Source organism: Endocarpon pusillum, assembly GCF_000464535.1.
Source record: "Endocarpon pusillum Z07020 unplaced genomic scaffold scaffold692, whole genome shotgun sequence".
NCBI classification, from domain to species: domain Eukaryota; kingdom Fungi; phylum Ascomycota; class Eurotiomycetes; order Verrucariales; family Verrucariaceae; genus Endocarpon; species Endocarpon pusillum.
The window spans coordinates 1-55,500 of NW_006916621.1; the positions used below are offsets into that span (position 1 = coordinate 1).

The following is a 55,500-nucleotide window of genomic DNA, read 5'->3' on the forward strand; positions in this document are numbered from 1 at the left end:
TAGCGCGAAACGTGCATACCAAAAATACAATGTGGCTGAGGCCAAACACGTAACAAATTCTGTAACAAAACACTGGTGCGGTTCGTCAAGATGGGGCCAAACTGTATTTTTAAGTTCAACAATTCTTTATTGCTGCAGATATTACGCGGGATACTCGACGTAATGAGGATAGGGTGCTATAGAAGCAGGAGAGTCACGAAATAACTGCAGATGGGCTATTGTATGACTGTGTGGTATAGAAGAGTTGGTTGTCCTCCCTGGAAGCTATGGAGAAGCAGAAGGATATACGCGCTGTGCATGTGGCGTGCCAAGCCATTCTGCCCTAGCGCCAAATGCGGCATAGCGTTAATTAGGAATGCCCTAGTGCCAAATGCGGCATAGCGTTAATCTAGAAGCTGGCTGTGCGCGCCAAACAATGCATGCCCTGCCCTAACTCCTCTTTCGGCTATTGGCAGGGTTGCGCCGTAACAGCAGAGTTGCTACGAAGTTGGTACGGAGTTGGTGCGGAGTTCAAAATTTTGATGTGTCGTTAACCCCATAATAGTCCGCCGTAGCAACCTCTTTTAACTCGCTCCCTTTCCTTTTCCTTACCGCCTCTGCGGTCTTACCTCCCATACGGTCTTAAGATCCCTACGGTCTTGCCGCCCCTGCGGTCTTGTCGCCCTTGCGGTCTTGCTGCCCCTACGGTCTTGCTGCCCCTACGGTCTTGTTGCCCCTACGGTCTTGTTGCCCCTACGGTCTTGTTGCCCCTACGGTCTTGTTGCCCCTACGGTCTTGTTGCCCCTACGGTCTTGTTGCCCCTACGGTCTTGTTGCCCCTACGGTCTTGTTGCCCCTACGGTCTTGTTGCCCCTACGGTCTTGTTGCCCCTACGGTCTTGTTGCCCCTACGGTCTTGTTGCCCCTACGGTCTTGTTGCCCCTACGGTCTTGTTGCCCCTACGGTCTTGTTGCCCCTACGGTCTTGTTGCCCCTACGGTCTTGTTGCCCCTACGGTCTTGTTGCCCCTACGGTCTTGTTGCCCCTACGGTCTTGTTGCCCCTACGGTCTTGTTGCCCCTACGGTCTTGTTGCCCCTACGGTCTTGTTGCCCCTACGGTCTTGTTGCCCCTACGGTCTTGTTGCCCCTACGGTCTTGTTGCCCCTACGGTCTTGTTGCCCCTACGGTCTTGTTGCCCCTACGGTCTTGGTTTTGTCGCCCTTACGGTCTTGTCGCCCTTACGGTCTTACCTCCCATACGGTCTTGCCGCCCCTACGGTCTTGTCGCCCCTGCGGTCTTGCCACCCCTACGGTCTTATCGCCCCTACGGTTTTGTCGCCCCTGCGGTCTTGTCGCCCCTGCGGTCTTGCTTGCGCCCCTGCGGTCTTGCCACCCTCCCTACGACGTTTCTCGCATCTGAAACAAGTCATTCCAAAAAACAAACTGGTTAGTCCATCCATACATACAGAGCTCGAACCACGCAATGATACGGTCACATTCGAAAATGAGTCCAATATACCGAAGACTGACTTCACCAATGGTGTAAATACAGTACATGGCATCGTATATTGTGTATTTAACTCGTCTACCAAGTACCTTAATACTATCCATAATATGAAATAATCACCAAGGACGATACTATGTATATGGAGTACGACCTATCCGTTTTTAAAAAATATTGATTGTAGATGATAGGTATTAGTACCAGGCCTGAACAGGGAGACGGTCATTGCCTCGACCTACTCTGAGATCTGCGACATCCTCTGCGGCTAGACCATGAACAAAAAAACATCAATAGCACCACGAAGTTGTATTAATACACCTAGATGAACATGAGCATGATCGACAATATGAACGAGAACAACAACGGGTTCACGCTTGTTACCGTACACAACTGCACGATCGAGGTCCCGCCCTGGTACACAGTCTCGCACATAGTCTACGGCAAGGTCGCGGGGCGAGACGGGAGGATGTACATCCGCATGAACTTACCACGGAACGACATCATGGTCAAGATCGTGAGTAGCAGCGCGAGCGAGTGCTTAGTCTTGGTGTTGGACGCGAACAAGACTCAGAGCACGGGTGAGAACGCCACCACGCTCGTAATCAACGACAATGGCAACAACAAGGTTGTGGACGACCCTATGAAGATGGTTGAGATCAAGGGTGGGACCACAATCACGTGTGAGTCCCTGCTCGCGGTAAAGGTGCTGGACGCGAGCGACGTCGTGATTGAACTCGCGAACACGACCGAGGACGAAGTCGGATTGTGCACGTGCTTGCTGCAGACTATAGAATCGGTTCTGGAATGAGGGCGTGTCGATCGTATACTGGGCAACGACGTTGCAGATGTGCACATAGCAGTCATGGAACGCCCAGACATAAAGTTACTGTCCTATGATATCATAAACCGAATAGTGGGATTTGTGAACGTGGGATATATCATGGCAACACTTCTGGCCTTGGCTCCACATCTATCAGCCGATGAGAAGAATAAAATCAGAGAGTATAGGTTGAGTCCGATAGTCCATCTCAAGACACTTACCAATAGGCCTCTATGCCTTCTGAGATGCAGCAGAACAGTGCTATCAGGCTCGAGGTCCCTTGACTGTTTTGTCCCAGGTTTTTGTACTGGTGATTCTGACTGGGACTTCTACTGTGATGATGATGTCACAATCCTATGCAGATTCATACAGTGGATCCCCTGCGCGGTCTTGCCGCCCGACGGAGAATTCTCAATTTAATGTGTAAACGAGTACGCGATTTTCAACATCTTCCTGCTTTGGAGTTGGAAGCACGATAACTTTGATTGTTCTACAAGTGGTCTATGTAATTCAAAAAGTGATCAAGATAACTTTGATTGTTCTACAAGTGGTCTATGTAATTCAAAAAGTGATCAAGATCGTCCCCTGTGAATGGAAGATTGTTGTAATCACCACCTTTCCCCTTGAGGCCTGCGAAAACCACTTTGTATTTCTGAGCTTCTTGCCACGCATTCTTCATGGACACATATTTAATTTTTTCGGGTGTCTTAATAACGGCAAACCAGAAGTGTTTATTCGTTAGATCTTTTACCTTGCTGTAAAATGAAAATTCTGATTCCGAGTCATATACAATATATTCTTGTTGTCTCCAGCAATAAAGGATAATATGATCTTGAGATGTTGAATTTATGGCTTTGAGATGGTCTTGAATTATGTTGGAGGCTTTGCTTGATGTAGGGATTTCACATGCATTCCTTGTTGCATGTATTGAATTAAAGCCCGAGGCCATGAATACAGAGTCTCTCCGATCTTGGTTCTCTGATCTGGGCCGTACGATGACGGATGAGGGTCCGGCAGCGGAAGGAGATGCAATATGTGAACTCGGTTTTGCGGGTGAAGCGGGTGCGTCTTCGGGCGGTTCACTGCTCTCCGGGAATATATCATCATCTTCATTATCGCCGAAGAAGGCCATAAAGATATCTCTGGTAAATGCGAAAGAAGTCAAATGCTCTCTTCTTTGCATCTTGATCTGACCGTATATGTTTCCTAGAAACAAGAAGGGCTGATCGCTGCGGTGATTCTGTTCAAACGGCCTCCCACAAAACAAGAAGGGCTGATCGCTGCGGTGATTCTGTTCAAACGGCCTCCCACAACGATGTGACTTTGGCTGGCCTTTCTCGTCTGTCGTGTATGCTGGGGTGGTTTCAATACGAATCACTGAGGATCTTCTCCGAATCTCTTCACAGATATGCTCGACTAGCCCGGCTCGATCCTCTTCACTGAAATCGTATATGTCAGTTGGCCGAATTTGCGAGAGAAAAGTTCTCGCCATGCTCCGATCCGGATCCTCGTCGCGCAGCGCATGAATCTGCTCGCTATTATACCCGAGCCGATGTGCTAGATCCGCTAATTGAAATCGTATGCAAGATGATCGTTTTCCCTCCTGAGTAGGTTTTGGTTTTCTCAGGTCCTTACGTGGGATAGTATCCGTCAAGTCTGGGAAGTGACGCATAGCGAAAAGCCACAGCTGTCTATAGGCAAGCCATCCGCCAATCCGGGGACTGTCCACATGCAATGAAGCATAGACTTGTTCTGACTTCTGAATAGGTATACTAGGTGACTGTCTCACAGAGAAATGACGCGAGAAAGTGTCTCTAAGCGAGCTAGTACTCCGCGGCTGTATAGGAGGGAGGAGGAATTTCAACGCTTTTGCGCAAGGCTCCAAATACTTTGTGTCCTCAAAAAAGGTAAACAGCGACGGAATTCGCTCTGGAGTTTCCAGGATGCGGTTGAGAATCTGACCTCGCGTGATTTCTCGGCTGATTTGAGGGAAGATTACTCTATCATGCATTGCTCTTCGCACGGCTGCACTATCTTGTGTGGAAAACTTGGGCGCAAGCGTTTCCAGAAAGGCTACGGTGGCAGGGTCGACAAAAGCAAGGTGCTCGTTTGACAGGATTTGGCGCCAAATTCGTCCTACGTGGTGCAGGTAATGGACCATTTCCTGGTGGATGTGAGCGTGACAATGGTTCGATGGAAGCATATTGCACATTACCTCAGGACACCTGAGAGTCAGAATCCGGTGAAACGTGCCTATTTCTACTGCTGCCCACAGTCCTATCACAGGAAGCAGCGAGTCGAAAGCTTCGGTCAGGTGTGGATATCGTTCATGCAATTGTCGCACGTCTTTGCGCTTGCTAGCTGAGAGCCTCGCTTGCCACTTACCGGCCTCGTTGATATTGCGGTTGAGTTGATGATGTCGTAAAGAGCGGTAAATGTCGCCGTCGCAGAATTGACGAGAATTAGAATATTCTTCTTGGATTGCAGAGAAGATTTCTCGTGGAATATCTTCTAAAATGATTATCCACAAAACGAAACTCATTACACTGACTTACCGTCGTCGTACAAATCTACTATCCACCATTGCTCATTTGGATATAAGAAAATCTGTGCGGCCTTCAGCCTGTGACGGCCATGCAAAACCTTGAGACCTTCAGGTTCTATCGATGGAGGGTCAGCGCTGTCCAGTAACATGTGGTGCTCTATGCCAGCATCTTGTAGAGCAAGCTGTAGCGATTCGTCCCTGATTGTGGCGGGTATGTGATGATCAGGATTGAGTCGCTGACAACCTTCCAACTCGAAAATTTTCTTGAGGCGGGTGACATTTTTCGTGTCAATAGTGAAAGATGACGGTGCGTCCGACTGTAAAAGACGTATGGGGACCTTCGCGGATCCTTTGAAATGAGCCCGCTTCCGCTCAAATAACCATTGCTCGTTTTCTGGCGACGACATGGTGCGGGATGGGTAGCAAGCAGATGGAGGAGACTCTATCCTAACGTGACACAGTAGTGACTTAAAACTGGAGGCAACCTCATCTTTTATTTTCTGCGGCTTCTATTAATAGCTGACACCTGCTTCCTGAACCTTATAACAGTACAACTCTCCCTATAGAGCCTATTCATCTCATTACAACTATGTCGTGCTGCAACCACGTAACTCTTGTCGAAGTTGAAGGCGAGAAAGATATCTACGATACTGGCCGTTTTGGAAGAGCAATCAACGAGTTGCCCAGACCGGATGAGCAGTACCCGAGTCTAGTCCACTTCGTCGGCAAAAAGAGCAAAAACCTAGCTTTGAAATATCTTTTCCCTCAAAACAACATCCGACGAGGTGCTTCAACGAATGGCTCTACAAACCTCCGCCTCGATACAACCACGATCGGTTCCGATCGACCTTTACTATTCTGCGACAGTGACCCGTTCGCAGCAGCCTCTACACATGGAGGTTGGAATCTCTGTCATAGTGTTGTTGCTTATCCGTTGTCATGGGCTCCCACAACCGAGTATACCACTGGAGAGGTTGTAGAGGCCCGATTACTTTTTCTCTTTAGTGATGTTATTTGCGTGTTCGTGGACGACTTCTCCGGCCTGGATCAGGTGGCAGAACGGATTGTCCGTTGGGTTCGCATAGGCAGTGCATCCAGCCACCCCGAAGCGCTTCGTCCTCGACTCATTCTCGTTGTGTCCGAAAAAACGCTCGATAAATCATTCAGCGATCTCCGCCTAGAGGAATTCCGACATGAACTTTATGAGCGATGTGAAGATGGTTTGGCTAAGGTCTTCTCTGGAGTACAGGTCATGCAGTTAGGAGGTGACCACCTATCACCTCTTGCACGTCACTGTAGGCTGAAAGATATGATGCGAGCGAACGTTTCAGAGATGTCCAATCTACGTCAGAAACATATGGCTGCATTCTCAGCATCGCACCTGAAGGAATTTTTTGTAGCATCGGTGCAGCATCTTGCCGCAACTGTTGATACGACTCTTGACTTCATAACTACTAGCCGCGTTGGAAATGAGATAAGTGGAGACCTGTCCTACCACCTTTACACATTTCTAGTCCTCGGCACTACCTACAAGATCCCCTACGACCAACTTGCTTCCTACATCAGCTCTGCGTTGCTTATGGACGCTTTTCCACCTGGAATGCATTGTAAGTCCAGGTCTACTCGCCTTGGGTTTGGACAAGTGCTAATTGACGGCTTAGTCTTTGACATTGATCAGCTATTTCATCAGCTTTATCGAAACCACTGCTTTGATGCGTTTCTGAAGGTAGGTAGATCTGATTCGTTTGCGAAATATCAGTGTGATCAGGTTCAAAGACATATTGCTGTTCTTGCGGAAGAGCTTCAAAAGGGATCCATTCGATCGTCCCATCTTCATATCGCAAATATCAGTAACAAACACAGACATTTTTCTAGTCTGAAATCCAATGTTTCCTGCCTCTATTGCCTCCGTCGAAAACCAGAGCACGTGTTATCCTGTGATCATTCAGTGTGCGAAAAATGCGTTCGGATTTTTGGCATTGGTGTAAGCGGCTCAGAACAGCGATTCATGCTCACTGGTTGTATCTTATGTCAAAATCTTGGTTCTCTTTCTGTCAGCCTAAAACCACCAACGGCCGGCGTTCGGATTATGAGCATCGATGGCGGCGGAACACGCGGAGTGCTCCCTCTCCAACATATGCTACTGCTTCAAGAGGCGGTCGGGGACTGCCCATTGAATGATTTATTCGATCTGGCCGTTGGAACAAGCTCTGGTACGTTCACCATTTCCTTGTTTCGTGTTTTCTGACCAGGTCAGGTGGTTTCATTGTGCTCGGGTTATTTTCATTGGGCTGGGACGTGAAGAAGTGCAGTGCGACGTTTGACGCTCTTGCGAGGCAGGTTTTTGGCGAAACGTGGGAGACCCAGCGAACGATCCTGGGACGGGCCAAGGAATTGTTCTCGTGGTGGGCGGCCGATGGAAAGCATGATCCAAACTTGCTTGAGTCGACATTACAGAATCACTTCGGTCCTACCCGACGCATGTTTGGCTCACAACATGGACGATCGTCTGGCCCTAAAGTCGCAGTCACGGCAACATCAATTTCTGATGCCACACCTTTTATCTTTACTAATTATAACGGCGTGATGGATATACCATCAGACTGTGGTTAGTATAATTTTCACTACAACAGCGGCGAGTGCTAACGGAACGAAGGCTACAGAATGATTCGCCCGTGGAAAATCGACGAAGAGCCATTTTTGTGGGAGGCGTAGGTTCCCCTAGACTCCTGTCTCATGAAACCGCTAACAGCGGGCAGAGGTAGGGCTACATCAGCAGCACCTTTGTATGAAGCTCCTTGATTTCGGTGTATCATGCTGAGTATTAGTTAGACTATACCGTCCGGCAAATATCACTGCCCTTGGAGCTTTCCAGGACGGTGGACTCAAGTACAACAACCCGGTTAACCTTGCACTATGGGAGAGCCGGCGTATATGGCCAGAGAGCGCATCACCGGATATTGTCTTGTCATTCGGCACAGGGACCGAATCTTGGAGCAGATCATCTCATGCACCGCATTTCCGGCATATCCTGAATGATGGTTTTATCCCTCGAACCTGGCGATCTTTCATGTCTTCTCTTGATGGTGAAAGCACTTGGAAGAACTTGAAAAACCACTTAAGCGAAGGAGCGAAGACACACTTCTTTCGTCTTAATCCAGTGTTGCCACATGATGCCTCAATAGACGACGTGAGCGGGATGGACGCTTTGCGTCGCATTGTAAAGAAATCAGACAGGTGCATTGAGATTGCAAGAGCATTACTGATATCCAATTTTTATCTGGAACTGAGAGCCATGCCATCTTACGAAGCAGGTCAGTATCGATGCCATGGGACTATCCGATGTCGCGGGCGGAGCTACACTACTGTGCAAGCATTGAAACGCTTAGGTTTGACCAGGTTGCAATTGGTCTCTGAATTGGAATCCTTAGGATCCTGCGCCCTGCAGCGCGATATCTGCCCTCTGTGCCACTGCTATCGATGGCCAGTTACTTTTGTGGTGCGTCACCTGGACGAACCCTTCTCATTGTACTTGAGGGAAGAAGGCACATACAAAAGGCGACTGGGAGGCTTCCCCAACAATATCAGATGGTTTATCAAACAGCAAGCATTGAACGCCAAATTTGGAACTGCAGATCATGGGTCAATGGGTCAGTCAAGCTGCAACCTGTGCGCCAAGTTGTTGATGACCTTCGAGATGCGGAAACGAGGATGTGATATTCCATTGGAGACAATGTCAAAGAGACCCCGACTTACGTTGACGGTGCCTCAAGATGTTCATTTCTTCCAGAGCACATTCACGTAGTCTAAAGTATTCTTGGACTGGGCTTGCTTGTAGTATTTATGAAATCTTACCTGTGAGTATAGGACAGTACTTTCAGTCGTAGTAGCTTTTACTAAACAGCTTGAGAACACCATGAAAGTTTACGTGTAACTACTGCCATGACTAGTAGACAATGTCTTAATAAGAGTAGTCTTCCCATACCACAACACACTTTTAAGGCTTGCTAGGACACATAATCTTCGACCTTTACTGAGCGTAAAAGACTCCGCTAGTCACTTGTAACAGGCAGTAAACAAGACAATAGTAGCTCCGAGTCAGGCTCCTCCTTAACAAGCTCAATAGGGTTCATATTGTCAATGCGTAATTCACAGTCGGTATCCAAGCCTAGTATAACTCTCAAACCTCTATAAAAATCCCTGAAACCGTGACACAAGCGAGGTCGATCTCTACACAACTTTTTCCAGAAGTCCTGCGACTCAGGAGCCGAGAGTCTGATATAACTAGCAAGTGTTAGATATATTGCATCGCCGAATCAGGCACCTTACCGTTGTGCTTCCTTATCACGGCAAGGCTTTAGCATCCATAATGGCATCTCTAATGGATCTATCACTCCAAAGGTTGTGATGAAGTCGTACAAGTCATGACCACTCCGCGCCTGCTGTTTCAATACATTTAATTTCTCTTGTCGATCTTGTCGAATATTGATGTTGTTGTCTCTGAGCTGTTGGCAGATTGCATGAACATTAGGAGCGTGGTCTCCGTCCCATTCATGCAACATAATACAAGCAGCGTACGTGTCCAGATGGATTGGGAGGGATCTCGCTCTATCAGGCTTCGAATATTTGGATTCTCTCTTGCGTCTCTTATTGGTTGTTCTTCTCCACTTTTCCACCTCATCTCGATATTTTCTATGTCGTTGCGAGAGGATTATGCAGCTATACTCTTTGATCCACGTGCTCAACATCTGATCTGTCTGCGATGTTGTATTGAGAACCATAGCATGTGATACCAGAGTTTGCGCCCTGTGTACAGATCGTAAACCTGCACTCTGCCGAAGAACGCAAAGATCGGCAAAAACCTGTGGGCTTGCAAATGCGGCGACCAAGTCTGTTTGATGAGCTTCGATAAGAAAGAATGGGCATTTCGCTTGTCCAACAACGTCCACCTCATCGAATTTCCGCTTCAGAAGCGTTCTTACGTTCCTGTGTCCATGAATATTTGCTCGAGCTGGCGTCAGCAAGGTCGCGAGATATCGAAGTCGAAGATGACTGGGATCCCGTGGCAAGTGGTCTAAACTGGTTTTACCAAGAGCAATTTCTGCATCCGCAAGAAGAATAGGACCACAGTCTGATCCGTTGTTTTCCCTACACTGATTATGTTGTCAGCGAAGTCTATAATTCGTGTCTAGCAGCTCACATTGGGAACTTCTTGTAAAGTCCACGATTTTCGGCAATCAATTTTTCTGGCAATCTTGAGTATAGCTTCTTTATGGTCACGTAATCTACCATAATGAAAAATAATTGACTGTACTATATCTATTCTGACAAGAATCCAGTGATTATTATTCTCACATACAGGAATCAAAACTGTGTCTGGTTGTTGATCCCATAGGGGTTCCCATTGCGAGCTCTTTACTGATATGCTGTCGACGATTGCAACACTAGCGTCGTGTGCAGACAACGCTTCAAGGGTTAGCTTCAATGCCGTGTCATTGAGCCATGAAGCTTGGACATCACCGGGCGTGGTCGGCCGAAAACGCCGGAACATGGCCTCTGCGGCCGCTCGAGTGAGGTTAAAGTAGGGTCCGAAGTCGATACCTTCTGCGATTAATACGTCGAGCTGTTCTTCAATGCTAGTGGCACTTATGAGATGATCTACAACATTCTGAGACGCAGTTTTTACAGTAGCGTCAGAAGAGTCAGTAATAATAATGCTTTGGACTGAATTGCTCGAGGTGGTATTCGGAGAGTCTGGAATGACCACAATTAAAGGATCTGTTGGGTCAGCAACTATACAACGTGTCTCTAACGTTTCAGGTGCTGTCGCTTGAGAAGAATACTCATCTGTCGTTGACTTCGGGACCAGGCTCGACTCCTTACAATCGAGATGCTCTTTGCTTATCCGAGAAGCAATTCGCTTTCCTTTGTCAAATTTCGCGTTACGGTGCTCGAAGATGTCAGCTTTAAGGTCAGTCTGGGAGTCTGAATCCGTCTCAATCTCCTTATGCGGAACATGCATTGGTTCAATGCTCAATTTCTGTAGTTCTCCAATCCGCATTCCAGAGTGGGAAACAAACGGTCCTCTCCCACAAATAGAGTTGTTCGAACAACACTGGTACATAGGCGGCGGCAACCATCCCTCTTCACAGATGTTGATTGCCTCAGAGATGTTGGGTCCCGCATGCCAGACGTAGTGGTATACGTTATAGTCCGTAACGATAATTTCCCCAGGATATTGCAGAACAACTTCAAAAGCAATACCCCAGACTTCAAGCAGCGTTGGTGGGATGATAACATTTGAATGGCGCACAAACTGACTGCATTTAATGTTGCTATTCGTAAGACCAAACAGCTCTGCAATACGGGCCTCGAACTGGTCAGCCTGACGAGATGAAATCAATACCCATACATTTGGCGCACCCGCATGTAGTAGGTTAGCCGATTGTAGGTTGAAGTCCTCTTTGTGAAAACTAGTGTATGATCTGCGTGGACAAATATACACATATGGAGAGTGTATACCTGCGAATTGTTGTCTAGTACTCAACAATCGAGGCGTTGTCGTCAGCGCTGTAGATTGAAGTCCAATTGCGTTTCGCTGTGCCGGTGTGTGCGCCTCTGTTATTAGATAGTGAAATACTTTGTCGAGGTCATGATTTAGGTATTTCTCTAACGCATTAGCAGGATTTTGCTTGATATCGTCATCTGTTCGAGGCGCAGAAAGTTGTGGGATTGTGAAAGCTTCTGTAGTCTCACATAAATTCTTGACAGTTATATCTACTGTGAAATAGTGATTTGGTATTTCTTCATGGCGCCGGAGCCGCTGTTCTTGATGGTCTCCAAAGGCGATGGCTCGGTGTTGAACAGTACGTATGCCAGTTTTCCGGGTCGTTGCTGGGAACTTCTTGAACCCAGTGGCAGAAAATTTGATGCTTTCCAGTGCAATTCCGTTGTTATGGTCAAACATTGTTTCTTGTGGCTCGTTGGGAGAGCAAAGTCAGTAAAGGGAGATGGGGTAACTTACATCCGCAGGCTTCACAGCGCTTAACAAAGATGGCTCGAAAAAGTCCGCCAATTAGATGCAGATTAGTGACCAATGTTTGAGGTGGCACCTTAAACATTGGTTACTGCTCTACGTCTAATTGGTCATCCATGGTTGGTGAGACTCGTTCGTGTACTATTTACGGAAGGAACTAGTACCATCAGACTTCTCGTTGAGTGCTGCCCTAACGTGAATAACGTCCTCTAGTCAGTCTGTGCTTAGGCCGTGCAGGGACGTCAGCAGACTGCCCTGACAGTAAGTGAGGAATCCGGAAGGTGCCATCTCTAAACCAAGCGCAATACGAAGTACGTGTGGACGCCACCAACCAAAGGATACAGGCGTGGTCCAGAACATTCTCCCACTAGCAACGACAAGGTCGAATCATTGACTGCGGTACCGCCAGAGCCGTCTGCTAGCCCCCTGCGCGGCTAAGTACAGACCGATGTGGGTGAAGTGCAGGGATGTGGCGTTGAACAGGCTAGAAACTATCTGGATAAAAACTTTGAGTGAAATGCAGCGCAAAGTGCCACAAGCGCCCACACAGATCAAGGGACTCGTCTCTTGACGAGTGGGGATATTACTTCGTACGTACGTAGTAGTTCGATAGGTGACCAGCTCAGATGAAACGATGTTTCATATCACATCAACAAGTCACCAACTTCAAGGCAGGATTGGTCCAGCCTCTGCTTTCCTTTACTTGCCTCTCTCTCAACAAATATGTACTGATGGGTTCTTAATTACTAAATCGTGTGTGGTGAGATTCTCAGTCCTCTGAATAAAATATGATGATCATTGCCGCGTATGCATGACATTTGTTACGTCAATTTCTTGTTCGCTCGTCGCAACAATGCTTACTGAACTTGAAAATTTGATGAGCCTGAAGAAGGTCGACAATGCCAATGACTTACTCGAATCGATCTGCACGATCTTCACGGAGTTCCCCCAGTCCGAAAACCCTGTCAAAACTAAAGGTCCCAAGACTCCAACATCGAAGTTTGCTGCTTGCCACGATCGACGTGTAGTTAAGAAAAGACGAAGGAAATCAAAATCGAAGCTTCGAAAAAAATACAGATATTGTTCGGACGACAGCTGTAATGCTGATTGTAAATGCCGATATGCGTCGCGAGAATGTCGCCCGGGCCGATGCCAATGTACAAACTGTTCCAATATTTACTCCAATCGCAAGCTGCCTTTATTTGAAGTTCGAGAGTCAAACATACCTGGGGCAGGATCTGGGCTCTTCGCGGGAGAAGACATTCCAGGTGGCACCTTTCTCGGCGAATACAAAGGAAAAAGGTGTTCCTTAAAACCGGGGGATGAGGATTACCGAGATTTCCAAGACCACAAAGTAACCCGCTTCGCAATATCGCTAAGTATGCTGTCTCTGCGTTTAAATATGGCTCAGCTGACAATCCAAGCTCTCTACATTGAAGGAGATCCTGCCCTCTGTAGGGTCTACTTCATCAATCATCAAGATGATAGGGAGAATCAGAACGCTGGATTTCAGATAATCGATAAGAAGCCTTTTGCGTTTGCACTGCAGAACATCCAGAAAGGAGAAGAAATCTACACCACTTATGGAGGGTAGTTGTCCCAAATCTTCTCTATCAGACTCTTCAATTAACAACGAACTATAGAGAATGGCACTTTCCGGAAGCTCCACACTCAACTATTAAGCCCGAAAAAGTACCTTGTGTTGTCAACGGACTACTTTGTAAGTCATCCTCGTCCAACAGTCGTTTCCATGCTAATTCATCTCAGATAAGAGGCTAGTTATACACGTTAACGACTACGTCTATATTAAAGGACAGCCCACGAAAGGAGATCGTCATACTTCGACATGGATAGCCAAGGTGCTAAAGATCTCACTTACCAATAACAAAGAATGGCTTCACGTTTCTTGGATGTACCACCTTCATGATGTGCCGAGATGCATTGTTGGCGAGCTAGAGATTGGAGATTGGGAGCTCTTTGCTTCTAACCACGAGGATGATATTGTAGTAGACACTTTGATGGACTTGGCCAAGGTTAAGGAGAACTGCAGAAGCGCACAGTCTGATTGGTATTGGTGGCGAACGTGGGACGCAAAAATGCAGAAATTGATTGAGCCGTCGTTGTAGAGTGCGAAGAGATTCAGCGGTAGCAGACAGGTAATTCATCTGCAGCTTTTTAATAAAGAGATTACCTTGCTCAAACGAGGCTCTTTTCATTTGTTCATCGATTATAAGAACAAACGGCCTCTTACTAAATGTAGTCCTTGCGGGTTTTGATATCAGAAAATTTTGTCGGGCGAAGATGTACAGAGACTTGGTCTTGTAGTTCCTCTTCTCCAGCTGACTGCAGGGCTTTGTTCAAACGAGTAAGGAGACGAGAGAAGCTCTGCACTAGTTGAAGAAGGCATTCACGATATTTGTACGTATCCTCCCACACCGATGACCTAGAGGAACAGCTGTTTTGATTCGTCTCCACGAGTCCATGGCCTATCCGATCAAAGAAAGACATCATCCTTCACCCAACTTAAGCCCCTGAAAGTCTCATTTGATGAACCAAGCTCATAATAACACGTCCTTTTGCGTATCTAACAGTGTTTCCGTAATTAGCTGGCCGGTAATGCAATAAGATTCTCATATAATCTCAGGAACGACTTCCAGTCTTTGCCCAATGGATACATATGCATACATTGTGTCATATTGAGTAACTCCTCCACCGTTTGAACCAAGGCACTAGTGGGACAAGGATTTTCTCGAGCCTTCAATTGGTGTGAAAGGTTTTGCCATAGAGCGCATCTGGTTTCTATCCGGTCGGAGGTGCATATGTTGCAGCTGTTGTGATCGTAATACGAGCTTAGAATGTCAAGGTCCGAAGTATCAAAGTCCAGAGCTTCAAAGTCCCGACTTTCAAACCTAAACAGGATCTATTAGGGCTACTGCTATATCTGTCATAGAAGTCTTACCGTATCGCATTCTCCACATGATACGATAGTTCTTGACAAGGATGTGAAATCAATCGATAATGTTCTTCCTCCTTTACATCTTGGAACTCTGAGCGGGTGCGTTCATACTGTTCTTGCTCCTTAGGTGTCGAAGATAGCGGAAAGGGGAAAATTGAGCCGACGCCGGTTTCTGAGTTGTTGGTCCAATAATCCATACGGTTTTTCAGGGCTCCTGCATATTCGAAAGTGGACTTGGCGTGATTTGCCCAAGCTATTTGTAGAGTGTTTGAAGTTTTCCCTTCAATTTGTGTTTTTTCTAATCGCCTGCGGTGATTTACAGCCTCAAAGTCGTATGGTGAAGTGTAGAAACGATTAGGGATATCACATTCCGCGAATTCGAACTTCCCAACTTGACGCAAAATATTGAAAGGCTCAAGGAAGTTTTCGTCGAGGTTGGTCAAGATAACTTTGAGATATTCGAGATATTGCGGTAACCATGTGCAAGACGTAGCGCTAATCTCTGGATATTTCGTTTGAAATCAGGAAGGTAGTCGTGAAATCCCGTGTTTCCTTCCTCGACATAAGTTATCCGAATCACTGGACGATGTATCGATTTCTCGAGGTTCAAGTCCTTCGATTTCAGATCAAGCTCTCGGATCGTTATCGCCTCATAATTGAGTGATACAAGGTCTTCGCCACCGCTGAAATCAATACGTAGCTGAAAACCTCCAACACAAAGGAAGTGTTTGAACTCCATCTCGATTTCTTGAGTTGCGTGAATAAAAACGTCTACATTTCCCCAGGACCCAATACACTCGTCCGTGTGTCTTCCAGCTTCTTCGGGCGGAGTCTCCCTTCCTGGAAGCGTGTAACTATAGTCTGTTTTTGCTAAAGACCTGTAAATCAGACAACGGATCTCTGCTGGAAGCGAACCTAGAATCGTTGTCAGTCTACCTCAAATATTAATTGCCCTTACGTAAAGAATTTTTCCGCCAAAGGATGCTGCGCACGGCGTTGACATGGACTATAACCCATTGTGGAAAGAAGATGGGATCAATATAAAGATGATTTGCCTGAGTAATAATGCTGTCACAAGCCCAGCCTGCGTTCCGGAAATCACGTGTAAGACTTTTTGCGGTTAGCGTGTGACTTGGCCTTGGCATTATCATTTATTGCTTTACGGATCATTCCTACAAAGCGCAAGAACAGAACGAGAAGCGGAGTGGAATATTACTACCACCTAGACAATCCTCGACACCTCGTCTGTCACATAATAATGGTCATAACAAACATAATAAGAGACATCGAAAGGAAGAAAACAGGTCATCTAGTCGATACTCGCAGTTCGATCGTCCTCCTCGGATTAAGGCACGGAGCCAAACGCGAGGAAAATATCAAAACCGTACGACAAGGTAGCAAAAAGCCACAACATCGGTAAACGGTACCAAAACCGTCCTAGACAGCAATATCGACCTGGATGGGGATCCTCAAAACTGAAGCCGAGCAATCTGAAACGGTTTCTATGCCTATGTAGTCTCATTTTAGAGGGATGCTTTAGAGATTACCGCTAAACAAGAGCTGCTTAGAACCAATCATAGAAATGCTCAGAATGTTGACGTCGCTTCTACAGGCCTTGAAGCTTATTCATTGGATGAGATCGTCCCAGCGTCGGTAGCATAACCTTGGTACGTCCATGATATTTTTGGCACGCGAACAATGGTAGCGTAATCACCGAACAGGGTGTCGAGATCAAGGCAATGAAATGGAGCTACACATAAAGAACAAGTCAATAACATCTGGCAATGAAGAATATAATAACGCTTACGAGAAATTCGAGGTTTCAGATCGCTTTAGAGAAATAGCGTGTTGTCAAATTACGAGGATTAAACAATGTCACAGTCATATTACAGCCTACCGCTGTGGACTTCAGATCCAACCAAAGGATTGGAAGCAAAAGGCAATGAAATGGACGCAGAGGGCGATATGGACGAAGAGTGGCCGAGAGACATGGCGAAAAAATGAAATTAAGCGCCCAAGGGAATAAGGAGAGTACAGTCGGATCCTTCTTAGGGAGAGACGATGCGACAAGACGTCCGCTTACCTCCATGCCAGCCTCGTAGTTTTCTCTGATTGGACTTAACGAGATGGCGTCTATGCACTTTTTAGACGCTCTTATCAAGGGCCAAATAGTGGCATAATTGTTGCTTTTGGGTATAAGAAGCAAGCCGAAGCTCTCTTAATGAAAGGAGCTCAGTCTTTACAATCATGGTACTCGATATCAAACAGAACGGTGGCACCGACCTTCCACTTGCATCGGTACGTGATGCAAACTTTCTTGGACAGCTGCTTCAACGCCTCGGAGCAGGCTTTCAGTTTCCTACTAATGCCATCCATCTTTTTTCGAAACTCGCCGAAATCTATAGGCGAGAGAGCGAGAGTGCTCCCATCTGGTTTATCTTCATGATACGCATCGCCATGGCAAAGCTGCGCCAAGCGATGTACGAGCCCTTTACCTGGACGGACTACCTCTCGGCTCCTCCTGACCCTTCGAATAAATCTGATCACAAACGGTACCATCTGTGGAGCATCCTCAGTATGTTCCATCCGCTCGAGGTGAAAATGAATGCTCGGGGGGAGTTGGATCCAATAGCGCCTACTACAACCATGACCTTAGTATCAAATTTGTGGAGAGATGATGGAATGCAGTTGGCGTTTCTCTCATATCACGAACGTCAGATATCGGAACATTGCACACTGATCCCCTGGAAATCCTGCGCCCACTTAGAGCGCACGTACTTGGCGAAAGACTCGCAACTGAAGGAGTTTGATGAGATATATTTTCCAGGGGATCGGAGCAATGCAAGAATTGAAGAAGCTTTCTTTTCTCTGGGCCAGGAAAACCAGGCTGTAAGCAATTTCCCTGCAAAGTCCTGTCCATGGAGGCTGCTGACAGATGAACCCTAGCCACTAATGACGCCCCATTTCCAACAAGCTGGTGTGGTTGTTCCCGACTCTAACCAACCGCAACCCAAAAGAAAGCCCGAAGAGGATGGTGCTGGAAAAGAGAAATTTAAGTCCCAAAGACTAGCATCACCCTTTTGTGAAGAAAATGACGACGATGCGGTAAGTGGACTATTTGGGAACGTGGACATTGGATATGATGAGTTGGTGCCTTTTGAGATCTATGTTGACTCGAGGATTGCCACATCCCAGTTTACACCTCACGAAAGTTATGTCAAGGAACCGGAGAATGTGTTGGCTTCACCCGCCGGGCGGGCGAAGTCTCTATAGAACATTTGGCACGATAAGTACAACGGAGATATTTGATGAAAATAAGAAATCCCCCATGACGTTCCATTCCCGAAGAGTGCAATGCCTTGAAGTTGCATGATGTTGCCTTGCATCAGCAGTGGATGCGAAAGTTTTGCACACTTGGTGGAGTGGGCCTGCGTTCAATTCCTTATTTCAAGCTTGCCTTCGAGCCTGCATTTAAGCCTGTATCCGAGTCTTCATCCATGTTTCGATGCGAGCCTTCATCCATGTGTTCATCCGGCGCTTCATTCGCCTCATCAGCCTTCCCTCCTATCAGCTTTGCCAGCCACTCTTTTAAATCTTCCTGAGTAACCTCTAAGCAGATGCCCCAGATGGCCATAAAACCTTGCAGGGGTGATAGGCAGGGAGCGTAGGTTGTTGAACAATAGGTTATGATTGGATCGATTAGTGCTTTGGTGCTTACTAGGGCAGCTCTTCGACGATTGGCTCAAGGTCTGACGAAACGGCCGCCTTAAGTACGTAGTAGATATATTGGGTATCCTTTGTGGTGGCGTCCCCATTCCCTCTCCCGCAGTGATCTATCTAATTGGATGACAGACAGCAGATCGGGTGGAGGACTCCGGTACGGGTGATGTAGCCATGGCCCGCACCATAATCACCTGAGCTTTCTACTGGTTGTTAAATGACAGCGGAGTGTGCTTAAGAGCTTGCTTGTCTGCTCCCAGGTCAGGTTAGTCTCCCACTGATGCGTACATGCTCTCAGGTTCCGCTTACAGCGCCTTCTTCCTCTCCTCGGAACGCATTGATTTAGCTTTCTCTTGCAGGATCTTATATGCTAGGGGAACATCCTCTTCCAGCTTATCGGCGATGGAAGTGTTTTGCGTCTCCCTTAAGCGCTCCATGAAAAGCCTAAGTTTGGTCTCCTTGTCGTCCTCACCCATCTCGGACCATACCGGCGCAGGAGTACCAAGGACGGGTTTTGCCACGCGCTTAGCCGTAACTTTCTGCTGCGATGTCAAGACAGGAGGAGTCGACATCTTTAATAAGGGATGGTCATAGGTGAGAGTGTCGCCAAATTCAGATTTAAAATCACAATGCCAAGCATTTCCAACTACATAATGTCATGTGCGAATCACTCAAATGTGCTCGCGGCCCGCTAAAGAGCTAATTACTACGGCAAAAACATCCTACGGAACGGACGAGACCCCCACTTCGGCAGCCCCACCCTCTGTCTTTCCCGCTTTAGTTGCGTTTTAAACCTCCCAGCTGACTCGATGCTGTTCCTTTGTTGACCCTTCTCTTCCATGTACCACGATCGAAAAGGCGAATTTTGTCCCTTGCTCTTCCAAACTTTCCGAATTACAGCCTTGTCAAACCCGGTTTCAACCGCACAACAGATGGGACCAAAGTATGGACTGAATCGCACACCATCAACACCTGGCGGGCATTCTTTCCACCGCCGCTCTAAGAATTTGAGAAGGTCACTCAAAACGTCAGCCGGACTTCCGCATAACCTAACCAGCAGACGAACAAAGGGTTTTGCTCTGTTTGGCATGCTACCAACGAAAAGCCATAACAACAGCGGGCGAAGACGTCGCTGTAACCGCTTTGCCGCCATTTCGAAGATCCTTCTGGTTCCATGATGACTGGAGCGAAACAGTATAATGAAGTCCCCGAATATGCTCAACTGTGCTGGGATGATGGTGTTCTCAGCATACCCTGAATGATGCTGCGATGGATCGACTTGACACTGCGTTGTGAACGTGACAACAAGCTCCGCAATCTCCACCTCAGCCGCACGTTGTAGTGTTTCGGAACATGGCTCAATCCCCGAAATGATACGTTGCATACACGTACCAAGGCGCTGCGGATCTGTATATTCAAGAAATGTCTCCAGAAATGAAAACAGCAATTGTGGTCTTTGATAAGTATCGGTTCGATTGAATGCCTCTATGAAACGGTCCACGGTATCGTCCTCCGGATGCGTCGACACGAAGAAGTGTTTCTGGAACAAATCGTATCCAGTAAGTCCAAAAGCTACAGCCCGCACATCAATTCGTAGCCGCAGGGGCATATTCCGCATGCTGCGAAGCGTCTCAAAAAGCCCGATGGCGGTTGTCGGAATACTGTGGTAGATATCTCCTACGGTGAGCTCCCATGCTCTTTCGGCTTCCCGGCTTTGGTCATCTAGATCAGAGACTGGCCAATGAGTCAGCGGGATAGAAAGGCTCGGATAAGGGCGCACCTACACTTCAGCCGTGAGTAGTTGTCTCGCCCATTCCCTTGTCTGACCCGCAACAGAGTAGGCTGTTCTTCTGGGAAACATTCTGGGTAGCAGTAGTGCTCCGGAAGTGCTTTAAACTCAGAAAGGGGCCCCCTCCAGTTTGACGTCACACACGCCGGACTCGCCGACTCCACCGTATGCGTCGTAGGAGCGCACACCCCCCCTGAAGGGCGGGGAGGCAGACGGGGTCGAGACAGTTGGGGAGGGCTGGGCTCAACCGGCCTTGCATCTGGTCTCCGTCCGTCTGGCTGGTTCACAAACCGCGCATACGAGTGTGACGGTGATGGAGTTGTTGGCAGTTCGTATGCCGATTGACGTGGTCCTGCTCTTAGAACAGAAGGAAAGTCTCTTGTTGATTTACAAGTAGGCTGATACCCTGTTGCGGGAGGGAAGCTGGGTGCTTGTGCCTGCGAGCCCTGTCGACTTGGTCCCGGTCTCAAGTTGGAAGGCAAGTCTCTTATCGACATAGAAACCGGCTGATGCCATAATGATTTCGAATAGGAGTGTGCATATCGACTTGCGCCTGGTCTCATATCAGAAGACATGATGATACGGGGAGGTTGAGCGCTCTTGATATAATGAAAGGAACGCGAATGATGGTACGAAAATCTTCTTCACTTCTAGGCATTTTCCTCCTTTTGTGCTTTACCCTTATCATGCCTCGCAGCAAGTAAACAGGCCGCATGGGTCGCGAAGGTATGAGGGGTTGCCCGGGTAGGGAGGGTGTGATTAGTTGGTAAATAGGCATGGGTCGCGAAGGTATGAGGGGTTGCCAGGGTAGGGAGGGTGTGATGAGTTGGTAACTTACTTGCGGCTGCAAAAGCAAGTAAACAGGCCCAATGGATTGCAAAGAAAAGCAGGGTTTCCCAGATTGGAAGGGTCTTAGCGGTTGGAAAGCAAGCGAAGGTGTCTGGGGTGTGCAGGGTGTACTGGGTAGTCGGCAAATAAAGGGGTAAGTAGGTAGCGTAGGGTTGCTCGGGTCAGTAGGGCGTGGGGGGTTGGAACGGGTACGAGCACTCCTTATCGGCTACACAGTGGGAGCCAATTGCAATGTCCTGGATATGCACCCTTTCGCTGCTAGTAGATGTGGTTCGTGGATCAGCAGCTCTATTGGACGGTGACAAAAGTGAAGTGTGCATGAATTGTTGATGCGTACGTACTGTTTCGGTAAGATGGCACCCTGTGAGGACTCTTCCTTGTAAAGTACTTCTTTCAGATAGATTCTCAGTAAATCATGCCTTTTTTATGTATAAGAATCACTTTTTACTTGCCTCGCCTCTCTTTTCCGTGGGTTCTGAGCACACATTAATCTCCCATCTTCAGAATCAAATAGGCAGAAATGGATTGTTCTGCAGACGGTCTCTTGTCTAACTTGGAGCTCGTTCTCCACGCCCACGGTGTTAAGGGTCTTCAAGACCGCCTCCGGCACCTCGCATCACTTCGAAGCCTTCCACTCGGAAATTTCACCCTCGCCTCTGACCGTGACCGCTCTGCGCTCGTGTCTGCTGTGGCTCTTCGAGCGCAAGCCGCGATGGGGAACAGCGATCAGGATTTATTCGAGACTTCTCTCCACTGTCTCAGTGTCATCTTAAGCTTCATCTCCATGGGAAAGGTCGAGCTTTGGTCTGAGGGAGAACCTCTCCCCGACGAGCTGGACATGATCCGCAAGACATATATGAATTCGCTTCAAGGCTCGCATTTTACAACATGGCCATCCTATTTTGTCGTCTTTCGCCTCGCGTATCCTTCGATGACAGAATTCTGGGTCAAATGGCTCCACGAAGCCTCTCTCGGCCTAGAGACGCCCTCGAGTACTAACCTCTGCACATCCTTTCTCGAATGTCTCTTTGACCAATCCTCAGAATGCCAAAAGAGTCTCGGAGGTCTTACTCTCAGTCATCCATCACCAAACATTCGCCACCAGTTCGTAAGGATTGCGTCTGGCCTAATGAAGAAGCTCAGCTTCAAAAAGGTGGCAGGCTTCTGCTGCATGCAGGGCGAAGTCGGGGTTAGGGAGAAGAAGCCGGTCCATAGCTGAGGAAATGATGGATAGTGAGGTTGGCACGAGCCTACGTGAGGTCATGAAGAGAGGCTGGCGGTCACCTCTTGTATCTCTTTTATCAAATTGCCGTCTTTTTCGATAGTCAGTCGCTTGCAAGCCTCCTTACAATGACATTTACCAAAATCTTAGATCATTTCCGCCATCTGCTGACATTGTTTCACGAGGATTAAAACGCAGATTAGATCATGATGTTAGGAGAGCGCCCACATCTTTGTTGAACTAATTCAGGCTGTCTTATTGCCTTAAAACGTGACCAAGGAAACACGTAAACAAAGCGTCCTTGTAGTAGACCTCCAGCCCAAGCCATGTATTGAAAACAAAACGTCAGCTGGGTGTTCTTAACCATAACCCATGCTCTTTTCTCTCTAGTCGTATGCTGCCAATCCATAAGTACTTGAAACATGTTAACGGCAACGAGTCGCCTTATCTGAGTTGATTGTGACTCAGAGAAGGCCGACCTGGCGGATGGCACCTAGCACTTAGTGACGATATTCATGAACCTATCATGAAACAGCAGACTCTTTTTTGGCCTGTTGCTCGCTCGATTCTACACCTTGCCGTCAACACAGTGCCTTAGTAAGGAACAATGACATTAGGGAGGAGAGGGTAGTCGATGATCATGCAAGCTCGAACGAGGATGATGAGAACTGTAAAAACCTTCCCAGAAATCGAATCATATGCGATGCCATGAAAAATCAGATACATAAAGGGGCCAGCCCGAGGAGTAAATGAACCAGATATGAAAATATAGCTTAGTCCCTCTTCCTTCTGCGTTTGGGTTGATTGTCTGAGCCACTAGGCGAGAAAGGATGCTTTTGCCCACTTTTCTTCTCACTCTTGCTGCGGGCAAGTCCGTGGGGTTCTTCGTTACTTGCGATGTCCCGCGATCGAGGTTGAGGGACAAGACGTGCTGAGGCGTCGATGCCTGCTGCTACGTCTATGCGACTTTGTGGGTCCATAAGTATCATCTTAGCGCAGGCAAATCCCAGAGAGCCAGGATCGGAAGCAAATTCTTCCGCTATATTTGCCATGAGTTGACCTTGCGCTTTTGCTGCCACCGAGCGATCCAGGCATATTTCTTTGTGCAAAATGTACACGACTATCCCAAGTGACCATATGTCAATAAAGGGTGTCAACGTACCGCTATTGGATATTTCCGGAGCTGAGTAGATGGTGCGAGATCGTCGATGCTGAAGCTCTTCAACTCGCTCAGACATATTGAAGTCGGTGAGCCTAATGTGCAGGGGATGAAGATTCTGGAGCAAAATGTTTTTGGGCCAGATATCCCTGTGGACAACTCCATTTCCGTGCAGATACTGGATAGCAAGAAATCCCTGATGAAGAAGGCTTGCAGAATCAATCAGAGGGTTTTTACCTTGGGCAAGGTATTCACCAAGATCTCCATACTGCACAATATTCATGATAATATATAGATCACCTTCTTCATCTTCGTATGAACACTCGAATTCAGTTATATGCAGCTAGTGGAAATCAGCGTGGTTAACAGATAATGCGGATGAGGCTTACATGAATGAGCTGCTTCAGGATATCTAGCTCCCTTCTCAGGAAGTCCCTGCGAGTGGATCTCTTCCCGGCATACATGGCTCCCGTGCTGATATCCTTCATCTCAACCACATCTGAATCAGGGCCTGAACCAAGATGTCCGTATTCCAGAAACTCTCGCTTGCGTTCCGGTGATTCTGCCTTACGTTCTGGTGACTTTGCCCGGCTCGGAGCGGTCTGGGTGTGCTCCTGTGAGTGGAAGTCCAGGGAGTGCATGGAAGGCAAGGCAAGTCGCTGATCATTGAGATACGCCGAACGCTCAGCACGATCCTTTTCCGGCGACAATAAGGGGAAATGGAGTCTAAACTGTAGGTCTAGCACTTCAATAGTAATATTCCGGTCTTCTGGAAGGACGCTTTGAGAATTTTTTCGGGGCATCCTCTGCCAATTGTATTTAATGATTGTTCCGTTCGAGGAAGTGTCCGTAAGCATAAATTTACCATCCTGGTTGAGGTTGATACTGAAATGACGTTTGCTGATTCCTGCCGAGGTTCCACCAAGTAATACGTCGCATTTCCTTCTTTCACTGCCAAAGACGAAGCCTTCGAGGGTGTCTTTGGGAGTAGCTGTTGGTCGTTTTTGATCAAACCTGAGACAGATCTGTGAACTTGAACTCAGGTAGCTTTTGTTAATTGGAAGCCTGATAGCTTCCTTAGCTGGTTGATTTATTGCTTCTAGAAGAAGGGAGAAGAGGTCTTTGTCTAGGAAAGCCATGACATAAACAATTAGAGATTGTTCTTCCTAGAATAATTAATAGATGGACATCAAGCACTTCTTGAAGGTAATTATGCTCATTTCGGCGTGACTATTTGATAACTAAACTTAGTAAGATTTTACGCGCGCGGCAGCTCTGCTAATCTATTGTTAGTTACGTGGCAGGAACCGTCGAGGCGCTTGGCGCCCGATAAATTGCTGTTCTGCAGCTCCTCCTTCATCTTCTTTAGCTCTAATCAATGCAATTGACACAACATAGCACCATCTCACCTTCAGCTTCAGGTTCTCAGTCAGCATTTCACCCGGCAACCATGAATGACACATCTTTTGATCCCATCTTGCTTTCAGCCGCTCTAATGTATAGTTCATACAAACTCTCAAGTTCAACCGCGCTAACTTGTATCTGCACAGTGATCCCTCGCCAAGATGGACCCCGGATCCAGAAGAAATGGAGCAAAGATGGAAAGAGAAAGCGTGGGAGGCTTACAATAATCTCATCCAAGAGGGCGGAATTCCTTCCAGGGAGGTTCACACGGAGCCCATCTGGAAAGTGAACCTAACAGACGGCGGAGAGTACTCTTTTCACCTTGACGAGCAGGGTACGGACTATCTTATTGAACCGGCCCTCCTCTCGTCTTTTCACTGGAAACATGAGCGAACATGGTTTGAAGAGGAGCTCGAGGACTGGAGGCAGTTTTGCAAAAGGAACCGGAGGCAACGACGTCTGGAGTACCTGAACTATCAGGAGCAGCGTATACAGACACTGAGAGGATCGGTTGTGGATTACGAATTTAAACTATCTGAGGCGCGACTAGAGCTTCACATGAGAAGCATTCGGCTAGCAAGGACACAAAAGAAGGTCGGGAAGGGACTGAAGCGAAAGAAGGTACCCAGCTCCGAGAGAGGTCATCCTAGACGCAGTGACCGCATTCAGCAGCAAATAAAATACCGGAAATAGGACCGAGCAATGTTCAGGTATCATAAAAGCCAATTCTTTCTCTTTCGAGATATGTAGACTGTTCCAACTTTGATCTGACTCCTACGATAGACCTTGCAAAGTCGGAATTTAATGCAAGCAAAGAAGAGGTTGATCTCAGCGTTAATAAGGTTCTGTTTGGCTCAAGAAGGCTTTAGATGAAATATAGATGTGAATCAAATTGTTTGTCACTAGTTTGGATCTACGATCTTAGCACTAAATGAGCTGAATCTTCAAAACGACGGCGTGTTGGCGTCCATTTCCACAAGAGACATAGATGGCAAGGGGAAAATCCGTCAGAAAGAGATTCTAGAGAGCGCTCAAGTGCTTGGTTCACCTTTCACGGCTGTCAAAGTTGTCAGTAACGCCAAACTCAGGGACGGGATATGCTGGGATACACACGATATATTGAAGGAGTTAGCAGACGTCATCAAAGAAATCCCCGGGCCAGTCCCGAGATAATCACTACATTTGATGAAGAACGTCAGCAGTCAGCTTTGTCATGACCAACACTCCGGCCGTTATTTTGGTGGTGAATAAGGGGCCAAGCTCTAGGTACCTACTTCACTTTCGCCACCTAGGGATTTTGGAGGGCTGTTCACTACGTTGGGATGTGGGTTAGGTATTCAAGGGTTGTTTGGCGACGGATTATCAAGGAGTGTTTTTCTTTTCGCGCTCAGCCGCGTCCGGGTCTGGACCCCCTTGAGATCAGTGGGAACTTACCAAGAGATGAAACACAGGGTGTGCACCTTCGACTAGGCTTGTTCATCTCCAGATCTCATCAAATATTCTAACTTAGCCTCATCCCTGACGGTGCACACTATCCGTTCAATTTGAGTGGACTCAGTATTGGTGTCATCGTACATGGCCAGGCTAAAATTTCGATCGACCGGCCGAGGGTTTTGCCCGAGAGGTTAGCTGTTCATTACTTCATAAAAGCATAGATGTTGCTCAAGCTGCGGAACAAGTCTGCGACATTTTGTTGATCGAATCAACAGTGGTCGAGAGAATTATCTGAGTAAACATCTTTGGGGCATCGAAGTAATTAGGATCTCCCGAGATTAGTGCATGTGACCACCACGCCACTACAAAGCCTCGGGCACCAATGCTCGAGATCATTTTGCATCCTACTTTCGTCGTGCGCCTTTAATTTCTACATCATTGCGTTTGTCGCCTGCGGTATATAATATCAAAGGGCACAAAATCCCTCAACATTTTAAACCTCCACTCTATATCCTTTGGCTTTGCAAATTATCACCATCCCTCTGCGGTTGCGCCCATCCAGATTAGGCGTGCGCGATCACTTCTACTGCTCATCGACTGGCGACTTACATATCATAGCTTCCTCCACCTCGGTACGGTGCTTAACGATTTGTCGCTACGTTTGGTTGCGTAAGCCACTCATTACGATTTCTACGCCCTCATCTACCTCTTACACCTCCGCATTTAAGAAGATTTCAACCAGACTCAAGGCGGCGTTGGCGAAGTAGGACAATACTCGCGACCACCCTAACATTCAAGGGTCATGGCCAAGGATGAAGTCACACCCGTGGACGATATTGCACACGATGATCAGAAGGCTCGAGGAGAAGGCATCAGCGTTGGTAGAACAATTCATAGCTTGCAGGAATGGATTATCTGCTAAACGCAAATATAGTATGAAGCGGATCTCGTCCTAGACCCGAAGGAGACGACTGTGACAGACTTTGAGAGCGTAGACTCGACAGTCGCCAAAAACGCCGACAGTGGACCTGAGCTACCTGGAAAGCAAGGAGTCTTGGGCAGCTTCCATGATTGTACCCCCAGGAGCATCGACTGCTGGTTCTTCCTTCATACGTGTATTTTCTAGCGTGTTGGTCCACTTGCCGCTTGTGCCGGCGTGACTGTGTTTGAGATGCTGTCGAAAATGATCGGCTCGAAAGAACTTCTTCGTTTGGTTACACTCGCCAAACTTGTGAGCGTTTATCAAGTGCTCGGCACGTGCATCCCAGTCACGGGGAAAATTGGAAAATTCCTTACCACAATAACCATATGCATCTTCTGATGGACCATTAGGTGTTTGAGAAGTGGGTGAGGCCGATGGATGAAAGGCAGCCTTATAACTTAAGATTGCTGTACAAGACCACAAATAGCGTCGTAAATGAAGCGAGTTTTGGTGCCGCTCCTTTTTATTCTTGTTTTTGAACCAATTAGTGCAGTACAAACACTAATATTACTTCTCTTCCACATACATTCTCTTAGACTTTAGTAAGAAAGTTGATTTGTAATAAGATATATTGTACCTTATACTCTCTTAGGTAAGGAACTTTTTGGGTTTTTTTGAGCAGCAATCGCAAATGTACTAACCTCCGATGTAAGGTGTGTCAACTGTCCTGCCATCAGTGGCAGCGGGTTGACTAGACATCGTGCGAGGGGCACCTGCACCTCTGTCGGCGATGTTATGAGGTCTAGATAGAGTAGAATTCAAGGTTTTCTGAATTGGATCTTGTGTTGCTTTAAGGTCCGAGAAAGGGAATGTGCCTCTAGATGAGGTTCTACGAACAGATGATTGCCATGACAAAAGTCTGATTGATAAATAGCAGCGTAGACTACAGAGATGTGCTAGTTATATACTTGCTTGCAAACTTCTAATTAACGTCGCCAGTTTTTTGATGAAGCGAGCAGGTGAGTACGTAACTGAAGTAGGCGTTTGAAATTGGCATGGTGTATGATGGCGAAACAGAGAGTTCGTTGAGGATTTGCATAACGTCCATAATATTCGGCGGAGTTAGCTTGAGTGGTTTTGAATGGTCATGTGTCATCGGTATTCTAGAAGAGCCCATGAGGTGAAGCGTAATTCATGATGCTGCGGGTCACACCGTTGAGATATCAGGTGCAGTAGTAGTTTATGAAACCAACTACTTAAAATGGTGAGGGGAACGTGGGGCAACCAAATTTTTTCCCAATTTGTTCGCCTGGATTAAGCCTTACCGTTTTTCTCTGCCTAACTCGCAATCCTTGTTGGCTTAGGGCGCTCTGATAACACCGCAAGAAAGAAATAGGTGTATGTTCAAACGCCATCCTGTATGAGTTGCTAAAACCTTCCTAGTATGGATCAACCCGCTTACCTTCGCGAAGCGGAGAAGCAACCCAGCCAGGATGATTGCAAGAAGCTGGCAGAATGGTTGCCAAAGGCAGAATTCACAGACGATGTGCCTAACATGAATGTATGTCGAAATGCATCGGAAGAACTACTTCGGCCTTTTACAGCACAGGTATCATTCCTCTCTTTGATCTACTACCTAAATACAGTGTCCTGATATCAGTATTAGGGTATGCGCACTCGTCTGATCCGTTTTCGCAAGGATGGAATTTTTCGAGAGACCTGTGGGTTCCTTACGCCAATAACTGATTCCGGAATGACCCTAACTCTGGTCAATCACAACCTGCAACTTACGGCAAACTTTGGCAAATCAGTCGAATTCAGCGGATTCGTTACAATCCATTCAGCCTGTACCTGCGTTGCGACCTGGCGATGAATGAGGTTAACCAAAAGGTAACCCAGTTATGTCGGTAAAAGATGGATAAGCAATGGAGGAGAGATCAGTTATATCGGTAAAGAAGGGTCTATATGGATCAGGACTTGAGTGGCAGCCAGATGTTCCACCGGTGGAAGCCTGCGACAAGCATGGGTCTCCCTCGTCATGAGCTAATGATGGGAGACAAAGGCCGTCTTCCTCCATGTTGTCTTTATCGTGATCTGTGATAGGAATTCAGTGAATTGATTCAAACAAAAACCATGTATTTCGCTGTCACTGACCCTGTGTTGAGCTAGGAGGCGAAAGCGGGCCTGCCCCTTGCCGTCCACCTCGTCCATGCATCACAACTGAGAGTTGTGATGATGCTGTACTGCTTACATCGTCCTGATCTATCCTGGACTGGTCGCTGGAATCTGGCGATCGCCTTTCTTTCTCAAATCTGAAGATTTGTAGAAACGGGGAGACCTCGTTACCAACTGTGCCAAGCGGACCTGGTCTATGATAACTATATCTGAAGTCAAATCGAGTACGAAAGGTGATCCAAATCACTTACTTCGTTCCTGTGATGTGGCTCGCGATCACCAGAGGATCGAAGAAAGCGGTTGGAGCCTGGCGATCGTGGGACTTAATGCAATCTTGAAGAGGTTCAACAAGACCCCTCGCGATTCCCTTTCCGGTGATAGTCCACGTATCCTCGGCCAATTCAGCAAGTTTCGTTAAACAGAAGCCACTAGCTATCGCCCCATTAATCTTTGAAGATGACGGTGACAAGAATACTGACCAACCAGGGCTTCATAGACTCGGCACGAGTCCTGTCCGAAAATTGGCCAAAGATCGTTGACAACAGTGTTCAAGATGGAGGCGCGACCCCGCCAGCGTCGCAGCTCCTGCCGGAATTTCGAGTCCTGCGGAGACGCCGGTCCTAGGGAGTCTGAAAGCACCAGCTGTGTATTGGATGAGGTGACGAGCATTTGCTGAACACAACCTTCAATCAAACCACAGGCTGCACGAATAGAGCTTGAGGATTTTCCAAAGTCTTTGGCGTGAGAAAGGACGAGGCCAGAATATTCTTCGAGCGAAAGTCCTTCTTGTAAGTACAGAACTGGTAGGCCATCTGCAAGGGCTTTTTGGGACTTGAACCCATTACTGATGCTCGTCACAGCCTTTTGAATCACTCTCGCGTTCTTCAACAGAAATTGCTGTTGTGTTGCCGGGACGATATTGTTCGATTGCTGAGAATCAGATGACTGTTGTGTCGCCGGGACGATATTATTCGAGGTCGATCGCGTGTCTACATGGGTGAACGTTCCATCCCAGTGGACTCGAGGGTATTCGATATAGAGGAAGGATTCAAGTTGGTGACGGAATATATCCGGTAAGGGAGAATCACCTAAATACTCGACTTGACATTCAAAGTTGACCTGAGGAGGGAGACCGGACGGAAAGATTGAGATCCACACAGAGACGTCTTGACCGTCGGCAATCGTTATGTCGACTTTGACGTGGGTCGTTTTGTCGAATGCCAGGTCAGGTCGCTTACGATAGGCTTGTAAAGTCTGTCTCAGCCTTTCCGATGTGTAAACCTGAACGTCGCTCCTTGGAGCCTGTTCTTCATTTTGCCCCATTGTGGATGGAGTTGTAGAAATTCCAACTTCGAAAGAACTCAAAGCCAGGGAAAATCGAAAGATGTTGACAGGGATTGAACGTGACGTTCAATCCCTGTCAACACTTTGGGAGATCCATGAACGGGAGCGATTCCGGCCCTAAATAGGTGGCTAAAAATTTAACCTACCTCCCATTTTGGTTAAGGCCTTTCAGCTCACATCGACCATCAAACTCGCCCACCTGGCGCGGCAAACCAGCAACCTACACAAGCCCTAATACCATCGTGAAGGTGTTCCGGATCAATGGACTTTCGAAGATATCCCGCTATGACCTGATCAAGGCGAGCGGGGAATCGTAGGTGAAATAACCTAAACGGGGTTTTAGCGCGGCACATCTCAGGGTAACGAGACGAGCGTGGATGGACGTTTATTTACCGAAGATAAGAGGAACCGATTACTTACGCATCTCTACTCTTAGGAAAGTTGGATGCCTGTTCGGCCTCATCACTCCGAATTATTCCTGTTTTCCTTTCCAAGGCCACTCTACACGGCGGCCCTTCGGCCCCTCATATTTCGCTTGGAAACAGATTTGCTGAGCCTCCTAAATCAAATCCCCGGTGACCTCACCCTGTTATTCTAAATCCTTTCGGTGGAGTATGATGGGTAGTCATAGTGGAATTAGCTTACCGTGCTATTTACGCCTCAAAAACCTGTGACATGCAAGATTTCTTTTTGGATCGAATCGATCGAAGCTCCTTTAGTCTGCTTGAAGAATGTTCAAAAGGAGTACTCACCGCGCTTTCCAACTGTCTTGTTTGCCTTCTCTTCTGGGTCGCTCGCTACCTTGCCGGTTGCCTTTTTCCTCCACTGGTACTACAATGGAGAAGCGCTATTTTGCCTCACTGGTTGGGATACTCCATGTGGTGTTTCTATTTTGGGCGACCTGCTCTATTGCTACCGTCTTCCAGCAGCCTACAAGCACTCAATTACAACGGGCAGCTACGTGGACTCCATGTGCCCTCGGAACAATCTGTTTTTTTATCACACTTAGTCTTTTGGGACCTGTGCTACGCGGGGTGACCGCACCCTTTTGGTTGCTTCTTTTTCTTTTAGAACTTGCTCACTGCTCCGAGGTAAATGTTCTCTGATGGACTTATGAAAGGTAGCTAATATGTTATCTAGCTCGCCCGTCTTTGGTGGCTAGCTCGAAGTATCAATCCTAACGGCAACTCTTATTGGTCACTTGTTGTTGTTATTGCAGTCGCCACTCTATCTATGGTTGAACCTATTCTCACGTTACTGCCACACGCATTAGTGTGGGTTTGGGCGTCATCTACCACAATCGCTCGTTCTACGCCAATATTCGTCACTGCATACTTCAATTTAAGGAATGGTATCCGCACTCCACTGCTATTTACGGGTTTTTGTCAGCTCTTGATTATTGTTGCGACTTGGGTGGCGGCAGTCTTGATCCCAGACGATGTATTCGTGAGTGCCATCACTTATCTCCTTTGAAACTTTCCCTCATGTTCTTAGATCCAAACGATGCTTGCGAGTGTCCCAGTTACATTATCAATCCCGCTGGCCTGGCAAAAGCGACCGAAGAAGGATCAACTCATTTTGGTGGAAGAGACGATCAATACTGTTACTACTTCTGCTACGCCTCAAATTTCAATTCTCACCCCTCCCTCAACACGCGGTGGTCCTACTACCACCCCAGCAACTTTGAGGTTGCCTCCCTCTCCTCCTTCATCAATTCTCAACGGGTAAAAGGGACTATGACGCGAGCGTTGCAGGGGTTCTCTATACTGTGTAAACTCACTTATGTACTTCGTATAAGCTAATAACTATGTGGATAATTCATGTCTCCTGCATGTAGTTGTCTGTGTGAATTTGGAAAGTGAAGAATGCCAGGGTCCCTGAACTGGTATCTTTCCTTATTAGGATTAGTACTCCCGTACGTTTAGTGCAATAATTCTGCTGCAGCCTTGGCAAAAAGAACATCAAACTTCAAGTGCGTCAAATGCTCTCTTATCTGCATTACTCTAACCAGCTTTTCCGGATGGGATGAAATGTGGCTCCTAGACGAGGGTGGAGCTTACACTCCCTATGTGGAGTTGGCAGTCCATTCTTGGAGCACGATGTCGCTCGCAGGTGGACACCCTCGGTCCCTAAACCACCTCTAGTTGTTTCCCTTGTCTTAATTCATGTCCGAATTGTCTAAATCGTTCTGCACTCGCTATAGATGTGATGGAAGACGTAGCGCTACGTTTCCGGAAGACCAATTCTGCCTGGTTACGCTTCAAGGACATCCAGATCAATAAGTTGAGACGACTTGCAGCTCGAGGCGTACTCCACTCTAGGTTAGCTATGCCCGTGACCGAATTGGTCGTCGGGGCGAGAATCTGTTAGGAGAGCGATCAACAGGGGAGCGTCCAGGTTTTGCTTTTGAAATCCACAAAACAGCTGTTTTATCGCCCTGGTCCTTAAAAGTGGATATCACACAAAATGAGTAAGTGGCGCCTTTCTGCAAGTTCCTCAGTGAACTTCGGTCAAAGTCATGGCCGCCATCAACAACTTCAATCCTCGAACAAGTACGGAAAGATAGCTCCGTGTGAGAAGGGTTCGGAGCTTAATGCTACTGTTAAAATATCAAGTATGGTGCCTATCTATCTACGTTGGGATACGATGTTTTCGGCCCATATTTCACTCCGGAGAGAACACTCACTGAACTACACAGTTGAATATCCAAGCCGGTCAATTCGCTTCCTCTCATACTATGTTTCTTGCATACGGACTACGTAGTAAGGAGAGACATAGCTAGGTGGGGTGGCCCAAACGAACAACGACGAACCCGGAAAGGCTTCCACCCATGGTGTAACGAAACTATTGATCTGATGGGCCGCGCACGAAGGCTTTAGCCGTTCGTTAAAAAGCATTCCCTTCCGGGACTCGAGAGCCGATCCTAGTTCATGCCATGCTAATGGTCGAGTCGAAGTCCTCGCGGATGTGCCAAATGGCGCCGTTTCGATCTGTGTTCTGTTGTGGTCCAATACTTATGGCAGCCCATGACACACAACCTATTTGCCCATAACTACGGCTTGTTGCCTTCTTTTGCCCCGCTTTGCTGTGGTTTTCTTTTCATTTGCTACAATCTCGCAATCATGAATCCCAAGACGCCCCCTCCAACACCTGTTTCCAACCCCGTCTGCCCTACGTACGGCCCGTGGAAACTCGTCAGCGTACCCGCAAGCGAAATCGAATCTGATACCTCTCAGTGGTCCCAGGAATTATCAAAGCTAGAAGTCAGTATTATAGGAAAGCATAGTGACGATGCCTACGAAGTTGCTATTGATCCACTTCATCTTCTGGGGCTCAAATCTCAGCCTTGGTACATGAATCTTAACGACAACCCGATACAACCCGGAGAGAGACAGAAAGATATTTATGGCATAAATGCCGCAACCAAGAAAGCTCGTGAGCAATGGCTTCAACGCGCTGCCGGTGTGATCCGCTCTGGACACCAGCCAGAGGTCAATGAAGCTTATCGCGATCATGCCCGATCCAATGGCTTACACGAAGAGCTCGCTAGAGCAATCTTGATTCATGATATAAAGGTAAGTTACCCTTTTAAGCTCTTTAATAGTTTAACTAACATATCTTACAGACATCAATCCCTTTGGTTCAGCAAAAGTTGGCACAAAACTGTGTGCTCTTATTTCTGAACTTGGAGAAAGATCATAGTTCTTCTGCCGCCTACAATTACCTTAGGAGTGATCAAGATGAGTTGCTTGAAAGTCTCCAGTGTTCGTTACGAATTCCAATACCACCCAAAAGGACGAAGTGTGACGAGACTCAAATCACTTCACTTATCCGAGCTCTGCTGGAATTGTCCGGCGGCAGAGTGGAAGTTCAACAGCATGGATTCATTGAAGAGTACACGGCTAGTGAAAACGCCGATCTTTACGCTTCGGTTTTCAACATTACAAGGTTGAGGCAGTTTGGAGATTTCGATCCAAAAGAAATGTGCAAAATGCTCTCGAAGTCTGTGGCGTTCTCTGAGATGGCCATCAGTATCCGATATGTGGAAGAATCGACCGCAAAGATGATGGACTCTCTCCAGGTTGGCTTTCGAAAGGGATACCTAGTACGTACGACATTCTCAAGTTGAACTACTTCGATGCTAATATGATCAGGAACTTCCATCGCAGGTGTTGAGTGGACTCGGGGTTGGCCAAATAGACACATTTGAAGCCTATCTGTAACTCCCCACTACATAAATATGAAGCAATGATACTAATATTGAACAGTACGCATACTTATCGAACCATTCCGCCACTTCAAAGACCGGAAAACAATACGCTACTCCTTCTTACCTGGAGCACGGTGGTGTCTGATCGTCAGCTCGATGTCCTCCGCGAATGGGCGAGTTCAGAAAATGGTCTATACAAGCAGTTGATTAGAGATTTCCGAGATCCCCAGACTGCGGAACAGCTTGTGTTGATCATGGCTGCCTTAATGAGCTATCGACGACTTCTTCCCGACCTCTCTGACGATTCCGAGCGGCCTATCAGGGGTAGCTATCTAGCCGACCTAGATGCTCTCTTGAATGGCTGTTCGCTTGGAAACAGTGGAATAATCGCGCAACGTATGGTCTTTTCGCTGATACGGGTATTCCGTTCCTCCGGGAACCAGTTTGGGGAGCTCACTACGTTCCTTGAGACTGTCCTTGACCGAGAACCTCCTTTATTGCATGTCTTTGACGGATTTTGTGATCAATATTGGAATCGGAGAATCGACAGCCACACTCGCCACACTCATGAGATCGTAATGGTAGAGTTGTCGCATTTGAAATTGCCAAAGCTTAGAGAAGATGGCGACCCAGACTGGGTCACCGTAACGCTCCCAGAGGCACTGCCTGTTCAGGACCATTCACAAAAACCATACAGTGACCACACACTGCCAGCTGTGAAAACGAAGTGCGTAGCTGCTGTATCGCACCTTTTTACCTGTTTATACTGACCTGAAAATAGGTCCATGGAGCAGTCCCATGGTGATCATCCCCCTAAGATCGATATCCCTCATACCATCGAAGTATCCACCGCGCCTAGAATCGCTGAAGATATGACTGCCTCTTGTATCGGCGCAGAATTTTCTTCGAAAGTCCTATTACCGCCCCTGGGCTTCCGCGGGGACCAGTACACACTTATACGAATGTTCAGGGTTGAAGATGAAAACGTGTTGCAAAAACTTGATGCAAACATCGGAAAAGTGAATGAGGTTCCTTGCATCGAGGAGTTGAGCGATGGGTCATGGGAGATTTGTATCCTCCAGTCGCATCGCCGTATCGTAAAGGATGAGCTCTGTAAGATATTCCCTGGCTCAAACGTCGACCTTTACTACGATCCTCTTGAACCTACGGCCAAGGACTCAAAGATCTGGGGTTATGATAAGGCAAAGAGGCTCTATGAAGTATGGTTTTTCGACAGAGCAATCCGGGTAATCAAAGAAGCCTGGTCTGCGGGTGCTGCTTGCTATGCTTACCGTCTGAAAGTCATGTCTGGGCTTAGCGTTGACTTTACGCTGATGCCTACGTACCAAGGCTATTTACAAAGCAAAGAAGACGCCGTCTATCTCCTTGAAGCCTGTCTTAGCGGAAAGCTTGCCCATTCATGTCGAGGGCCTCAAGATGGAGAGGCAACCATCAGTGGCAACATTTTCGTCTGGGAAGCGAGTATCACAGGCATTGATTGCTGGAGGGATGGCATGGAGTGGACTATCTGGGAAGAAGACGGCTTTGAGGTCGGCAAAGCGATCGATGATTCCGGGCTCATGAAGAAGACATTTAATATCCCCGCATATGAGCGCATTCATCATGTAGTGTCCTACTATACTGCATGTGATGCTCAAACCTTAGCTCAGCCATCAAAAGAACTTGACTTAGGGCCCTTCAGCAATCTCGTATCAAGTTTCGATGCTCAGCCTCAGCACCATTTTCACGGAGAGATAGCTCTTCGTCACCGAAGACACAACCATCAACGACAAGGAAGCCCGAAAAACACGCAATACGCCTGCACTTTCAGCAAATGCTTCATGAAATTTGAGAGCAAATATGCCTGGAAATTGCACGAGAACTCACAGCATTTCCAAGTGGAGTGCTGGTTATGCCCTTTTTATCCCTGTACTGACAGCAACCAAACTTCTACATATGGGAATGAAGATGGTAATGGACAGATTAAGACACGAATCTTCTATTCCCGTCGTGACTATATCACACATCTCCAATCTGTGCACTCTGTCAATAACGACACGGTCGATCAACAAATTCGTGAGCAGAGAATTGGTCGAAACTGCCAGAGTCGCTACTGGTGCGGGTTTTGTGGAAAGATTGTGCCGTTGCAGAAGAAGGGGCTGGAGGGCGCCGATGAGAGATTTGATCATATTGGGGGGCACTTCAGCGGTGGGGAGCAAATTGCGAATTATATTGAGATGGACGGTAGTGGTGTCAAAGGAGAAAACCGGGGGGGTGAGTTGGATGGATGCCACACCTCTATCACCTCTTCTGTGGACGATGCTGAAGTCTGGCCTTTCCAAGACGGCGGGGCACGTTGCAACGATGGAATCCACAAGACAGGAATGACGCGCGAGGAAAGTGTTGCAGATGCAGACGAATGGGACGATGATTTCGATTCCACGCCACTTCTAGAGCAGCCTTGCAGTTAGCGAACGCAGTGCCGCCCAGCTCTTACCAGCTCAGTCGCTCCAGTTTTCTAATAATAATCTGCGGTATAGGAGAAGTTATCGGTGACTAGTTCGGCGAGGTATTACTGTTCAATATCATCTCCCATCTTTTTGGAAAAGTGGTTAGCCTGAGTCCCTTGCATTAGTTAGTGCAAGCCGCACCACGTTAACATAATCTTTCTATGTTCTGGGATGATTTTCTTACCACACGTTTACCAATTCGAACAGACCGTAGCGTGTAGGCTATGTGCAGAATTGTAATCCGCAACACAATTCTGGTGCTGCGACTGCGACCGCAATTTCAAAAATAGAGGGGCACTCGTAGATCATCTTCGCTGTAGCATATGTACAAGATCTAACAAAGTCCTCGCGTAGATCCAGAGTCAAAGCTTGCATCAACAACTAACGTCCCAACTTGACTGTCATTGACTCTCTTGTTCGCCCGCTTAATCGCTTTGTCTCTCCGATCCTTAGTCCAGTCTCTCGCGTTCCGGTACGCGGCCGCTCCCTGACGGAAGGTATTTAACAGTGTCGTTCCACCAACCTTTTCTTGTCTTCCTTATCATCAACACATCTATCACCTAACCCTTCATTCTTATTCTCCTTTTTCATTCCAAATATATCACGATGGCCGCTTCTCCGATGTCTGCCCAGCAACTGGTTCAAATACTACGGAGTGGAGTCGGGGCCCGACGTAGAGATGTCATTACTCAGCTCTTCTCTCTCACGGCAGCGGAAATGCGAGGGGTGGTAGCCACGTGTCGCGTAGATGGGAGAAGTCCATCTCGCAGACCATGGGATGCCCGCGAATACGAGCTTCTACGTGATGCCCTATATAATCATTACACCAAGGTAAAATGTTGGGTCAATCTTTGTGGTTACTATTACTGACCAAAATAGCGAGGTTCAGACGATCTTCTTCTTGATTTCACCGGACGCTCCTACACAACTGTTGAGGCCGGCATCACGCTTCCTTGGTCACAATTTATCGGACTCACCTATGAGGCTCCTGATGACTGCGGCGAAGACATTGAGCACGAAGCTATCATGATCTTGATAGGCACTACACAGACCGCTCCGATACCCTTACCTTCCTTAAATCAATCTCTCAACCCCAGCGATCGACTAATCAGTGTCTATGCCACCATACCTACCAGATATTACGCCGGTGAACCCATTGACTCTGAGAATGATTCCTTGGAACCTCCTGATCTCGTCACCATGAATTTGATTTTGCATAGAGGTGTATTCAAACCCGACCCAATCTCTGCACATCTGTGCCCTGTCGATAAGTGTGTACTGTTGCAAGGACTAGCACGGTTCCGAGAGAATCTGAATCAAGCGAATGGACCTTTTCGACAGTGGGTTTTGGACGAGATTAGGAAATACGTCACATTAGACACGGATCATTTGGATATTGTGGAAGACAGGAGCGAAGATGGGGATGAAACGAACGAGAATCAAGCATAGACAGAAGAAGGACAACAGAAGTGAATATCTCATGTTTCCTGATAGCTTGTGTATGCATCTCAGCATCCACTGATGCCTTAGGCAACCACAGCATCGTGAGGGCGGTGACTTCTTACTCCGATCCCGACTCGCCAACGATCTGCTAGACCTTCCATCCCTGGTCGCCCCGCAGCGGTCCGTCACTGTGTGCGCTGCCGGACATCTGTACGTCTTTCACCGCGACTACCACTGGCATCTGCTTTTCGGTTACTTCCAACGGCCAAGAAGAATATCGGACTCGCTTCGAGGGTGGTGAGCCATCGCCCTCAGTCCTACTGTCGTCCTCGGCGAAAACGTCGAAGACTTGCTGCTGGGGAGGCGATTGCAAAGGCCTTAATGGTTGGCGGGCAGCAGGATGTTAAGGGCGTGAAGGAGGTGCTGTTCGTGCGAACAGACATGACAGTCAGAAGGCAGAGCTGTTCAGTTATCGATGGCGCTTGATGAGTTTCTCCGTGTATCAAGTTGCGAATCAACTGGAGTTATACTAGGACTGCTGTGAATTCAATCCAGGTGTAGCTTTATCCGTACCAGTAGCTAGAATTAGAGATTTCCTGTTCCCTTTCAAGTTCCTATGGTGGCGGCCAGTTTCATGACATCAACCACTGGTGCCCAAAAATAACGTATGACCACGTGATACTAAGGAAGACCTAAAATAAGGGTTCGAGGCGGCAGATGATACACGTATCGTTTCAAAACAAGCTCTGCCTGAGGTGAGCACTACCAACACGTTTTAGACATCATCTACAATATCAACTTGACCTCCAACCAGTTGGGGACAACTTTCGCCTGCCATCTAATCTATAGAGACATGAATCAACCACGCAAAAGCAATGATGAACGCGCACTCTGGCGTGCAAAATGTCGCGAAAAGCTGTCTGCTCATCTTAGTAATGTCCCCGTCCGACTACTGCTGCTAATCCTCACAAACAAACAGAAGTGAAATTGGGTCTGACAATACCTGGGGAAGATGTCCGTTTGATCACAGGTAGGGACGATCCGTACCGATGGTCAGGGCTTCCCGGAACCGAACATCTCTTCACAAAGCAGTTAAGCAAGCACTGCCTGCGATCCTATATTGAGATATACCATTGGGTTGGTAACTCCTTTGAAGCACTGCCTAATGATACGGTTGAGGGAGAGGAGCATCCGTCTGGTGCATCACTGAAGCGTGCCGTTCCTCCGGCGGATAGAGATCAGAGTGTAAAGGTTGGTCCTGATGGAAGAAGCTAAACCTAAGGGCTGTCTGATCTTGAATAGAAGCCGCGGCTCCTAACGCAGTCTGAAAGTTTCAGCAGCCGCATCAGGAGGCTGGAAGAGGAGAACCACACCATGAAGAGGCAGTTGGAACGGATGACGGAGACTACGAGCACGGCAGCCAAAGCCCAAAACACGCTGGAGATGTCACTCTCAGCAGCCCAGACGACCATAAGTCAATTAGAAGAGGAGGTTAGCACACAGCGTGAAAAAACAAGGAAGAGCCAAGCTCTCATCATACACTATCAGTCAAAGGCACAAGGCCTGGGCAAATGTATTGCAGATGTCGTGACTGCAATAAGGAGGGTCGAGAAGCAGGAGAGAGAAGCATTAACACCTCCACCCGTCATAGCAAGGTAGGCATATTCTACAGCTATCTAAGACTAGACATCATTCTCGTTGAAAAACAATCCCATCCTAGCACTTTCCATCATTACCTGGTGAGCCTCAATGATTCCAAGTGACATATCATCCATGATGAGTCGCAGAGCTGTGCTGGGGGTGAGGACGAAGAGGACATAATCGGGAATCGAATGGTTGACTATCAATCCTTCTTGGCGGGCCCTTTGCAGTGGCTCTTTCAGCTCAAACAAAATGAATTCAGTGCTAGACAACGTCAGCGAAAAGCATGTCTCTCACAGCGGGTTAGTAACCGACATGAGAGATTCTCCTCGAGGTCCGTAATAGCCACTCCTAGTCATCTCTGTACCATAACCCTTTAAGTCTTGCATGTGCTCCTCATAACGCTGCCGAAATGGTGTTCGGAAGCGGCCACTGAGAACATCGACAAGAAATGGAACGTAGTTCCGTAGACGGTCGGAAAAAGTACCCCAGCTGATTGTTGGGTATGAGCGTTGCCGCCATTCCTTCTTCATTGAGGCGAGCTCGATATCCCAGCATCCACAACATTTATTTCGTCGATGGCCCATTGTCTGTCCTGAATTGACGACTCCACATCTTGAGCACTTTTCGCCTGACATACTTCGCTTAGTAGCCCTGTCGGCTGATTCCCTACGTTCGCAGCCAATCTCCACAGCCAAGTTAGTGGTCTGTGACGATGCTGTGTTGATCAGAATGGAAAGTGATGGCAAAGAGTCGGTTGATTTGATGGAATCACAGTCGTTAGCGGCCGTATCGCAACGCTCGATCGACCACCATGACGTTTCCTTACGGCTCGCATCTTGCGGAGAGTGTTTGAAGGGCGCGTGTTCGCAGCGATTTTCGGCACCTGAGTGGGTAGTATGTGACGATGTTGCATTGATCAGAACGGAGAGTGATGGCAAAGACTGGGGTGACGTGACAGAATCACAGCAGTCGGTGGCCGCATCACAATTAATGCTCTCCGGCCGAGATGAGTAGAAACGTTCAGTTAAAGGCTCACTTGCGCTCTCGAACCCTTCTCGGGCTTCTGCCGCTATCATTCCCGCGTCATATTCAAGATATTCCAATAGAGGATTAGTCTGACGACCCTGCTGCTTTGATTCGGTCTCGCTGAGCGGTTCCACTACCCTGAAATACTCGGAGGACGGCGGGTCAGATAGCAGGCTCTCCGAGCTGAACAAAGCTGGGTCCAAGTAGTCCTGGACTACGCCAGGGCTGTTGTTGGCGGTGGGCGTAGAGTCGGAGGTAATGTTGGCAGTGCTGCCTACCCTTCCGCTATCATCGTCCAGCCAAAAGACGTCCTGCATGGGAGTCCTGTCACCGAAGCCGTCCGGTCGACCGCTCTCTGGGAACAGCTGCTCAGGCGATGCATGACCGTCGAATCCCTCTGCATGGTGGTTGGTCAAGGCCATGCTGTGACTGCCATCATCAAGTTCGGGATAACAGTGAGATGACGGTGATGTCGGGACCAGAGGCTGATCCCTACAAAGGCCCTTATCCCGGCCGCTAGACGGGTTGGGGGTATTTGACCTGGTACACGGGGACCACTCAACAAAGGTCAACCCTGTGGTCTTTGACCCCCAATCCGATTTCCTCCCCTTGGATCGCTTCGTCCTGTGCGGTAGTACCGGCGCTGGACTGGGCGGCAGAATTTCACACCCAGGCTTACCGATAGGAGAGCATTCAATGAACTTAGAAGCTGTTTTCGCGAGCTTTCTCTTCCGACGTGGTCTCGACTCCTCTTCAACCTCTTGACCCAGAATCGGGGCCATTTCGGTAGGATCTACGTCGTCTTGGGCAGGCGCATTTGCGCCGAATCTCCTCCCTTCGGCCTTCCATAGGCCATGAACATCGCTCAGATGATAGCGAAGGGACACTGCGTCTCCCTTCTCGGTGCCGCAGCCGCAGAATCCTGGCCAGGAGCGAATCTTTCTGACGTGCTCATTCTCCACGTGCGCCATCAGAGTGCAGTTCCGGGTCCACTGCTTGAGCCTGCCAGCGGCTGGAAGGCTCTCATCTACGAGACACCAGGGGCAGAAGGCTGGACTGATCAGAGTGTGACAGTACACACGTATCGCACACCATGTGGGCTTAAAGGTGTCGAGATGGCCGCGGCAATGCTCCTCCCACGTGGTGTCGCCGTGGAACCATTTGAAGCAGAGGAAGCAGTATTCCACTCGAACCGTCTTTTCCGCCGCGACGGCCGCTATATATTCTTTGCGGCGGCAGGTGTGAATGTGGTCGGCTCGGCTCCACTTCGCCTCCGGTAAGTTCGATCGACACACCGGGCAGGCTCCATCGACAGGCTCCTCACCAGGACGGTACATGACTTCGAAGCTCCTTGTGGTGAGCGACAGCAAGTCCTGCACGCACTGTAGCTTCTGCTCCCTGGTCCGAGGTTCCGTGGACTTGATCATCGTGGCCAGACGAGCACGCTCCGGCATGATGCGGAAAAGGGTCTCTGCCCGGCTGGCGGCTGTTGACCGGTCCTGCGAGATCCTTCCCCGCGTTTCGATGATGCTTTTGTATCTGTGCTCAAGCCAGTCTGCTTTGCACTGTTCAAGGAGTCGGTTCTTAAGCCAATGCCGATAGGTGTTAAACTTTGATTCTGCGTGCTGGATATCCCTCTGGGGTGCACCAGCTTTCCGGAGCTCGCGGAGGCTTTGAAGCAGGCTGCATGCCTTCGAATCCCGAAGTAACTCTGCCATTCTCTCTGCCGGTAGCTCCTGCGGAAGGCCCAATGCTCGCTTGGTGCTGACGCTTCGAAGTTTCTTGATATGGTCAGTGCGCTGCTCTCCTTTCAGGAGCGCCCCCATTCCGTCGACACCAGCAATGTCAGAAATGTAGTGTTTGTTGCACACGTCTGATGATGCCCAGCCGAGCAGCTTGTTTCTCTCTCCAGCGGTAGCGATTTCTGGCCCCAGAACAGAACGTTAGCTGGCAGCAGCAATCCATCTGGGGGAAGAGACATGGAAGGGCGGATGTGGAGCGTTTGAAACTTACTATCGACAGCATTCGCCAGGGCGCGCCGCAGGGCGTGAATGGTGAGGACGCCATAGTAACCTGCATTCCGGCTCATCTGCTGAAAATAGTATCTGAATGTCGACTCGTCCAGCATGCGATCAGAGAGACCTCCGTGTCTCGTGGCTGTCCGCAAGACTGGGATATCCAATTTAGATGGATCCTTTCGGAGTTCCATCATTGGCTCGTCTTCCGGTACGCGCTGCTCCCACAGCTGGGCTGGGGAGCTGATACCGAGCAGCACGGAATCCCTAAAAGCCATGCGAAGAAGGAACGCCGTGCAATCAAATTTGAGGAGCGGGTATTCGTACATGGTTACCTCGCTTCTGTTGTGGCTATCAGCTCAGTGTGATGTAGAAATTGCGGTGGAACGGGGACTGGAGAACGCACACATGATTCTCGGGATCCTTGTTGCCCTTGACCCAACGTTGTGTGATCTTGAGGACCAACTCTGTGGTGCCGTCTGGGAGAGGGAAGAGGTAGATATGGACGTCCTGCAGGTTCACCGTCAGCTTCAGCCACCATGTGAGTTCCGGGATACCGCTGTCCCCGATAGTGTACTCACCTTCCAAGTTAATCCCTTGAAGATGACATTCTCGGACTTGCCGTCCGCTCCCTCCACTTCCCCAGTACATTTGTGCAGAAAGGCCCCTATGCGGGCCCCTGAGTAGCTGTAGGCGTGTGTAAGGAACGTTATTTGACTCCTCATTTCTTCATGCATGAAAGCAATATCAGGATCGGTCCAAAGGGACGTGATGCAATTGTTCAGATCCTCATCATTGAACAGGTGTTTCTCCCGCTTCTTCGTAGTACAACAACCCTCCTTGATCAAGGTATCTCGGACAAACTGAAGGGGATGGTCAACCCAGACTCTTAGCTGTTTCGAAACTGTGCGACAGGGCTTACTGTATAGACATCTAGCCTTAGCTCATCTGGTATCTTTGTTCCTGTCATCCTTGAGAATCCGCTGAAAAATTTCTTCACGGTGTTTCTGACTGAGGTATCGTTGGGTAATTCATCTAGCCGACCTCGACGAGACTTGCAGTACCATCGCGCGAAGTCTTTAACAAACACGTTGCTAGGGGGAGGACATCCTTCCTGTAGACACTCTGCAGCAGACATCCCTTTGTGTGACATAAATCTGTGTGAGCGTTGTCAGCGATCGGAAAGAGTATAGACACTAGACCTCCCTCGTAAGGAGCTATGCTAAGAAGCCTTACATGACCCACTGATCCAGTGCCTCTTGCTGATTCATTCGATATCTGCCAGAGGGTTCCGCCTCTTTCTGGACCACACGATCTTTCTCCTCGTGCGCTCCAGCGACCCAGCCATTGGCTTCGGCTGCTTGGAAATAGTCTTCTGCAGTACGCTTCCGACCCATGATTTTACAAAGGAGATGACAGTAATAGCGGACGTGGAAAAGGAGGGAGGTAGACTACAAAATAAATATCCCAGCATCCACAACATTTATTTCGTCGATGGCCCATTGTCTGTCCTGAATTGACGACTCCACATCTTGAGCACTTTTCGCCTGACATACTTCGCTTAGTAGCCCTGTCGGCTGATTCCCTACGTTCGCAGCCAATCTCCACAGCCAAGTTAGTGGTCTGTGACGATGCTGTGTTGATCAGAATGGAAAGTGATGGCAAAGAGTCGGTTGATTTGATGGAATCACAGTCGTTAGCGGCCGTATCGCAACGCTCGATCGACCACCATGACGTTTCCTTACGGCTCGCATCTTGCGGAGAGTGTTTGAAGGGCGCGTGTTCGCAGCGATTTTCGGCACCTGAGTGGGTAGTATGTGACGATGTTGCATTGATCAGAACGGAGAGTGATGGCAAAGACTGGGGTGACGTGACAGAATCAGCGGTTTAAGTTGCGGACATCGCTATCCAGGGGGTCAAGAACCGGTCCATGTAAGTTTTGCTGACTGATCAGCTAGTTAGCTAGCTAGCCTGCTCTATTGCGCTCGTGCTTTTGCGCTGTGATTCAGGTACCAGTCCTCCCGTTCCGAGCTCTTCTTACATACTGCGCGAGTAGCTGCAAGTTCTGTCGAGGCAGCAGCCACAGGAGAATTCGCTAGCAGAGCCTGAAGCACATGAAGCATACACTTGTATCCCTTCCATCCCATCTATCAATCGTTTTCACTTGTGTCAGCAACGACGTCCAGTTCTCACCTTAATCTGATCGCGGGTCTGATGACGTGGACTCTTCATTCCCAGCTGCAGCATGACAATGGGCGCTTGTGTTACTCATCTCGACCGTTCGCCGTCAAGCTCGCTCTGCCGCGTCTTTCATGCCCTTCGATCTCACCATCGCTTCATCCTCATTGGCACAACCCCACCCATAATTCCCGTCCTCTCCGGCCTCGATTCATCCTCACTCCGCGAAGGAAGAGCAGACATAGAAGTAGACTGCATCTCAAGGTCCTCAAAGTGAACGTCCGAGAAGTCCTCCTCGCTATCCGCTAACGTCCTACCACCTGGTCCATGACGTCCAGCCAACATGCCACCACTCATCTCCCTTGGCTTCTGGGCTGAATTCGGTAATGGCTTAGCGCCGCCATTTGCAAGTCCAATCCCATTTACTTTCGGACTATCCGTCTCCACCAAAGTCCTTCGAGATCTCAACCCGCTAACCGCCGTCTGCGATGGGGTATGCGTCTGCAAACCGCCCGCACTCCCATACTTGCTCGGAAAAAGTCTGGGCCACGTCCTCTGTAACGGCGTCCTACACATTGGCAGACACGCACAAATCACTGCAGTACTAGCTTCAATCATTGTCCACATCGTGCTCGCCACAGTGCCGACCATGGGATCTTTGGCTTTACTGCCACTTTCTAGAGTTGTGGATCTCAAGATGCTGGTGGCGAAGACGAAGATGCCCAGCCCAAAGACGAAAGTCAGGCCGATTTTTTGGGAGCGGGGCAGGCGGAGAGACCAGATCATGAAGGGAAGTGTGGTTAGAATTATTATGTCAGTGGAGATGTTGTAGATTGCGTTGGCGAGCCAGAAGGCAGTTGTGTTGATGCAGCGGGGATGGGATTCTGAACTCTTGACGCCAGGGTTGTGGTTTGTAGGCACAGGGGGGGCATGGTGATCCCAATAGTAGTTGATGGGAGTACATTGGAAGACAGTGGCCAGTATGGAGGCTATGGCGTATGCGCAGACGATGGCGAAGCAACACCAGCAGGTTTGCACGAACCAGGGTGCAGTGAAGATGCGGAGGTACAGGGTCAGAATTGAGAGTTTGGTGAAGTTGATGGTGAATTTGTAGAAGATTTGGTCGAGATAGAACATCTGTAGAAGATATAAACGGTCAGAGAGCATCGCTTGGATTGATGCTTGTGTCACACGCGGAAAAAGGAGCAGTCTGAGGTCTGAAGCATACCTGAAGGGCTAGTTGGAGGTCGGCCGGATGAAGTGAATTTGACGGCTGTCCATAACCATGATTGACACCAACAAGGTTGACAATACCCAAGGCGAAGAGAAAGATCTAGATAAGCATTTCAGTGTCAGCTATCTGGCAGCCGCAGTAGTCCGGGCTCTGCAAGTCTCTTACCAGTGATAGTCCGATGCACAAGTCATCGATTCCAAGCGTTCGAACAAGGCGAATTCGCCAGTACAATCTGTTGAAGACAAGACCGGCCGCGAGTAAAGGCCCGGCTATGGACGGAATGACAATATGTGCACCATGCCCTCCAAAGCCGAAGTCTCTGGTGGTGAGGTCTGAGGCGCGGTTAACGATATCCATGGTGGTGAGGTTGAAGTGAGAGATATGGAAGTGGATGTGTTAAGAAGTAAGATGAATCAGTGTCTCGGGTTTGAGCGGAGAAAAACGGAGTGAGGGATGTGTACGATATGCTTCCTAGAGAATGCCTCAATGATGAAGAATCTAGTTGAAGGTGGGGATATCAAACAAGTGAATGTGGTGGTTATGTCGGCTGGAGATTGACGGATAAGCTGTGGTTGTGATACGGCCGGATAAGGGTGACAAACGAAATCATGGTCAGGTCAGGTCAGGTCAGGTCAATATCGAAAACACTGCGGATTATATTGGAAGGTGAGTTTGTTCCTTAATGTTGCCACAAGATAACAGTTGACTAGCTTGTCGTTGGATGCCATCGTTGGAGGAGTCGCTGGCTCCAAGAAGAGAAGCAGCGACAAGAAACAAAACTGACGAAGCTAGCAAAAGCAATACAAGACAACAAAAACTCACAAGCTGCAGTCAAGATGCCTATACTTTTGATACCGCAGACACTCAGCGCATGGTGTTTCCCGGACTCAGACTCCTCCTGGGCTCATTCACTGGATGCTGCAGCCTGGCGAGAAGGATGGGAGGAGATGTGCACTCATAACCAGGTACCTTACCAACCAGAACTCAAAGTGCTTCAGGAGCTGGCAGTTAACCCTCTCACTTGTCTTTACCGACTCTGTTTGTGACCTTTGCATTGCAATGGTCAAGTGTATGTTGGAAAGCATCAGGCCATGATCACGGCTGTAGTCCCGCTCTGCGGGCGGCTTCTTGCAGCTTTACTGTACTTATCAACTAGAGCACGGGCTGCGAGGACATGCCACACTCATGAACATGGTATCTGGCCCATGATAGCTCCGTGTCAAGGTGGTTGGCAATGTTTGCTGGGGAAAAGAATCTGGGTGGATGTCCCTGTGGAAATACCCGTTATGCATGAGGGTTATGCATGAGGTCGTGTGACCTGTCAACAACTTTCGGACATTTTGCCATCTGCTGCTGCTGCTGCTTCTGCCTAACTCTGCACGGGAGTTAATACGGAACTGGATCCTTATTGACTTCACAATTCGTAGGGGTTGGTGTCTTAGACATGCTGCGGGAAATTGGAACTTGGGAAATTGGGACCTGCAGCTGCATCTGCTGTCTCCACCTTTTCCCAGCTGCAACTCAGCAACCGCTTGAACTAAACTGCTGCTTATGCCTGGTGAGAACCTGCTAATACCATGTCTTCTACGGAGTACACGCATGAACATCACTATAGTGGCTAATTGATTTCAGCCAGGGTGCTTAGGTATCAACTGTGATCCTGGGAAGGGGAAGGACGGGATACATAGAAGTCCCTTGGTCTATTCAGATCTTTTCAGCGCAAACTGGCACGCAGGGGGGAGATGCCCAGAGCACAAGTTAGGATGAGGTACCCGTTGACTACAACAATTGTACATGCTATTGGGCTGTCCTTTGATAGATTCTCTAAAACACATACCGTGTCGATGAGAAGCACTCAGCTGCAGTGAATACAAGTAGTTTCCGCGGCTTTGCATGCCGATTATTGCAACCGTTCCTTCCTGCTCCTGCTGCTGCGAGTATCGTGAGTTTATCAGCTAAACGGCATTGCTTGTGAATGTGATGGTTAGAGACTGCAATGTAGACATAGCCCAAGATGACTTGTGTCTTTTTCCATGTGTGCCAGTCAATGCTGTTCAGTGCTGTTCAGTGCTGTTCAGAGTGTTCCGTGAAGAGCCTACACTAAGCGTGTAATTCACCTTTGTCCCAAACACTGAATAGATTGATGAGCATCTGCCCTCTGTCAGCAATCTCACTATAACTTTTCTCTAGAAGCACCCTCCTGATCTTGAATTTGTATCTACCATATGAGTAACAAAATGTCGTCAAACCAGCGCGCCGTGATTCTTGCCAGTCTGAGAGGTCAGACATTCCGCATCCCTGATCTCCATGCAGTCTTTTCAGGATGGCCACAAGATACAAGCCGACATTTGCCCAGCATCGTGCCTGCCATGGACAGCATTCTTGACAGGTAAGTGCGGAGCCCTTACTTCTCCCTTGTCCGTGCTCTGACCTAGCCTTTGCTTAGCAACGCATGCAGCGACGCCATGACCAAAAAATTGAAGCAGGAAGATCTTGCTACACTGACCGCGAGGTGGTGGCCAGTGGCAGACCTTGAAACCTTGCTTGATCTAGCACAGTTTGTTGCCTGCATTTTCTCAACAGATGGCATGATCGATCAGGCGTCAGGCCCGGGCAAAGACAAGACTCAAGCCTTCCAAGCCTTGCATCGTAGCACTGACAAATTTGTCGAGCAACGTCTTGACATGTCTCGTGATGCAAAGGTGCCCCGCTCTTCAGACTCATTGATCAACAGCTTTCGTGTGTTGAGCGGCTTGCTTCGTAAACGATACACAATCGGTGAGCATTTTTGCAGCGACCGCAGCATAGCGGGAAGGAATACAAATCTGACCTCGTGACTACAGAGCAGCAGAAGATGTTCCTTGACGAAGCCAAGTTCACCATGGAGATGTTGAATCTTCAGCAAAAGCTCCGGCTCGATGGCAAGATTCCAAGTCTTGCAGAGTACTGCACCTACCGTCAAGGTTCATGCTGCATTAATGCCATGGTCGCCCTGGTCGAGTAAGATCTTGGATTGTTGTCGCCATAGAAAAGGTCATGCTGACTCTGCTAGGTATGGTAACAGCCTGTGCATCCCTGGCGAGGTCATGAACAACCCAGACATGAAGGTTCTCAAGAAAGAAGCCGTACATGCAAATTGGATGTATGTCCTTTCGAATTACTGTACCTGGCTAAGCACCATTCAGCTGACAGGATGTGTAGCACGAATGATATTGTGTCAGTGAAGAAAGAGCTCGTAAGTGAAACTGATAAGTCACTGCTGCTCTAGCTTAGCATGATGCTGATGCTGTAACTTGTGGTACAGGCTTCCGGCTTCGTTGAAAATCTGGTGGTGCTTTGCGCATCGGATGGAAATGCGCAGACTGGTGTCGACACTGCTGTGAAGCATTTGCGGTCATCGGTGGAGCGCTTTGAAGTCGCTGCGGCGAAGCTCGCTACATATTATGCTGGCGATAAAGCCCTCGCTGAAGACATTGGCAAGTTCGTACAAGGATGTCGATGTATGTGCATGGGGAGCTACACTTGGAGGTAAGTGTCTGCGAAATATCAAATTGAAGATGCTGTCAAGCTAATGTTGTCGTAGTCTTACTTCGAAGAGATATGGTCTTGAGGAGATGAAGCGAGATGGTGCTGGCGGGTTGGTGGTTGTGGTTTGATGGAAGAAAGCGTCCAAGGCTTCTGCCGACACATCCGAGGAGTTCATCACTTCTTGTACTCCACCGTACTCCACACGGGTGTAACTCATCATCCCTGCTGCACACACCTCTTCATCTGTCTCAAAAGTTCGCAAGCTTCACTTGTCATTTCGATCATGACCGAGGAGCACATTCGGGAAGCTAGAAAACCGATCGACTGCGCAAAAATGCAGCTACTCATTCTGCATTAGCAACAAAGTGTATATTCAAAGCACTAGATATCGCAGATTCCCCATCACAAGCTCCGAGATCAGCCTGAATTAGTATCGCTCCTATCCATGAGCTTCGTTGACGTATGACCATGTCCAGATAAGCGTCTCATCGACTCGTTTGCTCATGCAAATCATGTCAGACGTCCAATACCATGCCACCCAGCCTGAATCAGATATCTACCAGAAAACCCCCAACCGCCAAAGTATCCATGCAATGGCTTGTTACATAGGACCGGCCTTGTGTAGCATCCCCAATACTTATGTAGAATTGGCATCATAGCTAGGGACAAGGAAGATTGGGCACCTGCAACCCCACCGCTATTCAACTTAGAAGGTATGTGGAGAAACCAGCGAACCGTGAGTCCTGCTCACGGATCAAAGGAAACCCGACTCAGACAGCAATCTATAAGAGAGGAGAGACATGAGTCAGACCCATCTACATCGTTGGGGGTGTGAAGATTTTGTCGTGCACACTCACCTTGCGATCTTCTCATCCTCTCGCTCCCGTGGTTCGATTTGCAAGCTCTTATCATACATCTCATGTACATCGCCAGCTTCTCTCATGTTGCTGAGTATATACTCCTGAAGATCAGGAACAGGATTGAGCGAGTACGGTACGTTCTGATACTGCTGGATGTCACGAATGACCTCGGCTGTCTTGGTCCGCTTGGCAAAATTAATGAGGTTGGAGTTCTTGACGATCGACGCGATTCCATCTTCGATGAATGTCAGATCCGTAAGATAAACACCTAGAAAGGGGATGCATGGCGGGTTTGCCCGGCGAAGCCTCTCCCGATATTCACCAAAGTTCTTGGTGCTGGCCATAAGCTGTCGCATCACATTCAGAGACGTCATGGTCTTTGGGCTGACTTGAGTCCATGTTCGATTAAGCCGGTGTATTGGAGCAGTTCCCAGAGCAGAAACAATAGAGGTAAGGGTAGAGAAATTATTCATGTTGCGGCATTTCTGTATTGGTCAGTCTTTGTGAGTTGGCGTGTACGGCTAAACTCACATCTGCAATCGAAACAAAGTGCTTGATGACGAGTACTCTCTTCTTAACCTCCGACTGTGAGAGTATCATCTCCGCAACCCAGTTCGTGAGCTGGTTGGAATGGAGGATCAAGGACTTCACATTCGGTGCTGGGTCGGGCTCCTCAGGACCAACCTTTTTCTGCCACGTCTTGCCCAGACATTCAGTTGGTTTGATCTTTCCATAGAGCTTAGACTCGATAATGGTAAGCTGTCGTGCGAATTCTGTTGCGTCTATGTCGAGGAACTTGAGCTTTTTCATATTTTTTGGCAAGATCGGGGCGGGAGCAGAATTCGTCAATGTTAGCACAAGTCTTTTAGCAGAAGTGTCCTGACCCTTCAGCCTCTGCTCAACCACCGCCATCAGAGGTCCTGAGCCTGGTGTCTTGGTCGTGGCAATTGAGTCTTTAGCAAATGAGTAGATCCTGTCGAGAAGCTTCCTGCTCTCTCCGTCATTCTCCTCCATCCAGTAATGCTCTAGCCAGCTCTTGAGCACATTCACAACTCGAAAACGCACAAGTTTCTGCTTCTTCTCCTCCCAGTTTGTGAGATCGTGTTGATTGATCCCAGGTGGGGGTTGAATGCTAAATCTTCTCACCAGAAGCTCAAAAAGTTCGCTCGCAGTGGTGAAAGAGCGGTAGGTCAGCAGGAACGTGCCGTTAAATACTGCATCTAGTCTGTCATGGCGGGTGAGCTGCTCCACCAGACCAGTTAACGTTCCATGCTTAAGCTGTGGAGGGGTTGACTTCGTATCATAAAAGACTTCATTCGGATGATCTAAATGCAGGTACCACGGACGGTCCTCCGTCGCGCTCATGCATTCGGCACCTGTCGGCCTTGAGACAACGTCAAGTGGTGTCATCTGTCCAAAGAAACGACGCGGTTTGTCCGTTGGATCCAGACGTCTGATCTTGTCCGATGCCTTGTCAGTATTGTCATATGAGGCATTTTGGCTAGCGCCTGTGAGCTGCGGCCTCGTCAACGCGCCTTTTGCTGGACTGATATGCAGAGGGATTTTCTGACTTGCCTCAGCATCAGGCAATCGTACTTCTTTGAAGGTGTCGTGAGACGCTATTGTGTCTATCAGCAATTGCATCAAGTAAACTATATGTGAAACGTTGTTATCAAATTGCCGGCAAGTGGCTACAATCCTAGCGAGACGCTCATCGAAGGGCGGGCCACGTATCTCAGCCCACTCATCCGGCAGACTGGCGGTAATGCTCTGACAAGTAACAATGAGCTCTGCGACATTGTCATAGGCCTGCTGCTTCTGTGAGCCGAAGTCAAGCAGCTGAGGATTCTGAAAGGTAGAGCCCAGAGGCCCAAGATTGACTGATTCGACACAGGAGATGAAAGGTTTAAAGGACTCAATAACTTTTCCAGCAGCGAGACAGATGGCATCACCAAGCTGGATCTGCCGGGCTGGTGTGATCACCTTCTCCGTAATGTGCAGCTGGTCTTCCAAACGCCGAATGTTTGCAATAAGAGACTTTCTTGCTTCATCGACCCGACCCAAAAGCTTGAGATCGAGGGTCACGAAATGTCCATCACCCCTTTCGGGACTGCCTCGGTCTCCCAAGGAAGTCGTGCTAATTGGATCCTGAGCATCCACATTGTTGTTCTGCCAATTGCCTCCAGTCGTCCTACCTAGCACGAAACCTGGAACTAGTCGGGGTACCTCTTCCCCCCGTTGTTGCCTAGCTACCTCGACATAGCCGTAAACGGCATGAATAACTCCATCAGCTTCCTGCAAGCACTTGGCATAGGCATCTGGACCAGGCCAGTCAGTTGCGGCAATGTGAGAGGATAGAACCAGCTTGGAAAATCTCGACATCATATCCCTGAAATGAGGATAGAGCGCTTTGTTTGTTGAAATTATTGAGGGGTTCCCAGAATGATTGTCAGTTGTCCCTGAACCTGCAGCAAGCAGCATTCTTAAGTGGTCTGAGATGTCTTCGGCTCTGCTAACGAACTCTGCTCGATTGTGATTTTTCACGACCTGCCGATACGCGTGGACAGACTGACTCATGTTATCAGTGAGAGCGTCCCATGTCGTCGGAACGGTGCTTCCATCGTTAAAGAAGTACCTTGGAACGCTTGTATCCTGCGGTAGGCCAATCGGATTGGTCGAAAATGATGTTGTGGTGCCAGCTGTTGTCTCGAGGCCACTTTCTGCATGCGTTGCAGCACTGATAATATCATTTGTTTTCATGTACATATTTGGAGGCGCTTTCCGGAGTTCTGCCACAGGTGATGTATTCATCGAATCTAAGGATGTCGACGTCGTTGAGGAAACACGATCAGAGTTAGATGATCGTCTCTTGTGTGGTAGCACACCGTTTGATGCCAACATCAACGACTCGCCCTCTCCTTCAGAGCCGGAATTGTCCGGGTCATCCTCTTCCCCGCTAAAGCTATGATTTGACATTTCTAGAGGTGCTCGCGTTTGTTCTGGCACAAAGAAATTTGTTCGATCTTGTGGGCCAGTTTCATTCATTGACGTGGGTGTCTCCAGGGGTAGTTCCATCGTGCTGACACCTGTCAGAGTGTTAAAATAGAAGAGTCGGCCGTCCGGTGTAGCCTGCGGTATCCAGTAGGCAGCCTCTTCTTGATCGCCTGACTCTTCACCATCTGTGGGCAATCCTGAGTCGCCTTCATACGGATTCCCTTCTGAGTCCACATCGTCATCTTGTTCACCATCTTGCTCATCATCCGTCCCCGACTCTGCGCTTGCCTCACTCTCGTCGACTCCGTTACCTTCATACTCGCCTGGATCTTCTGGGCCAGATACTACGGCACAGTAGTTGCTGGGAAACCATCCTCGAACGTCGTTGATGACCCCATCCCACCAGCCACTTTCTAATTGTGTAAGCACTTGTATTATGTCACCTTGGCGAAAACTCAGGCTAGTGTGGTCGTCGGCATCGTAATTATACAGCGCACGTACGTAGAGGGTAGGAGGGTCTGGAGTGGCAGTGTAACCATTTATACCCAGCGATCGTTGCGATCTGTGTCTCTGGTAGGAAAGGCTCTCGTAATCTGCAGGTGCAGGCACTTGCTCATTCGGTGACGTTACCTCCGCAGGCTCATCGCTTTCTGTGTATTCAAATGCAGCGGCAAACGTTTCGCCTTTGCTTTGTGCATCGATCTTGTTGGTTGGGGACTCGGCCATCGACATGCTGATGCCGAAGCCTGGTGTTGCGTCTCATCGATCTTCCCCGAAGGCCAAAGCGTTTTCAGTGTTGTTACTCTTGGAAAAGAAAAGGCCTAACATTGATGTGAATCAGGATTCACTGAAGCATCGATGACCATCACTTAGCGCAAATGGAATGGCTGGACGGACAATCGGAGTGGTCGTATCGAGGTGTGTGCGGTTCCTAGGCGCCGGATGGGTGTGTGCCGATCTACTCTTTGACCTCAGGTGTCCAGCTGGGTACTACGCTTCACATC

The 55,500-nt window shown here is 48.4% G+C and overlaps 20 protein-coding genes across 20 annotated transcripts; 11 read left to right on the forward strand and 9 right to left on the reverse strand.

Annotated features, from left to right (window-relative positions):
- Positions 1 to 1,807: 1,807 nt before the first annotated feature.
- EPUS_05717 (uncharacterized protein) lies at positions 1,808 to 2,287 on the forward strand (the record flags this gene model as incomplete). The annotated part of the gene is made up of 1 exon (XM_007807449.1): positions 1,808 to 2,287. The coding sequence occupies one exon, from the start codon at positions 1,808 to 1,810 to the stop codon at positions 2,285 to 2,287; it is 480 nt and encodes a 159-aa protein (XP_007805640.1).
- A 553-nt stretch (positions 2,288 to 2,840) lies between these two features.
- Positions 2,841 to 4,841, reverse strand: EPUS_05718 (uncharacterized protein; the record flags this gene model as incomplete). Its single annotated transcript, XM_007807450.1, has 1 exon — positions 2,841 to 4,841. One exon carries the CDS (start codon positions 4,839 to 4,841, stop codon positions 2,841 to 2,843), a length of 2,001 nt encoding a protein of 666 aa, XP_007805641.1.
- A 592-nt stretch (positions 4,842 to 5,433) lies between these two features.
- On the forward strand, positions 5,434 to 8,649 carry EPUS_05719 (uncharacterized protein; the record flags this gene model as incomplete). The annotated part of the gene is made up of 6 exons (XM_007807451.1): positions 5,434 to 6,451; positions 6,506 to 7,057; positions 7,102 to 7,452; positions 7,501 to 7,555; positions 7,604 to 7,630; positions 7,677 to 8,649. The coding sequence occupies 6 exons, from the start codon at positions 5,434 to 5,436 to the stop codon at positions 8,647 to 8,649; spliced, it is 2,976 nt and encodes a 991-aa protein (XP_007805642.1).
- Positions 8,650 to 9,169: 520 nt separating this feature from the next.
- On the reverse strand, positions 9,170 to 11,811 carry EPUS_05720 (uncharacterized protein; the record flags this gene model as incomplete). The annotated part of the gene is made up of 3 exons (XM_007807452.1): positions 9,170 to 9,997; positions 10,204 to 10,637; positions 10,728 to 11,811. 3 exons carry the CDS (start codon positions 11,809 to 11,811, stop codon positions 9,170 to 9,172), a joined length of 2,346 nt encoding a protein of 781 aa, XP_007805643.1.
- Positions 11,812 to 13,282: 1,471 nt separating this feature from the next.
- EPUS_05721 (uncharacterized protein) lies at positions 13,283 to 14,006 on the forward strand (the record flags this gene model as incomplete). The annotated part of the gene is made up of 3 exons (XM_007807453.1): positions 13,283 to 13,470; positions 13,524 to 13,600; positions 13,648 to 14,006. The coding sequence occupies 3 exons, from the start codon at positions 13,283 to 13,285 to the stop codon at positions 14,004 to 14,006; spliced, it is 624 nt and encodes a 207-aa protein (XP_007805644.1).
- A 3,077-nt stretch (positions 14,007 to 17,083) lies between these two features.
- EPUS_05722 (uncharacterized protein) lies at positions 17,084 to 18,109 on the forward strand (the record flags this gene model as incomplete). Its single annotated transcript, XM_007807454.1, has 2 exons — positions 17,084 to 17,725; positions 17,783 to 18,109. The coding sequence occupies 2 exons, from the start codon at positions 17,084 to 17,086 to the stop codon at positions 18,107 to 18,109; spliced, it is 969 nt and encodes a 322-aa protein (XP_007805645.1).
- Positions 18,110 to 18,861: 752 nt separating this feature from the next.
- EPUS_05723 (uncharacterized protein) lies at positions 18,862 to 19,128 on the reverse strand (the record flags this gene model as incomplete). Its single annotated transcript, XM_007807455.1, has 1 exon — positions 18,862 to 19,128. One exon carries the CDS (start codon positions 19,126 to 19,128, stop codon positions 18,862 to 18,864), a length of 267 nt encoding a protein of 88 aa, XP_007805646.1.
- A 322-nt stretch (positions 19,129 to 19,450) lies between these two features.
- Positions 19,451 to 20,861, reverse strand: EPUS_05724 (uncharacterized protein; the record flags this gene model as incomplete). The annotated part of the gene is made up of 4 exons (XM_007807456.1): positions 19,451 to 19,555; positions 19,623 to 20,290; positions 20,341 to 20,623; positions 20,751 to 20,861. The coding sequence occupies 4 exons, from the start codon at positions 20,859 to 20,861 to the stop codon at positions 19,451 to 19,453; spliced, it is 1,167 nt and encodes a 388-aa protein (XP_007805647.1).
- Positions 20,862 to 21,714: 853 nt separating this feature from the next.
- Positions 21,715 to 22,413, forward strand: EPUS_05725 (uncharacterized protein; the record flags this gene model as incomplete). The annotated part of the gene is made up of 1 exon (XM_007807457.1): positions 21,715 to 22,413. One exon carries the CDS (start codon positions 21,715 to 21,717, stop codon positions 22,411 to 22,413), a length of 699 nt encoding a protein of 232 aa, XP_007805648.1.
- A 776-nt stretch (positions 22,414 to 23,189) lies between these two features.
- On the reverse strand, positions 23,190 to 24,714 carry EPUS_05726 (uncharacterized protein; the record flags this gene model as incomplete). Its single annotated transcript, XM_007807458.1, has 2 exons — positions 23,190 to 23,918; positions 23,965 to 24,714. The coding sequence occupies 2 exons, from the start codon at positions 24,712 to 24,714 to the stop codon at positions 23,190 to 23,192; spliced, it is 1,479 nt and encodes a 492-aa protein (XP_007805649.1).
- A 311-nt stretch (positions 24,715 to 25,025) lies between these two features.
- EPUS_05727 (uncharacterized protein) lies at positions 25,026 to 25,672 on the forward strand (the record flags this gene model as incomplete). The annotated part of the gene is made up of 2 exons (XM_007807459.1): positions 25,026 to 25,072; positions 25,126 to 25,672. 2 exons carry the CDS (start codon positions 25,026 to 25,028, stop codon positions 25,670 to 25,672), a joined length of 594 nt encoding a protein of 197 aa, XP_007805650.1.
- Positions 25,673 to 27,215: 1,543 nt separating this feature from the next.
- EPUS_05728 (uncharacterized protein) lies at positions 27,216 to 27,539 on the forward strand (the record flags this gene model as incomplete). Its single annotated transcript, XM_007807460.1, has 2 exons — positions 27,216 to 27,290; positions 27,348 to 27,539. 2 exons carry the CDS (start codon positions 27,216 to 27,218, stop codon positions 27,537 to 27,539), a joined length of 267 nt encoding a protein of 88 aa, XP_007805651.1.
- A 1,675-nt stretch (positions 27,540 to 29,214) lies between these two features.
- On the reverse strand, positions 29,215 to 30,833 carry EPUS_05729 (uncharacterized protein; the record flags this gene model as incomplete). The annotated part of the gene is made up of 4 exons (XM_007807461.1): positions 29,215 to 29,429; positions 29,490 to 29,713; positions 29,762 to 29,942; positions 29,990 to 30,833. The coding sequence occupies 4 exons, from the start codon at positions 30,831 to 30,833 to the stop codon at positions 29,215 to 29,217; spliced, it is 1,464 nt and encodes a 487-aa protein (XP_007805652.1).
- Positions 30,834 to 33,976: 3,143 nt separating this feature from the next.
- On the forward strand, positions 33,977 to 37,535 carry EPUS_05730 (uncharacterized protein; the record flags this gene model as incomplete). Its single annotated transcript, XM_007807462.1, has 5 exons — positions 33,977 to 34,429; positions 34,480 to 34,959; positions 35,009 to 35,073; positions 35,123 to 35,791; positions 35,846 to 37,535. 5 exons carry the CDS (start codon positions 33,977 to 33,979, stop codon positions 37,533 to 37,535), a joined length of 3,357 nt encoding a protein of 1,118 aa, XP_007805653.1.
- Positions 37,536 to 38,180: 645 nt separating this feature from the next.
- EPUS_05731 (uncharacterized protein) lies at positions 38,181 to 39,318 on the forward strand (the record flags this gene model as incomplete). Its single annotated transcript, XM_007807463.1, has 3 exons — positions 38,181 to 38,405; positions 38,454 to 38,845; positions 39,105 to 39,318. 3 exons carry the CDS (start codon positions 38,181 to 38,183, stop codon positions 39,316 to 39,318), a joined length of 831 nt encoding a protein of 276 aa, XP_007805654.1.
- A 552-nt stretch (positions 39,319 to 39,870) lies between these two features.
- Positions 39,871 to 40,676, forward strand: EPUS_05732 (uncharacterized protein; the record flags this gene model as incomplete). Its single annotated transcript, XM_007807464.1, has 3 exons — positions 39,871 to 39,949; positions 39,997 to 40,268; positions 40,320 to 40,676. 3 exons carry the CDS (start codon positions 39,871 to 39,873, stop codon positions 40,674 to 40,676), a joined length of 708 nt encoding a protein of 235 aa, XP_007805655.1.
- A 23-nt stretch (positions 40,677 to 40,699) lies between these two features.
- Positions 40,700 to 45,099, reverse strand: EPUS_05733 (uncharacterized protein; the record flags this gene model as incomplete). The annotated part of the gene is made up of 7 exons (XM_007807465.1): positions 40,700 to 40,922; positions 40,974 to 43,611; positions 43,701 to 44,044; positions 44,109 to 44,212; positions 44,284 to 44,565; positions 44,625 to 44,859; positions 44,939 to 45,099. 7 exons carry the CDS (start codon positions 45,097 to 45,099, stop codon positions 40,700 to 40,702), a joined length of 3,987 nt encoding a protein of 1,328 aa, XP_007805656.1.
- Positions 45,100 to 46,027: 928 nt separating this feature from the next.
- Positions 46,028 to 47,471, reverse strand: EPUS_05734 (uncharacterized protein; the record flags this gene model as incomplete). Its single annotated transcript, XM_007807466.1, has 3 exons — positions 46,028 to 47,017; positions 47,109 to 47,213; positions 47,280 to 47,471. The coding sequence occupies 3 exons, from the start codon at positions 47,469 to 47,471 to the stop codon at positions 46,028 to 46,030; spliced, it is 1,287 nt and encodes a 428-aa protein (XP_007805657.1).
- Positions 47,472 to 49,351: 1,880 nt separating this feature from the next.
- On the forward strand, positions 49,352 to 50,770 carry EPUS_05735 (uncharacterized protein; the record flags this gene model as incomplete). The annotated part of the gene is made up of 7 exons (XM_007807467.1): positions 49,352 to 49,503; positions 49,561 to 49,892; positions 49,958 to 50,114; positions 50,167 to 50,256; positions 50,316 to 50,349; positions 50,419 to 50,642; positions 50,698 to 50,770. 7 exons carry the CDS (start codon positions 49,352 to 49,354, stop codon positions 50,768 to 50,770), a joined length of 1,062 nt encoding a protein of 353 aa, XP_007805658.1.
- A 725-nt stretch (positions 50,771 to 51,495) lies between these two features.
- EPUS_05736 (uncharacterized protein) lies at positions 51,496 to 55,228 on the reverse strand (the record flags this gene model as incomplete). The annotated part of the gene is made up of 2 exons (XM_007807468.1): positions 51,496 to 51,987; positions 52,034 to 55,228. The coding sequence occupies 2 exons, from the start codon at positions 55,226 to 55,228 to the stop codon at positions 51,496 to 51,498; spliced, it is 3,687 nt and encodes a 1,228-aa protein (XP_007805659.1).
- Positions 55,229 to 55,500: the final 272 nt, after the last annotated feature.